Below are 56,147 nucleotides of genomic sequence, written 5' to 3'. Positions count from 1 at the left end.
CTTTTGCATGTTTATATTTTGTTCTCATACCCAATTAATTAATTTTTATTTTCAAGTCTTACGATCTTAATTCACACGAACGATAAGGCCTTTCGAGTCTCTTGGGAAAACGATACTTGGACTTACCATTTATTATTACTTGATACGATTTGGTACGCTTGCCAATCCGTTAACAATGCCCAGGAGGGTGAGGATGATGATAGCTCAGATGAGGATCGTCGTTGATGGCATTTACTGATGGATGCCAAGCACTGACAGGGATTTTTCTTTTTCTTTGTACTTTGAATTAGTAGTATAGGTTAAATTTATGTTTGAATATATGCTTGGCTTGTACACTTATTCGGATAATGGTTCCAATTTATTGCATGATGAGTTGTTTGCTATTGATGATTGATTGTGGATGATGATTGAGAATGTGTGAATGTTAATATCCAGGTTGATGGTTCACTAGCTATGTGAATAGATGAGTAAGTGATTCATGACTGTGATTGTGATGCTAAGCAGGATTCATGTGTAAAGTGAGAAAGCATGATTATGTGAGGTATTGAGCTTCAGAGATTTATTGTTGTGTGCATTGTTTACAGAGAACCATGAATGGTATTGACTTAATCTTGATAATTGATTGATTTGCATGCGTATGTCATATGATCAAGGCCATGCTTGGAAAGCCCTTACTTAGCCAAATTTTCACCCAAAGAATTTTAAATGATATACCCTTTTTGAACCTTGACCTTAAACAGTATGAATATCCTTGATTGAATTGATTTACCTTGAGTTAAGGTTGAGAATAATTATATGTGTTGAAAAGGTTCAAGTTTGGGGTTGAATGGGGAAAGTGAAAGGCAAAAGAAAAAGAAAAGCATTGAGTTCAAAACAATGAAAAAGAAAAATGCATGTGAAAGAAAAGAAAAGAAGAAAAGAGTTATACATGTAAAAAGAACTCAATGTAAAATAAAAAAGGGAAAAGCTGGGAAAGAGTGAGATTGGTTAAAAAGAGAGTGTGCTTGAACCTTGAAAGATGATTTAAACTCTCTTAACTCAAGGATTTTGTATTCCATAAAAACCAACTTTCTTGTTAGCACAGCCACAATTAAAGCCTTGGAAAAAGTCCTTGTGATGACATTTGCATGTGAAGATGTTGATTGTTTTAGATGAATGACAATATTGTTTTATGTGACATGTGAACAGTAAAGAGTAGAGTGACCTCCTTAAACACTTGAGTGATTAAGTGAAACACTTGCTTGTGAGAATTGTTAAATCCATGTTTATATCTATGTTTAGTGATTGATCATTCATGAATAAAACATTTGTTGAAAAAAGATTGATTATGTGAACTAATTTGGATTGAAAGCATGCATGCATCTTTGTAGGATTCCACTGAAATCTGAATTGTATAATAAATTGTCATGAGAAAAAGGAGTTTTTAAAGTGTGAATTATTTGATGAAAAGTGGAAAGCCAAGTTTTGTCTTGTTTGCTTGAGGACAAGTAAAGTTCTAAGTTTGGGGTTGTGATAACGGTCTAAAAACCGTTATTTTCATACTTAAATTTGATAGTAAAACACACCCTTTGTGGCTTAGAATGAGCTTTAAATCAAGTAAAACACTTGGTTGAGTCTCTTGAGAGTCAAAAGTTGGTTTTAGCGATATTATGCTTGTTTTGTATTGTTTTGCAGAGTTTTTAGATGAATTGAAGATGGAAGTGAAGTATGGTGGACTTAGACCCATGAAAGAAGGAGAAAAATGATGAAAAGAAGCGTCAAGTAAGCGGTTGAGCGCCAGAATGGTCCACTAAGCGCTCAGAGCGATTAGAGGGAAACCGCTCAGTGGAAAAACTAACCACTCAGCGGTCAGAGCGGCTAGAGGCAAACTGCTGAGCGGTCAAATTAGGCGCCTGGGCGGTTGTCTGTTTTTTTTAGCTAGATTCTGTAAATCTTCCTGTTATCTATTTGTTATCTTTTTGGGCTTATAAATAGCCCCAGTGCAAATTAGATAGGGATTCTTTTGGCGGAGAGAACATCCAGAGCTATTCCACACACCTTGGAGGAGGTTCCTTGGATGCTTAGGCTCCATTCAACCAAGTTTAGGGTTATTTCTTCTATTCTTTCATTATTTTCATCTAGTTTCACCATGTCAATGGTGAACTAAACCCTTTGTTGTTGCGGAACAATGTAATCTTTTGAAACTCTCATATATATTGAAATTCCTATTTACTTCATATGCTTGTCATATACTTATTTATCAATTGTCGGGTTCTCATCTGCGCTCAATGCTTTTATTGCTTAACTCATTCAGTAAATGTTGTTTGTCTTTATCGATATGGGGACGTACGGTAATGTCATGAATTGGTGGGAATTCCTTGATTATGCCAATATTGCCTAGGGATAGGGGTAGGACGGTCAATTGTAATTGCTTCAGCACGCATTGCATTATTAGTTACTAGGGGAGGCTAGGGATAGCAAGCCAGTAATTAGTAATAGGCTTTTTTCACCAAGGAATTGGGTTAAGGGTAATTGAGAAAGTATGCATGTCAATTAGATAAATAAGTGAAGTAAAATAGAAGAGTAGATATATGAGAGTGGATAAGANGAAATTGTAAACCCCAACAANANNNTTCATCCATAGTTCTCAAAAACCAATTGAATCAATTGCATTGCATGTTTATTTTTGTTCTTTGCATACAACCACCAATATTATTCTCTTCTCAAGTCTTACGCGATTAGGTTACATGAAAGTTAAGGCCTAAGAATCCTTTGGTAAAACGATACTCGGACTTACCCGTTTATATTACTTGATAACGATCTGGTACACTTGCTAGGGACTTAACAAAAACCTCTTCTTTGCAATTCGCCCAAGCGGTCTCCTTAAGCCCTAGCACTTCTCTTTCACTTTCAAAGGCTTTCTAAAGAGATTTCCTCACTTTTCTCATCACCCACTCACAAAAATCTCACTTTTCTACCCTTATCTTGTCAAAGTTTGGGGGTTTTGTTGAGGGTTGTGCATTGGAGAGGCATACTTCATCAATTAAGAGGGTCTACCAAGCATCTAAGATCTCCACTTAAGTAAGTTGTGCAATTTCATTCTTAGGGTTTCTAATTGAAGTTTGATGAAGAACATGTGTAGGAACATGATAAATTAGGGGTTTTGATTTCTATGCATGATTTGATGAAATAGAAACTGTTTGAACCGATTGAATTGCATGAAATTGGTCTGAAATGGTGAAATTGGTGATAGAGTGGAGATTAAGATCTTTAGAGGAGAGTTTTTGAAAAACCCCATTGAAGGGCCCTGTTTTTCAGGTTGTTGGGTTTTTATTTTTGTGGTGCTTGGACGTTGAGGGGCCCTATTTTTCCCTCAATACTGGACTGTGCTTGATTTGGAATGTAATTGATGATTTACTAACCTCTAATGATGAATTTCTGCGATGTTATTGAACTTATTTGATATAGGAATGTCATCCTCAAGGAGAGTAAAAACCATGGGCAACAAGAGAAAGGAACCAGAAAGGCCAGGAAGATTTTATTCTTCTTGGTTCCTTTCTAGGAAGCATGAAGAGCACTACGTGACTGTACAAGAAAGGCGACTATTGATGGAGAGGAAGGCCATGTATATTCCAGACTTAGCTCCTGAGTTATAACGGTTTGAAATACCGTTATTTGACATATGATTTTGGTACTAAAAGGACCCTTTTTGACTTAGAAACTTGCTTGAACTCATAGGTTTTCAATAAATTGTGTGAATAAGAGAGTTGAGGTTGATTTTGATTGTTTTCTAACAAATTCCCCTTGTTTTAATTGAAATTGAAGTAATATTGGAAGAGGAAGTGAAAATCCATGAAGATGGAGCCCAAAAGGGGTAAAAAAAAGGCACCAAGAAAGGAAAAAACCCGAAGCCCAAGCGAGCACCAGGCGAGCAGAACGAAAAATTTGCGAATGCAAATCACCGGTCGTCGCTCGGGCGACAGACGCTCGAAGTCTGGGTAAGGAAAACTGGCGCCCAAGCGCAACATGAGCCTTGACTCATGCTTGAGTGAGCCCTATTCGACGCTTGAGCGTGAATTGACCTGGATCGGGCCCTATTTCTGCTCTAATTTGATTCTTTTGGACCGGACCGCAATTTGGGACACTTTTGGCACTATTTAAAGGACCCTGGGGCTCTAGGTTTTGCATCCCTGGCAGAAGAGAGCATACAATACACTCCTAGCCAATTCTTAGTCTTCCATTCTCCATCTTTTCTTCCATTATTCATAGGTTCCCCTATGTCTGTGGGGTACTAATTTCTATTTGTTGTTGGGGAATCATGTAACCTTGTTAACTCTCATGTATTTGAATTTGTTCTTAATTCAATATGCTTTATTTCATTAATTGTTAGAGTAATTTATCTGTTCTTAATGCTTGCTTATACAATAGCATGATCTGTGATTTGCATGAGTGTCGGGAGGTTCCTTACAATTTAGGTCCTTGTTAAATTACTCCTAAAGGGTTATATTGCCAGGGATGAGGGTATGAGTCTTTGGTCGTCTTAACCTCTTGATCTTCACATCTTTTTACCAGGAATGCTAGGAATTGTATGAACTGGTAATTAGGGACAAACTTATTGACCGAGGGATCGGGTTTAAGTATTTTAGTGAGGGACGTTGGCATTAATGAATAAAGAGGAATTCTTATATACATGAGAGGAAACTTGGTGAAGTCTAGCCCCAACAACATATCCATCTCATATTAATCAACTTTCGTTCAATCTCCGTTTATTTTCTTTACAAAACAAACCATGATCTCTTTTTATTTTTAAGTGTTAATTAATCATGTTTTCACACAACTGTTCAGGGCCGAGAGTCCTCTGGGATACGATACTTGGTGTTACCATTTTATATTACTTGTGTGACTCGGCACACTTGCCGATTTGCCCCAGCACTAAGTTTTGACTGGAGATTGAGAGGCGAGGCTGAGAGAGTTTGACCACTTATCCTACACCAACTAGCATTGAGCTGGTGAAGGAATTCTATGCGAACGCCTTGCCCAGAGGAGGAGTGTCAGCTGGGAGGTACATGAGCTACGTGAGGGGACAGATCATTAGATATGACCCCAACACCATCAACAGCTTTTTGGGTACTAAGTGGCCAGGAGAGCAGTGTAGGTATGTTGCTCTTATAGGGGAGTACAGGGACTATGAGGACATCGAGAGGGTGATGTGTGTCCCTGGGAAACACTTTCAGAGGAACCCTAATGGAGCACTAGTCAACATCATTAGGGTGAACTTGACTCCCCTAGCGAAGTATTGGATGGCATTCACTCATGCCAACATACAGTCGTGCTCTCATGTTTCCGACATCACTATGCATCGAATTCTCTTCATCTACTGCATGTTGAGGCAGATGGATGTTAATGTTGGTGAGGTCATCGCCAACGAGATTCAGGACTGTGCTACCACTATGAGTAGCAGGACACCACTGGGACATCCGTCCCTGATTACTTACTTGTGCCAGCAAGATGGGGTGAACACTGCAATTCCACCTTATGAGAGGCCAAGGAGGGCTATAGACGCCTCCTATTATCATCAGTTTTGTGGAGGTGACGAGCCAGCCGGAGCAGTTCCTAGGAGACGTCCTAGGAGAGCAACAACAAAGCAGGAGGATGCACCTACAGATGCACCGGAACAACATGTTGAGCCTTTCCAGATGAGGGACATGTATATGTCCATGATGGAGGCTAGGATGGAGTCTCTCCGTAGAGGGCAGGTAGCTACTGCAGAGATGATCATAGGATTGTATGATCAGCCACCAATGCACAGGTGGACCATGGACGAGTTCCATGGATTTATGGCTTGGCCTTAGGAGCAGGCATAGGGTAACAGGTCTGGAGCAGCTGGAGCACCAGGCATGGAGGAGGATGATGATGATTTTGAGGATGCACAAGTTGGTGATGAATACGACTCAGATGATGACTTGCGTTGAGGGCATCTACTGATGGATGTCAGCACTTAGACAGGGATTTTTCTTTTTCTTTTGTACTTTGGATTTGTAGATTAGGTGAACTTTATTTTTGTGTCTATGCTTGGCTTGTACACTGATTCTGATGATGGTTTGATATTATATTGCATGATGATTTATTCAATGATGATGATTGAATGTGGTTGATGATTGAGATTGTGTGTATGTTGATATCCAGGTGAATGGTTCACTAACTGTGTGAACAAATGTGTGGTGGTTTATGATTGTGATTATGATGCTAATCAGGGTATATGAATGATGTGTGAGAAAGCATGTTGTGTGAGGTATTGAGCTCCAGAGTACTTCTTGATATTTGTACTGTTCACAGGGAAGCACGAATGATATTGCCTGAGTCTTGATAATTGACTAAATTGCATGTTTATGTCATATGATCAAGGCTATGTTTGGAAGCCCTTATTTGGCCAAATTTTCGCCCAAAGTGATTAAAATTTTATACCCTTTTTTAACTTTAGCCTTAAACAGGATGAAAACCCTTGATTTGAAATTATTTACCTTGAGTTGGGTTGAGACTAATTGTATGTGTTGAAAAGGTTCAAGTTTAGGATTGTTTGGGGAAAGTGAAAGGCAAAAGAAAAGCATTGAGCTCAAGTATTGAAAAAGAAAAATGCATGAGAAAAGAAAAAAAAGAAAAGAGAGTTGTTCTTGAACTTTGGAATGTTAAAATAAATCTCTTAACTCAAGGATTTTGTGCTCCAGAAAAACCAATTTTTCTTGTTAGCCCAGCCGCATTACAAGCCTTGGAAAAAGTCCTTGTGATGATATTTGTATGTGAGGATTTTGATTGTTTTAGATAAGGGCAATGTTGTTTTATGTGACATATGAATAGTAGAGAGTGGAGTGTCCTCTTAAACACTTGAGTGATTGAGTGAAACACTTGCTTGGTGAGAATTGTTGAATTCCATGTTTACATCTATGCTTAGTGGATTGATCATTCATAAATGAAACATTTGTTGGGAAATATGTGATCATGTGAACTGAATTGAATTGAAAGCATGCATGCATCTTGATAGGATTCCACTGAAAATCTGAATTGAATAACAACTTGTGAGGAAAATGAGTTTTGAAAATGTTGAACTATTGGATGAAAAAGTCGAAAACCAAGTTTTGTCTTGTTTGCTTGACAACAAGTAAAAGTTCTAAGTTTGGGGTTGTGATAACGGTCTAAAAACCATTATTTTCATGCTTAAATTTGATATCAAAACACACCCTTTGTGGCTTGGAATGAGCTTAAAATCACGTAAAACACATAGTTGAGTCATGAGAGAGTTAAGAGTTGGTTTTAGAGATATTGTGCTTGTTTTTTCATTGTTTTGCAAGGTTTTGAGGTGAATTGAAGATGGAAGTGAAGCAAGATGGACTTAGACTTATGAAAGAAGAAGAAAAATGATGAAAAGAAGAGTCAAGTAAACCGCTCGGCACCCAAAACCAACACTGAGCGTCCAGAGCGATTAGAGGCAAACCGCTGAGTAGTGGTATTGACCGTTGAGCGGTGACGCGATTAGAGAGAAACCGCTGAGCGATTAAATTAGGCACTGAGCGGTTGTCTATTGGGCTTGGGCTTAAATTCTGTTACTTTTATGCGTTATAAATAGCCCTAGTGCGATTCAAATTGTAATCTTGTGGCAGGCAGAGACTTCCAGAGTTGTTCTACACTCCTTGGAGTCGGTTCCTTTTTTGCTTAGGCTCCAATATACCAAACTTAGGGTTTATTCTTCCATTCTTTCATTATATTTCATCTAGTTTCACCATGATAATGGTGAACTAAACCCTTTGTTGTTGGGGAACAATGTAATCTTTTGAAACTCTCTTATATCCAAATTCTTATTTTCTTTATATACTTGCATATTCTTATTTTATCAATTGTTGGGTTCCTTACCTTTGCTTAATGTTTTTATCGTTTAACTCATTCGGTAAATGTTGTTTGTCTTTATTGATACGGAGACGTATAGTAATGTCATGAACTGGGGGAAATTCCTTGAATAAGCTAATATCGCCTAGAGATAGGTGTAGGACGATCAATTGTATTTTGCCTTCGTTTATCATGCATTGCTAGTTATTAGAGGAGGCTAGAGATAGCAAGCCAGTAATTAGTAATAGGCTCTATTCGCCAAGAGATTGGGTTTAGGGTAGACCAAGAAAGTTTGCATGACAATTTAATAAATAAGCGAATTAAATAAGAAGAGTAGATATAAGAGGGTGGATAAGATGAAATTGTAAACCCCAACAACTCCATTCATCCATAGTTTTTCCTTGCTAATTGATTCACTGCATTTTGCATGTTTATATTCACTCCTTGCATTCAAAACCTAAAATTAATTTCTTTCTCAAGTCTTATGCAATTAGTTTACACGAAAGTTAAGGCCTAAGAGTCCTTTGGGAAACGATACTCGGACTTCCCGTTTTATATTACTTGATAACGATCTGGTACACTTGTCAGGGACTTAACATATATATATTGGATGGTACGACCATTTGTCATACTATCAAGTCACTATCTGGCTGTATAAAGCCTTTTGATTTTTTTTATTACGGTGAAATTTAACTTTACTTTCACATAACTTCGTCATTGCTTTCGCTTCAACTATCACCTTTTGTCATTGTAATTGATCTTGACACCATGACAATTATATGCATGGTTATAACCTAAGTAGAACTTGATAAATGTTTGATTTTCTTAGTTATTGATTTGCATCTGTTACTTAGTGGAATGTTGTTAATATGTTTCCCATTGATAGAAAAGGATTTGAAATTGGCTGCCCCTCCATTACTTTCTTATAAATTGATATGTGATGTTCTTTCTTTTGTAGTTGCGCTTTTGTTAACAAATTGGCAAGCGTACCAGATCGTTTCAAGTAATAATAAATGGTAAGTCCAAGTATCATTTTCCCAAGAGACTCACGACACTAAACTATTGTGCTTTTGCTTAACCAATCAAGACTATAAAAATAATATTTTGGGATTTTTCAATATAAAGTGCAGAAAAATAAATATGAATGCAATTTGATCAATTGAGGTTAAACACAAAAGTGGATGGATGATGTTGATAAGATGAGATGGATTTATTGCTAGGGTTCAGATTTCACCCAATCACTCTCAGATATTTACTTTTCTTATTTGTTTCGCTTTGTTATCTAATTGTCATGCAAACTTTCTTAGTCTACCCTTAACCCTATCCCTCGGCGAAAAGAGCCTATTATTAGTTACTGGCTTTCTATCCCTAGCCTCCCCTAGTAATTAATAACGCATTAAGAACAGAAGCAAAAACATTTAATCGTCCTATCCCCCTATCCGTAGGTGGTATTGCTTAATCAAGGAATTTCCCCCAGTTCATGATAGTACTGTACGTTCCCGTATCAATAAAGACAAACAACGATTACCGAATGAGTTAAATGATAAAAGCTTTAAGCGCAGAAGAGAAACCCAACAATTGATAATCAAAGCATACGCAAGCGTATAAATAAAATAAGAATTTTGATATATGAGAGTTTAGAGGTTACATCTTTCCCCAGCAACAAATAAGATTAGTTATCCATCGTCATGGAGAAACTAGGTGAAGAATGGAATGAAAGAGATACAAACCCTAAAAAGTAGAAAAGGAGAGTTGTCACCATCTCAAAATCTACCCCAAAGGGGTGAAAAATGTGTTTCTGTGCCTAAGCCATCAAAAGATACAAACCCTAAGACGTTCTGGCCTTTAAATAGGGCATAAAAATGACATAAAACAAGCCCAAGCCCAAACAGATCACAAAAATCAAAGAAAACAGGTCCAAGCCCAGCAGACAACCGCCTGACGTCTCACTTATGCCGCCCGGCAGTTTCCCCTTAATCGTGCCACCGCCCGAAGCTAGGGGTCCACCGCCCGGCAGTTTGCCTCTAATCGCAAATCCGCCCGGTGTCCACGCCTGGGTGTCAGACAATGCCTTCTCCTCGCATTTGGCCGCCTAGCGGTGAATTTTACCGCTGGGCGGTTCCTAGACTCTTCTTTTCTTCATTTTTCTTCCTTTGTCTTCAGTCTAAGACCTTCACCTTCAACTCCATTCTTCACTTTCATAAAAAATGCTGCAAAACAAGCATAATACCTCTAAAAATAGCTTTTGACTCTCAACTGACTCATTTATTGAGTTTTGCTTGATTCTAAGCTCATTCTAAGCCTTAAAGGGTGTAATTTGGTCTAAAATGATATATGAAAATAACTGTTTTTCAACTGTTATCAACTTGGTACCTGCAATCCAGTATACAACAAGCTTCTTTTAACAATCAACCAAAGCTCCTACTAAGACCTGAACTAATAAATAATTGTACTTTTGCAAATGTATGTTTATGCAACTGTACCTAAAATATTATGAGGGTTATTTAGTTCTTTAAATATTGATGTTTTGTATTAAAATTATTTAGCAAAACAATTGAACACATCAACCATTGCCTACCATAATTTGTTTTTTCTTTAACTATATTTGGTTGTAGTTAAAGTTTTAGCTCAACATATGAGCTTTAAAAGAATGTTGTAGGTTGACCAATATCCTTTTATATTCAAAGCTTAAAACAATATTGTCCATAGTGATTTACATGTACAAAAAAAATATAGTAAGATAGAGACATGTAGAAAAACATTGTAAGATAGTGAGAAGAGGACCTAAATTTAATTTAGGTTATTCTTTAGGAAGCTATTTGATAGGGAACGTGTCCTAATATAGAGACGTGTATTAACCATTGGCTAATTGTTTTGTAATCGATTTATGTACACCTCATGGATCATGCTCCACCAAATCGTTCATGGATGTACGATAGGTGTCATAAAGGAAGAGGTGCTTTGAAAGAGTCTTTTATATTAGGTGTTGAAGAATTTATAAGTAAAGCTTGTGAACAAGAATGTTATCGTAAAGATGGGGGTCTTTGATGTCCATTTTTTTAATCTGATTGTACAAAGATTCTACAATAAAGAGTTGTGAAGGTTCACCTCTACAAGAACGATTTCAAACCTAATTATTTCATTTAGGAGGATCATGAGAATGCTAGAAGATGATGTACAGAATCATGAAAGTTGGATGGGTGTAGAGACGGAAGGTGGTCAAATTAACCAATTTATGACAATGGAAGACATGGTGCATGGTGCTGATGCTCTTAGGCAAAATTAGTCGTGCCAAGCATCTACTTCAAATAACATTGAAGAGGCTCCGAATGAAAAAACATAAAGGTTTTATAATCTTCTGTTGGATGCAAAGCAGCCGTTCTATGAAGGAGCATCATACTTGAAATTATCAATGTGTGTCAGCCTATTAGCTTGCAAGTTCAAAATCAAGCACCCAATTATGTCCAATCAGAGCAACAACCTCCATACTAGCAACCACTAAATCAATAACCACAAGATGGAAATGATGATTATATGGATTATTAGGCATTTTATAGAACTTATTTCCATTACTGTTGAACTTATTTAGAACTAGAAACAGTTTATGAACTTACCTAATGTTTAATCTTGCACTTATATTGATGTAAACAATATTTCTGTATTCATGTACAATGCTTCTTTTGTGGATTAAGTGTATGTCAAAAGCTTATTAGTTTTATATGTCAATGTGCAATGAATGATGTCCAGGTCTGCTTATATGAATTGTGAATGTTCAGTATAACGTCTAGGTTTGCTTATATAAATTGTGAATGTTCAGTATAATGTCCATGTTTGCTTGTATGAATTGTGCATGTTTAGGGGAACTACTACATGCAGGGTATTTATTTAGCTGTTCTAAAACCATTATATATGGATATATCCGTACATAACTTATATATGGATATATCCATACATAACTTATATACGGACATAACTTATATACGGATTTATCCGTACATAACTTATATACGGATTTATCCGTACGTAACTTATATACGGATATATCCGTACATAGCTTATATACGGATATATCCGTACATAACTTATATACGGATATATCCGTACATAACTTATATACGGATATATCCGTACATAACTTATATACGGATATATCCGTACATAACTTATATACAAATATATTCGTATATAACCCTAGTTATGATAGTATTATATACGAATTTTTGTCCGTATGTAATCCGTATATAACCAAGTATTATATACGGATTTTGGGCCTTATATACGGATTTTGGCGGTATGTAATTCAATTTTTTCTTGTAGTGTATATAGGAAGAGACTCAAACCTTACCCTATTAGATTAATGCACTTTAAAAATAAATTGCAAAAAAATTCTGAAGCATAGTTTAAGGTTTGAGTCTCTTCCTTAAATTATGTACATCATAGTTTGCTTCGGAAACTTACTTAAACAATGCTTCGGAATTGCTTTTGGTTGTTTTACAATATAACATCTAAATCATTTAATCATCAATATAACATGTATTTATAAAGGAAACATAAAACAATGTAACATAATGTTCTAACATCCAAATCATCCAATTGATCTAACATCCAAATGATCTAACATCCAAATGTTCTAATATCCAAATGTTTCTATAAGAGTTATGTTCAATAACAAAATAAAACTAATATCCTTCATAATTATCATCTAAATGATCTTCATCATCCTGCTCCTCCTCTGTAGATGGTTGAACTGTTGTGGGTTGGACTAATGTCTGCTAGAATGATGAGGGCTGATCTTGTGAAGTTTCAGGGCAGAAATAAAAACTGATTAGGGCTTTTATTGGCAGTGGCAGAAGTAGGGGAAATGCACAACATTACAGAATGACAGTGGAGAGTGTGGTGTGCATGGACAACATATTAGACAAAGAAAAGGTTTTGTTAAATGAAATTAGAAAGCTTAAAATGGCTATTCATCAAGTGTGTGAGGGTCTTCAGATTGATTCATGTGATGGGCATGACAAAGGAACCAAGCAAGAGGAAATACCAATATTGCATATTTTAGACATCATTGAGAATGTTTATTTGAATGAGTCTATTGAGAGGATGGATAAAGAGCTGCAACAGATAAAAGGTGTAAATCAAATCAAGAGAATCATCAATACAATCAACAGATGTTTCAAAAAGTCGGGAAAAACAAATTAAAGAAGAAAAGTGTGGTGATCTTCATGGAACCAATGGTTCTTGGAAAGAAGAGTTAGAAACTACAGTTAAAAGTTATGCCTTTGTCGCTACAAAACTTGAGATGTTCCAAAGAAACAACTGAGTAAAATTCGGCAGGGGTATGATTTATCCTTAGAAGCAAGAGTTTCTGCTTTCAAGCAAGCAGTAGAAGCAGAAGATTTTGAATATCTTCTTTATTCTCACAAAAAAACTCTGACTTCAAATTTCCTAAAATAGCATTCTTAAATTTTATCAATATATTAAAGAATTATCTATTTTAGAATTTCATATATTTATATAATTTGATCCTTAATACACGTATCCAAAAGGGAAAGAAAAAAATTCCAAGAAATCACCCATGTCAGCAGGACGTAATGCCAGAAAAATGATGTAAGAGATTAACAAAGAAAAAAGGAGAACAACACAATGTATGAGGTTCAACCAATGTTTCCAATATCCACGGAAGAGAGCAACTCCACCTTTAAAACTATAATCCAAATCAAGATACAACGAAGAACCCAAACCTCTCGCTCTGGCTCTCTCTGTCCTTTCATCTGTGTTAACATTATTCTTTCTGGCCTACTTGTCGAAAATAACAAGGAATCTTTCTCGCACTCAATTATTTCTTCTTTTGAGGGGTCTAAACTTTACTATATTTTACTTAACAAGTAACAAGGACTTTCACAACATGAAACTGGACACACAAGAGCAAGAAAAAAACTAATGAAGCAGAATGCTATAATAAGACGAAACATAAAACAATACTAGTTTTGACTAAGAAACAACATCTCTTAACTCATATTACAAGAAACACAAAGCAAGAGTAGTAGGAGGAAATGGAAACCAGTTAGCTTCTTGAGAATTATTACATGCAATTTTTAATTGAACTTGTATTGATATTATGGAAGGCAAAAAGTTGTAAGGTGAGTATTGAAGTTTCCTTTAAAAGCAATTTTTGCACTAATTTCAATTTTTTTGTCAAAAACAATGAAGAAACTGATTATATGACAATTCCTATAAAATGAATAGGACACACTATTCTAAATCCAACCCAACAGAAACCTTGTCATAACTTAAGCCTACTAGCAACAGAGAATTTGGATAAAGAGCTCAAATCACCATGCTCAAATCAACATGCTCAAAACACTTGAAAGGTACTAGAAATGAGTTATGGAGCGGTGGACGAAGACAACATCCCTGGACGAAGACAACCTCCTTGGACGAAGACAGCCTCCCAAGACCACGACAGGGGAAGAAGGGAACAATGTCCACACCTTTTCACTAGAGTGCGCTTCATTCGACCTTCGATGCACCACTACAATGGCCTACAAAACGTGACGTACAAGGCATCACGACAGTGCCCATTTGTGAAGTGCTAGAACGAGAAACTTACCAACTCTACGAAGGATCATCTACGAGTGAATGCCTCTACCTCTGCGTGTGAGGGAAGGAGATGGAGGCTCTGCTAATACCCTCCAACAAGCCCTTGGTCTCGAACAAACCCTCCACCAAGCGCCCTTGTGACGATGGTGAGCCCTTGCAACCACAAAACGGGGTGCCACCGAGGACAGCGTCTGCGAATGGTTGTGCGAAGGATGGTGACGATGTCCGTGAATGAAAGTTTGCCAAGGAGCTTCGAAGCAACCCAATTGGGAAAAACTAGTAAGGGTTCACTGGCTCGAAGAAGAAAGTGAAATTATTTGGCTCAAAAATGAAAGATGGCTGAGGGAAACCCAAGTTTCGGGGTTTAGTAATTGAGCATCTTACCGACGGCCATAAATCCTTTGCTAAGTTAAATCACCAAGCCACACTAGTGCAAAAACGCTGTTTAACGTCGGTTATTTTGGGCTTTTAACATCTATTCATAAACCGACATCTAAACTGGTGACGTCAATGGGACGTCCGACATTCTAATCACAGACGTCTATAATGACGTCAGTTAGTGCCCACGATCGACGTCAATAAACGTCGGCACTGGTTTGAATGGACATCTCAAGGCACTACTTAGACATCGGATAAAGCATTAACCGACGTCGAAGAGCACATATAGACGTTGAACATGACAAAGACCGACGTCTAAGAGCACATATAGATGTCGGTTTTTTGCATTAACCGACGTCTAATACAATGGTTGTGTTTTAGTGCAGTTTTGTTCCCGTCTTTGGATAGCCTAGTAGCACAATCTCCTTTTACTAGTTTCCCCTAAAAAAAAGCTTGCGTCTTTTGAATTTCTTATCGTCCCTTCAACCCAAAACCGAACCTGGATGGTTGCTTAGTTCCATTTTTCATCCGCAAGAGGAAAAAATCACGGTGAAACGAAAACTAGACAACGACCCATGGTCGTTTTTGGGTTGAAACGATCAAAAGAAATTCAAAATACGCCGCTATTTCCGGGAGGCAGCTAGCAAAGGGAGAATGTGTTACTGCGTTACCCCAATAAAGGAACAAAACTGCACTAAAACACAACACAAAGAAAGCAAATTTTAATAAGTTAAACCAGAAGATATAATTGATGAAAGACTGACAAAGATTAAATGGTAACAATAAAAACCACGCACCTGAGATGCAATGCCGCAAGAGAGAAAAAGGAGAGGAGGAAAACAATGACGTTATCAGAAAACAACAATGCAATGCCGCAAGAGATAAAAAGAAGAAGTGTCGCAAGCGAGAAAAAGAAGAGGTGAAGCAAGAGAAAAAGGAGAAGAGGAAGACGCGATATCAGAAACTGAATGCTGCGAAGAGTCAGAGGTTTATTTAAAATGAAATGGGGTGTCAGTTGCTACGGCAACTGACGTCTATAGTCACATAGACGTCGGGTATCTAACTAATATGACGTTCAAGTTAACATTAATACTGACTTTTTGAATACCCATTAGACGTCGGGTATCTGAACCGATTGACGTTTGATTTTCTGTCAGGGAAGTTCACGCCGGTGCCCTTCTTAGCCGACGTCTAAGTCCCTCGAGTTTTGTGAACATGATCAATTACAGATTCAAAAGACGTCGCTTGCCATCATTACCGACGTTTGCGTTGAAGAATTTTTTGTCTTCCCGCCTTCCAGACAAGCCTTAGATGTCGTCGTTTGACTAAGTGACGTCTAAGCGCCTGGGAATTAGGTGATCAACATTAATTGCAGCCCAGTGGACGTCGGACCCCATGAACACCGACGTCCATTGACTGTCTTATCACCTACCTTAGGCAATTAGACGTCGGTTTGCGGCAGGTCCGACGTCTACAATGTCATAGACGTCGCTTTACCTTGACACTGATGTCTAGTTTACCAATCTATTTACGATAATGCCACCGTGTAGTCATAGACGTCAGGTTATCAGGAAACAAACGTCTACTGGATGACGTTAAACAACGTTTTTACACTAGTGCCAATACCGACGGCCTAAAGGCTTTCGGTAAAATTCTGCCGGAAATCATGTGTTTTCCTGTAACATTCTGATATTTATATGCTATACTAATTTTAACTTTGCTATTATACTAATAAAAAATATTTTGTCTTTCAACTTTGCATTTGTTTTGCAACTTACACTTAGAGCTAATTTAAAATGTACATATACATCAGAAAATTATATAAATTTATGTATAAAATGGGTAGGAAATGACCAGTTACGTGCCTATATCACCACTTCTGTCTTCCATAATTAAGTAATTGGAAAGGTATCATTCTCGCACTTACATGCATTGAGTATATATGTGCTCATGTTCCAGAAGACATAACCCCTCCACTTCTTATCCCAAATCTTACCTTTATTTCTCTTCCCCACCATGAACATGAGTTTTATGACAAAGGGCCATACAATTTGGTACTGATGGGATCTTCATCTGCCAATTATATATTTAGTTAAATATATTGAATTTGTTTTATTAATCTTATATTTGTGTTTGACGTCACAAGGTTTGGAGATCGAAGTTATGGATTTAAAAGATATTGCTTATTCATGCCTTTTCTATCTACAAAAAATTAATATTAATTATTTTTGTTGGATAAGTAATTTTATCACTATGATGACTGGTAGGCTAGCCACTTCTAAAATGGTGAGCAATAATGCCTTTAAGTATGATTATCATCTTCTTAATTATATATAATATATATATATATATATATATATATATATATATATATATATATATATATATATATATATATATATTCTTCTTAAGCCATCACAAAATGCATATCTAGACTACAGAACCCACATGAAATCTAATGATGGTCATACAATATAATGACTTGGAAGCTTCATAAACATCCTGATTATACAATCTAAATTGGTAATTGACATCTTCAAAGTATCCTTGGTTAGCACTAACTTTTTCCTATTTAATTTTGTCTTGTCACTTTTTCTTCTATGGTATAAGTCAAAATATTATTACTTTTGCATAGGATAATTCCTTAGTTGAATGATGCTAATCTGACTAATAGGGCCCTTAAAGATAGTAGTGATTTAAGCACATGTAACCCTCATTATAAGCATAAGCAATAATATACAAATTACAGTCAGTTGTAACTAGCCCATGTATATAATAATTCCCATGTTAAGATCAATAATTATAAGGATTTTCCAAAGATACTCTTATAACCCCACAAAAGGCAAACAATTAACCAAAGAACGCAGCCCCACCCACAAATCCCTCACTTTTCCTATCATATGTCCAACTCTTAATATTATACATTATAATAAGATCATCATCATTCTTACTTGGTCATGCACGCAAATTACTTGATAAAATATTTGTATGAACTAGGGAATACGGAGTAGTTTCAAGCCTAATTGGTTAATTCATTTGAACGCCTAATATCTTTTTCTTTACACATCTTCAATCATATATTTAGTTAGAATTGAAATCAAAGGATAATGAACAAACCTATTAGAAGGTGAGTTTGGATCTAACTCAAGCAGTTGACATTTCTACTAAAGCTTTGCATTCAGCACAAAATTTGGTGTCTGGTTGTGCCGTTGGCATTTCATATATATATAAATGAAAGAGCATGTATATATGCGTAGTCAAGTGGCGAAACTTGGACCTCATGGTAAAGAAAGAAAAACACGATTAAGTGCCTATTTAAGTGGTGAATCATGTAATTATGTCCATAATTGTATGAATAGAAAACTGAGACTCGCGTGCGCATACCTACATTAAGATGGTTTTAAGCAATTATAAAGTGGTGTTGGGGTTGACATTCTTAAGCATTTTCTTTTATCACTTTAATTAATTAAAAGCATAAAGAAATCATCCTATAACGTTGAATCCTTATTATCTTAATAGTTTTTTCTGTACTGAGAGCATGATAGCAAAATCATTCCAAATCATCATAGAATTAAGTGGGGAACTTGAGAAAAGGGAGAGACAAAAAACGAAGGGACGGGTAGCTTTGGAAGTACATAAAAAAAATGGTTAAGCGGTTGGATTGTTTCTTAAATGAACACAAAAATATATATTAGGAACAAGAGAATGTACTTTCATATATATATATATATATATATATATATATATATATATATATATATATATATATATATATATATATATATATATATATATATATATATANTATATATATATATATATATATATATATATATATATATATATATATATATATATATATATATATATATATATATATATATGTATATATATGTATGTGTAATATATTAAAAAAAATATTTTTGAATTAGTTATGGAATTAATTTTTACTTTTGCGCTTTCTTCATCTAGATTTAAAACTCCTTGTTACTTCTTGAATGTGTTTTGTCGGAATTTAGCTCAAGTCTTCTCTCACAAACTCAGAGTGCGTATTGTTAATTAAGACTCAATCATACTTAACTGTTACCATAATTCAATTATTAAATTGTTCGACACTACTTTCTCTCATTCCTAATATAAGAAACTAAAGTATTGAAGGTTATATTAAATATTAACTTTAAACTAATAGAATCTTATCTAATTAGATTATAAAAATAGTTTTCTTGACACTTAAATTTTTTTGTTATTTCTATTTAGCACTATCATTCACTCTTTCTCATTTTTTTCTTTAGAAGTACAAAAGTTTTTTTTTTTTTATCACCATTTATCTTTACATAAGAGTCAAATTGTCAAATGATGTCAAATAACTTTTTTTCTAAAATATATATCTTTAATTCGCTGAGTTTTTATTTTCCAGTGTTTTCTTTTATTCTTATATCAAATTTTAAGAACAAATTATTTTATATGAAGTGCATATAATTAAATGACACCGACGAATTTATATTATTAGCTTAAATTAGTATTTTTTATATATATTCAAGATTTAATTAGTTTTAAGAAAAGAAATCCAATATATTCAATCTTCTTTATTCATAAATTGGTTGATGGAAGTATCTTCAATCGAGGAAGACTTAAAAAATTATTAATTCATATGATTTTGCACCACACTCTACAATTCTTGAGTGGTTTTTTACTTGTTCTGCGCTCCAGTTTCTATTCTTCCGTCAATTTACATTCATTTCTTTGTGTTTACTGATTTAGAGCTAAAGTTGTTTGATTTAATTTTGGTGAATTGAACTCTTAGGTTTTGCATAATGTGGTTTCTGATTAGGAACCAGGGATTCCAAAGTGAGCCCTTTTTGCAAGATGTTTTCTTGAGCAAAATTAAAGCTTGATCCATTTCCTAATTCCTTTAAGTTACGTCTATTGCTTTTATTTTAACCAATTTCTATTTTCTTTAATCCTTTGATTTGTTGTGTATTTATCTCTAATCTTTTCTAGTTTATGAGTTTTAGCTTAGGACTAGATTCTTTTATTTTGTCTTGAACGTTGGATTCTGATACTGCAGATACTGTAGTTTCTTTTTGGAAACCGTTTGACCCCAAAGAATTTTTGTTTGTTCTTTACATTCTTTTGTTGTAATTATATTTCTACAATTTCAATTTTGCAGTTTTGAATATGTTCTGTTATATTTTAGTTTAGATCCTTTAATTGAATTTTTAAGTGATAGATTTTAATTCTACATAGCACTTTTAAAATTCTTCACGTCACTTGTTAAGCATAAATCAGATTTGTGATTCCCTTTTGCATTTAAAATAAGGAAAGGATAAACTATCCAAACCTCACTTAACACACGCCATTTCTTTGGATATGATACTTTGTTACACTTACATTATATTAGCGGAAAAATAAAGAATTGGTAGCTAAATTCTAGTGTGACCTGGGGTTTAACAAGTGAAAATCATCTATAAGATTTATGTATCTAATAAGCACTCTTATGTTTTGACATATAATTAAATAACATTAAACAAGATAAGAATCTGAAAATGCTTAATTAGAAGAATAAAATAGGCAAAAACATAAATATTAGGAGCAAAATTCCTAATCATTCAGTAACATAGGAAAGTTTTAGAAAAACAGTTAGGATTATTTGAAATGAAAAACAACTAGGTTAAAGCTTCCAGACACTACGCTAAACGACTTAAAAGTCAAAGTGTCTAAGAGAGTTATGTTAAACGCGTAAGCTATATTGTATCCAGTGGTAATCAGTTGAACTCTCAAGAAGTGAAAAGGTGTCGAGACGATGTCATTGACTAAACTCTCTAAAAGTCTTAAATAAAGATCCAAACTATGTAGTAAACAAAACGTGGTAAACGCTCTAGCTCCAAAAAGGAAATATCCCAAAAAGCGTTTACAATAGACTAGACGATACCATGAGCTAAAATATTTACTTCGTCCAACGATGAAGTTCTTACTCAACATTTGGTATCTTAAAGAAAAGCTTAAATGATAAATGCTACCTCAACAATAGAAAATGTAAAAAGCACTTTGTTGTTCTAAACAAGCATTAATTAAAGGTCATTAAAGACATATCTATTGCATGCACAATCTACTCTACTCTATGCAGATAACCTACTACATGCATCCACATGCTTTATTTGAAATATATCAGAAGTGGACGTTAGAGACAAAGAAGACATTCATGGAATGTTCTCTTCATAAAAAGATGTATTTGAAAGATAGTACAACCTACTTCAAGCAAAGTACTGAAAAAGCAAGTCTGCTCTAACAAGTTGACTTTAACTAACAGTTGCTTCACATGCCAGACAGAGAAGACATAAGAATCAAGGCTAACAGTCTAAAGGATATATTTTGGAAAAGCCTTTAAATAGAAGATCATTCAATGAAAGAACCAAGATGATAACTTATAATGAAAATATCAATCCTACGAAAAACGTTTAAAAGAGAAGTACAAAAAAGCTCAAGCTAAAAGAGAAGATCTAAAAATAGAAAAAGAAAAGTCAAGCAATACTCCCAAGCTTCACTGTAATATTTGCTTACTATTGTAAGAAAAGAGAAAAAAGAAAAGAGAGAAACACCCAACAAGTCTATAGACTCTATTGAACACATATCCTCTCTATGAGAGTAATTGTCTAAATGACTTATGATGAATCATTATTTTCTCCTATTTACTTAGCTTTCTGCACCAAATTTAATTATTGAATTAGGTTTAACTCTATTATTTTCTCAATTTTTCTATTTAGGTTTAATTCGACCAGTAATTCATATTTTAATTAATTTGAATTTTCTGAGCTTAATTATTTCCATTATTATTTTCAAGGAAATTTTGGAATTATATTCTGGACTTCAAGAGGAGTTTCCACGTCATCTACCATTGTCCACCTCAGCTTTTTCTTCTTTTATTTTTCGTTTGTATTTTGTTTTATTGTAGTTTTGGGCTAGATTTTGGACTTAGGCCCATTTTTAGAAAGGGGGGACAAACTTGCCTTGCCTAGGGTTTTGTACCCATGAAGGTAGGACTTTTAGTTTTTAACTTCTGAAAACGTAAAACATGAGAACGCTCTCCTACAGAACGTGAACAGCTGTTGAGAGGCGTTTTAGGATTTTGTAATTTCATTTTCTAGTTTTATTACAATTTCGTTTTTACTGTTCTTGTTTTTGTTTTCTTCTCATTCGTTACTTCGTTTTGATGTTTCTAATTCATTTTGCTGTGTTCAAACTCATTTTAATGGAAGTTTAATTCTATTGGGTTGTGTTCATAGGGGCAGCAATGTCAATGTTGAACCCAAAACCCCTTGTGTTTGTTTTTTATGATGACAATACATTGATAGTAATAACATAGGGATGTTGTTATAACACAACAAAAAATATGTTTCTGTGTGATGAAATACATATGTGGAAATGTACATGCTTATTGTAATAAATGCATACGATTGACATATATATGCATATGATTGACATAATGTTGTTTTCGCATACTACTATGATTCTGATGTGACTATATCTATGTATGCACAATTTATGTTTCTATATGATAAAAGCCACAAGCACAAAAGCAAATATGCATGACATAATTAATTAGAGTGTTGTTGTAATCAATTAAGATCATCAGACAACTTATGTTTTGAACTGTAGTTTGAATTACATTAGTTGTTAAATCGATTAAAACTCATGTGTTTGCATATATCATTTTCAAATGTGCTGTGATGAGTTTTTGAAGTGAAAAAGTTTTCAAAATTTGTCAACTGTTAAGATTAATCGATTACACACTTTATGTAATCAATTAAGTATGTTATATTTTGAAAACTGATTTCAGCTTAGTCATAACTGCTTTAACGGTCATATTTTTAAATGTGTTTGACTAACATTAAATGCAAATAGATTACATTAATTGTACATTCAATTAAGAGTTGAGTTATTTGTAATACTGTTACATCTGTTTTTATGTAACCGATTATATTACTAATGTAATCGATTACTTTGTGTCTAATATGACAGAAACTATAAATTGATGCATTGTTTGAAATTCTAAAAAAAAAAATTGATCATTCTTACAATTTCATATTTGACTATTTTGATTTGAGAAAGTTTACAGATTTCACGTACGCTCCACGAATCAAGAAGCAAATATTGTGAAGAACATTGAAGGATTCTTGAGAGGAGAATTGAGAGCTTGACTTACTGATCCATATTCGCACTACTGAAAGTGTATTTGTTGTGATCAGAAAAGGTTTTTACAATTATTGATTGTGTTGTTCCATGTACGTGTGCGACAGGAAGACGAGTGAGGAACTCTTAGACTTTGAGAGGTTTTTCTCAAAGGGAAGAACGTGTGATTCTGTGTGTGCAGGTGCATTCTTTTCTATATTAGATTGTTTGAGTAAGAAAGATGATTACATTATGAGAGTGTGTTCACAGTAAAACCTTTGGTGTAATTCTCTAATCATTATAGTGAATTATCCTTCAAAATGACTGTATTTACTAAAATAACAATTCAATTTAAAAGAGAAATGTCAGCCATGTTTTGACTCAATCCTTTTAGTTATTTGTTAATAAATCTTATCCCCTAGAAATAGGATGTTTAGTTTTTCTATTTCATAAAATTAGCCACATTTAGTTATATCCAATCACGTTCAGTTATGCTCTATTTATGTGGTATTTCTGTTTTTTATATTAATTATTGTATTGACTATATAAAACCATTTATTTCATTGAATAAAGCAAGCTTTTAAAGCTAGAACTGTGCTTCGATAACATTCCATCGATAACATTCCATTTTAAACCTTCAAGAGAGGGAATGGGTGAGTGGATGTTGTTGGAAGTTGATTATGGAAAATAAGTAGATTCACCTGGAGGTGGGATGCCTAGAAACGATGACCGATATAAAGGAGAAATAGTTAATATCATGCCAAAACTTTGCAATCCATGTTTCTTGAGCAATAAGCAAATATTAAACTTCTTCTAATGAGAACAAGTTTGGTTTACTACTGATGAGAGAAAGGAAGGACTCATACTCAATCAGAAGTCCATCAAGGATAATATCGAGTCGTTCGCCTTCAGATACAAGATAATCGAATGAATAAAATGCACAAACGCTTGGATGCACAGAAGGGACTCATTGATTAGTCGTTCACCTTTCTTCATTGTGAAAAGCTCGGTGCGTAGCTGACAAGCCCGAGCTTCGCTTTGAGAAGCAAAATGAGCATGTATCTTCTACTAAACTTGAAATAAGTGTTGGCGCGTCTAATGATTCGAACTAAGAAGGAAGTCGATAAGGAGGATTAAAGGCACAAAAAAAGTAGCTGATCCTGGGTCTCCCAGGTGGTGTATTCAGGATTCTCAATTCCAAAAACACGATCCAAGAGAGAAAGAAATTGGGATGAATAATACTAACAAACTAATAGAATATCAAACAGAAACTAAAGCAAAAAAAAAAAAAAAAATCTAACATTCTATCAGAATTCTATGCATACTAACACTTATTTAAACATATAACCGCTTTTTCAATTTTTTTCTTATGAATAACTTCTCTCTTAACATTTATCTAATTTATGAAAAAACATGTCCTACTTGTCTATTTTCCAATATATTTCAATCCATTTAAGTTTCGATAATTCTAGCTTGCAAAGAATTTTCGTCTAGCATTGCTCATTATTAATATTTTGAGGACAACTTTTATTCATCATTGTTTGCCAATACCGAAAACATCAAAACACTCTACTAATACATGTTTTCCTTACCCTATTCACTACTTGTAATAATACTCTTTTCTGTGTCATTTTCATGATCCATGTTTAACCTTTACAATTTTCATTAAAGATATCATTGAGATAAAACATCAATTCTAAGCAGAAGATATCATAAAAGAAATACTTAAAAGAGCTACATCTAAATTTTGTCAAAATAAAAGACAATGATACAAAAGTAGTCCCTATTTATGTTGTGTGCCCAGGGATTGTTCTCCACCTGACAATATGAAGTGAAAGATAAGCACAGCTAATAATGGATATTGGTTGTTGAGAACATCATTGGTAAAACTAGAATATAGACGAACGAACAAAGACTAGAAAGTGATAAGCCAACATAGCTTTCAATTTATTCAATGGAAAAAAATGTGTCAACTCGTATTCAAGATGAAAATCATTAATCATGTAAATCATGTGAAAGCAATTTCATCAATTTCAGAAATTCAATTCTGAAAGTCTGGAGGGTGTTTACAAGCAATATGAATTAGTCACTTGTTTTCCAACATGAACTTCCAACAGCTGGCAACTCCGAGAATAAATTGAGAGTTCTGAAAGCAAACGCTATTACTTCAAAGGTAGAAGTGATTTCAACCACTGTTTCCAAGGTGCATCCTGCTGTTGCTCAACCCAAGACAAGAAACAGCTATCCAATAAACAGAAGAAGTTGACATAAAGGAGTTGATACCTCACAGGTATAAACCGAAAATTTGCAACCTGAACAATTGGCCATATGCCCCCTTCTAAAACAAAGGCTGGGAGGAAATCTCTCTTAACATCTTCTTTTATTTGAGGAACACTCTTTCCAGAAGAAAAACCCATGTATGTAAAAAACACAAGTAAATCCAATGGTCCAAAGATAAACCCATCAACAGCAACTTTTGTGGCAACAAAACGGAAGGAATTCGGTTTAAGCATGAGTTTTAATCTTATATACCGATCCAAACCTTCGTACCTACAATAATTAATGCAAAAGAACATGGAAAATTGATAAGTTTCTTAGAAAATAGATATCATTTGCCAGTGCCCCTCTTCCCCCATCAGAACAAACAAAACACTAACAGATATACGAAAGCCACTTCTAGAAGTCTTTACTTTTCTGATTTAACATTTTTTAAGGGACCATTTGGCTTGAGAGTTTATTGCTTTCATTTTCTATCTGTACTATGTATTACAAATAATGGCATGGTTCTCGTTTAGTATCCTGTTTTCAAATGTTCTGTTCTGACTTTTAGTTACAAAATGCCAACTTATTTTTACTTTGTTTCCTGCACATACTTTTAAAAGCAAAAAAGTGTGGAAACAAGGTAACATTTTCATCAGTACAAACGAAAACATAAAACGTTTTCTCACATCAAACAGTATTGGATGTTCCCCATCAGCTATAAATATGATTGAGGTAGCCTTTTGTAAGACTTGGGAATGGTCCCCCTTAAGATCAAAGCCGCCTAAGCTGAGGAGGAGGTCATACCACAACAAAGTGCTACCAATAACACAAAATGCTATTCAATAAATAGTTTGAAATCCTTCCCTTTTTTAGTCAGTTGGATAAGCCATGCATCCAAAAACCAAAACAGAGCCTCTTGGCCCAGTGAAGTTGAGAGGGCAATACCACTTTAATCCTAATTTATCTGGAAGTTACTATAGACCAATCAATACATCAATAACCAAATTGTCATCTACATATTTAGAATATATATCATAAAAGAAAAATGATAACAAGGCAATAAGAATCAGTCCTTTAAATTGATTTGCAACAATAGTAACCATCATCAGCTGACATGTCAGTCAGCCATAACTGTAGCATCCAAATGCTGTCTCGTGTGAACTACATAACTTCTACTAAGAGAGAGCAAAAGCATAATAATGACTTTTCTGGACAAAATTGTATTTAATATTAAAAGGAAAAAAATTGACAACTGTATTTTTTAAGGACGAAGAACTTTCAAATCTGTCCAGTAAAGTAAGCTGATTTGAGATCTGAGAATCAGCAAACAAACCCTTGCATAATACCAGCGTCCATAAATAACTGGGGAATAAAACTTATAAAAAAGGTCACGCTTTTTACCAGTAGTGGCCAACAGGACCGACAAATCCTAACCCAAACAAGCTGGTTGTAGACACCCGTTTCCAGTTGATCTTTAACTCTTTATTGTCATCCTGAGAAAAATTGCCAGTAAACAAGAGATATGAGCTAATTAGATGGTTACATCTACAAAGAATAAAGTGTCACATACATACACTATGTGAACTAGACAGTTTAAAAATGCCAGCAAAGTATTTGTCCTTGAATAGGAACCATGTTACCACAGTAAGAAAGAAAGGGCCAAGTTACACATGGTTTATCCACAATGCTTCCCGTATAAAACCCTAAAATGCATCATTTTCAGATTCACTTTATCCAGAAAACAGTGACCATGACAAGTAATTTCCCGTTTCACTATTTTAGCCAAATGAACTGAAATTTCCCATCTATAGTTACCAAACAAACCAGATGTTTCCATGTGATTTAAAATTAAAAAATTACAACTAGCATTAACATAGTTTCCTTTTCCCTACCTCCTGCGGTTGAAGTGCAAAACTAAAGGTATGGTTTTGAATTGATGGATGGAAAATGGAAAGAACGGAAAGAACAAAATGTGGGTTTGGGGGAGTTTTCCAAAAGGAATGGAATGCCACCTCTTCCTGCCATTTTGCAGAACCAAATTTTGTCCATTCAACTTAGAGAGTCAAGGAAAACATTCCACAGTTTTTCCGCGAGAATTCCCTCCTTACCTTCATTAAACAACCAAACCAAGAATTCAGACGTTCCATTCCATTATTATTCATTCCCAAGAGCTTCTAACTGCGCTCGCATCCACGCCACAATTTTCCATAATATCTGTAATCACAACACAACCTCAACCACAGCCACGATTTAAACCAATCTCTCAGCTATTTTCGCAAAAACACCCAACATAGGCATGATGAAATTTACAGTCATTTTGCATGCCCCCAAAACCTCATTCCAGAAAGCAACCAAAACCCAGCGTCCCAACAAGACAATGACCACCAATACAAAACCCACAAAATAAAAGCACCCATTTGCTTTAACTAGAGACCAAGATCACATGCTACACCGAAAATCCTTCCAAAAAAACAACCACAAATCCCTTCCTTTCCGCATTCACCCATGCATTCCACACTTTCCATTGTCAAAACCAAGCTCAGACAATCGCAAATCCTTCTAACTATTTTGACTACAAGACCACACTCCTAGCATGACCATTTCCCAAACACCAAGAAAAACACACACGAAAACATGCATTTTCCCCAAAACACAAAATCTTAAGGAAACAATATATATTCCAATAACAAAATACCTCATCCATTGTGGCATGGGCCTTGGCAGTATAGTGCGTAACTGCCTGAGCAGCTATGTCACCAGCACCCCAAATCAAGCCAGAGCTGATGACCTGCGTCTTAACAGGGTGAACCGCCAAGCAATTCTGGTACCATTTCCACAACTTGAGCATATCCAAACAATAACGCTTCCCGACAACGATCGCTATTTATTGATCATGAAAATGATCGCAGCCCCCTTTTTCTTTATTTGGGGATTTATATAGATGGGTCCAGCATTCAGCGAAAAAAAGATAATTTTTTTTGCCGGTGGAGTAAGGGTGGCACTTCTTTGGCTTCTATAGATTTCTTTTTTTCTCTCGAATAGCCAGGACTCCGGTTTTTTGAGGAATGAGAGGCACAAACAGAAAGGAATGAACTCTGGTCTGTGATGAAGATGTAAAAAACAATTTGGAGGTTGGGTTTGACATTTCTGCATTTGTCTGTAATAAGAATTCGGTCGAAAGAAAAAGGGTAAAACTGTACTTTACTGTTACTCTTTATGGGACTCTGGGTCTGGCTGTTCTTTAAATTTCAGAACACATTTTCTTAAAAGAAACATATTTCATTATATACTCTTTAAAAAAATTAAAACACCTTAATTATTCATTAAATATATTTTATGTGTGCTAGTATGATAGTTTCGGCTGGTGGTGATCACGATATTCAATCGCTAGTTAGATTGATTAAGTCTCTACGAGTTAAGGTTTACTGTTGGGTTACAGGGTACTTGTGATTAGTGAGATTTTCAAATGGTTAGGATATGAGTACAAGAGTGGAATATGTATTTTTGGTATTGAAACTTAATGGATGAGGTGTTAGTGAAATGAATTTTCATGATAATTATTTTGTATTAGAGTGAATGTTACATTGTACTAACTATGAGATGTGGTAGTGGTGGTTATGTTAATAGTTATGTGTTTTTGTCATATTTTGTTAATTTTGGGTTGTATCTTTTATCCTTCTTGGTACTTGGCCAGTTTTAGTCTCGTGCGTTTTAACCTTCTTTGGCCTCAACTTCTTTTGTCCTTCACAAACCTGCATCAACTTTGAAGGTGTGAGAAACACTAGAAGGGAAGGGGGGTTGAATAATGTTTCCATAACTTTTTCACAACTTGCAAAGTAAACATGATGTACATAACACTTGCGAGTTAGAGAACTTGTTAGTAAACGTTATCCATGCAAGATCGTTTACATAACTAACTTGATGTTCCAAATATTGTATGTAGGCAATGACCTTAAATAAGTGATGCTTGTTGATAGAGAAAGAAAGAGTAAAGAAGCTTCAACTATAACTAGATCGTTTATCAACAAGCCAAGACACACAGAATGTTTTATACTGGTTCACCTATTAGGACTATGTCTAATCCTCCTCTATGTTAACTTAAAGGGTTTCATTAGATATTCAATGAAGTACAATGGAGTGTTTTAAACTAATCCTAGTGTTCCTTGTTCTATTGAGTAACTATCGTTACTTCTGACTAGTTGAGTTTAACTCACTCTTGATTGCGTAGTATTATTCACCACTCTTCTTATCCTTAGACAATCCCAATGAAATTGATACACTGTCTACTTTAGTTTCCCCACTTTTGGTTATGAAATATTATTCACCACTCCTAGTATCCCTGATCAACAAATAATCTCCAGTTACCCTAGATCAATTGAGTATTCGGACTACTCCTAGTTTCTCAATCAACAAGTAGTTATTAATTACCCTTGATTCGATGAGTATTCGCACCCCTCCTGGTTCTAAGGAACCCTGCCTAGATTTCCTTAAGTATTCGCACAACTCTTGGTACTAAGCAACCTTACCTAGATTTCCTTGAGTATTCTCACCATTCCTGGTATCCTTAGGCATTTTGATACTCACGATACCGCCTAGTTGAATTTCACCCAATCTCGGTTGTGCAGTATTCTTCACCACTCATGGTATCCTTAATCAACGAATAACCTCCAATTATCATAGATCAGTCGCAGCACTCTTGATACTAGATGACCTCGCCTAGATTTCCTAACTCTCTAGAGTTAAGTTCTAAGTGTTTTGATTTTCTCTAGAATTGCAATCAAAGATTGGTTACAAGTCATTCAAACTATTATTCTTACATAAAGGATATAATTACAATACAAAATAGTTTAAACACTCTCAGTCTCTCTTATCACTCTTTTTCTCTCATCTTACACAAGTAAGCAAATAAGCAAATGATACAATGAAGCATTAGAGGGATGCTTTACTTTTTTTTCTCTCTTCTGTCTTGTTACAAATAGATATTGCAATTAGGCTTGAGAAATTTTTTTTCTGTGTTTCACTCTTTCACTCTCTCTTCTTTCATCAAGTAGATCTTCAAATGAAGTTTGAGAGTATTTTTCTTTTCCCGAGCTCTTCTCTTTTTCTCTTTCCTTTGATTTGAGGAGATTTAGCTTTAATAGTTTAAAGAGATTTCCTTGCTCAACAGATGATGAGATATCTTCATATTTTCTCTCATTTTCATCTTCATAGGATAATGTCTTTTGTCAAAGTAAACGTGCTTTTCAAATCTTTTATCAAAAGCAATTTGACTTATGTATAAGATTGAAATGTATAAGATGAGATTGATGAATGTTTTGTTGAGATTGTTGACAACACAATATCTATATCACTTTGGTTTTTGATGATGACAACACATCTTTAATAACACGCATATGTTGTTCTTGTGCTACATGTTCTTATGCTTACTGTTTGGTATATTTGTTGAACATGTTTATGTGTTATATTGCTATGTGAATGCATACTTATTGAGTTGTACATGTTATATCATTTTTGGATGCATTGCACATGTTTTGAAGGATGAAAACCACAAGCACTTTTGTGAACTTATAATTGTGTGACAAAGTTGTAGTAAAGTCGACTCCATTACTAATTGAATCGACTATGCTAAAGTCTTTGTACAGATTTTTAGAATTAGTGCTTTGTGAGATTTTGTGAATGAAAGAATTTCAAAATGTTTCAACCTGTCAAAGTCGACTGTGTGCGTCACGCATTCAACTGTATCAATTGTCTGGTTTGAAATTCTGTTATGCTCATGAATAATGACGGCTATATTTTTAAAAGTTAGTTGAGCATTGAATAGTAGGTCAACTGTATTGAATGAGAATTTAATTTGTTTGACTGGATGCTACTGGTTTGACTAAGCTGTTATAACTGTCATAACATAGTTGACTATATTAGTAGCATATTCGACTAAGAGAGCGTCTGTTTAACAGAAATTTATAAATAGATTGAACCTGATGTTACTCAGGGAATTTTGATGATCTAAAATTTTCATATTTTGTTTCAGATTGATTTCTCTGAGATTATAGAGCTTCAAGAACTCATCAAGAAGACGGTGGTGATCTTGCTTGAAGGAGACTCAAAGGGAGACTGACTGTGCGCTCATTGCTTGACCACATATCTACACATTGAGGTGTTTCTGGGTTGATCAAGATTCATATTGGCATCCGTGGTGATTGTTGTTGGTACCTGTTGTGACTAGAGGGGATAAACTCGTGGAGTCTGGTTCACTTTGAGGATTGTTCAAAGTGGTTTGGCAGATTGCAAGAGAGGAGACCTTTTCCTGCAAGTTTTGCTGTGTGGTTTGCCTATATTTTGGTTAGAGGATTAGAGACGAGATTTATATTTTTGACGTGGAGGTCTTCTATAAATTCCTTGTTGTAAAAACCTTGACCATTATAGTGCAATTGCTTCCTGGTATTGGAAGGACACTGGATGTAGGCATTAAGGCCGAACCAGTATAAAAACCAGTGTTTGAATTTCTCTATCCCTGAACTTTTACTTTAAGTCGACTATGCTATCTGCGTAGTCAACTACGATTTTCCGTTGCACACAATTTTCATTACTTGCGATTCAAGAAAGTTTTGTAAAGTTTTATACTTTGTATAAAAGATTGCGAAAAAACTATGATTTTGAAAACTCACCAATTCACCCCTCCTCTTGGTGTAAAAAGAAGTCTACCTGTTTTCCAACATGTTTGCAACAATTGTCCTGCACAAGATAGAAACATGTATAGCAATTATGTCCTATTTTATTTAATGTAGTGTTTTTGAATGGTTTTATCATTTGTTTAGCATTCTGTGTTTTCTAATGTTTTTGTGTCTGTGAGATTAATTGATATCGTTTAGTCTGGGTTGGTGTTTTACTTATTGATTTCATGATTTGTTTTGACGTAGATATTGTGTCACTATTTTCTAAGGGAAGATCATTTTGTGAATGTCTTTCCTATTACCTACTACTGATATGATTGGATTTGATGTACAATCCACTCATCACTTTTGTTGTGTTTGAACTTAAGCATTTAATGTCATTTAATGCTTGCTTAGAGATATAAAGTGCTTTTTGGTTTCCTACCGTTAAAGTAGCATTTGAAAATTATGCTTTTCTCTTACAGATAACAAGCGTTGAGTAAGACTTCATTGTTGGACGAAGTATTATTTTAGCTCATGGTATCGTTTAGGTAAGTAAATGCTTATTGTGATTTTTGTCTCTTCTTTAGACATATAGCGTTTAGCTTTGTTTATCACTACAGGAAAAGCGCTAATTACTGGCAGACTTTTACCGAAGGCCTTAGAGCCGTCGGTAAATCTTTGAAGGTATTCGAAATATTTTACCCAAAATCCCACTCTGCAGTTCATTCTCACCAGCCCTAGTCCTCGTCGAATCCTTCCTCGTCCAAAACCCTTCGCTCCAAAACCCTTCCCTTTCGCTCCAAAACCGTTCCCCTTTGCTCCAAAACCCTTCAAAGCCCAAATTCCAGAGGTGTTTCCGTCAGGGTGGTGGTCGTGCTTTTGCGTCATCGAGGTTGGCATTGAGTTGGAGGGAGCTAGTTCGTGGTCGTGGTCTGCAGAGGCTGGCATCGTCGTCTATTTTGCTTTTGAGGTAAGTTTTTTTTCAAAATTGAACGATGCTTGCTGAGTTCGTTAGGATACCAAAACCCTAGCTACCAAATTACTTCTTTATAATAAAACAAGATTTTCTACGTTGCATTGCTTTTTTATTCTCTACATTGGATTTTTTGGAGTTGTTGGCAATGGTGTTGTGCCTGATTTTTGTTTGGAATCAATAAATCTACTGAGGTCAGGGGAATAAGATGAGTTTGAAAGTTTTCTTGAATTTGATTTTGCTTACACATTGCTCTTCTTCATGCTCTCTGTTTCATGCCTTAATAGGATTTTTTATTCTTGGTTGAGTGTTTCATGCCTTAATTCAAGTTTAATTTTTTATTTTATTCGGTGAAATCACTTGGGTTGAGTCATTTTCATTTTGAATCAAATTCTGCCATGTCTTGGTCATGTGTATATGTTTTCTTTTGTATTTTTAGTTAATGTTTTATGCTTTTAACCTTTTAGTGGTTTTGTCAAAGACATCGTCTTGACATTGTTTTGTTTTCGAGAGCTAAACTGAATACCCTTTGGGTATGATAAGTTTTAAGCGTTTAGCTTTAACTTTCATAGACATTTTAGGCATAACAACCATCTAGTACAACGTCTGCGTGTTTTCGACCTAGATATTTTTCTATTTCCTAAGGACCTAAGTGTTTTCCTAAGGTTTTCTATGTTGGAAATTCTGGTTCTAAGTCTTGTGTAGGTTTTCTATGTTGGGGATTCAGGTTCTAAGTCTTGTGTTTTCATCCTAGGTTGTTTTCCTATTTTCTAAAGTCTTGAGTTTTCTTGTTGTCCTACTTTTCTCCTAAGTTCCTTAGCTTAGCTTGACCTTTATGTGAATTTCTATGTTTGACTCTTTCCTAGACGATCATCCACATCTTTTCTTCTTGATATGTTCTTTCTATCTTAGAGTTTTTACTCAAGCATTTCAGACACTTATATCTTGTTCTTTATTTTGTGAGGTTGTCATTTTCATTGGACCTTTCTAGCTTTTATGATTTTCTATCCCAGTGTTTTTCTATCTTAACCTAGGTTTTCTGACTTAGCATTTTCACTTAGTGTTTTCCCAACTTAGGGTTATTTTTTTGATTTAGGATGTTCTACCCTAGAGTTTAGTGTCTGTTTTTTTTCTATCTTAGAGTTAGTTTTCTAACTTAAAGTTTTCCATTCTAGTGTTTGATTTTTAGGGTTTTCTATCCTAGTGTTTCTTGTCCTAAGAGTTTTGCCTAGTGTTTTTCTAGCTTAGAGTTAGTTTTCTATATAGAGACTTCTTCATTTCATGTTTTTTAGTTAAGCTTTAAAACCAAGGTTTCTATTAAACAAGCTTGTCTTGTAACAAGCTTTTCATATCTTGACAAACTTCTTAATGTGCTTAGTTGCCATTCTTTGGTATTCAGCCAAACCTTCATCAGCTTCTTACCTTGCTCAATTATCGGTCTGTGGCATTCGACTAGATCTGCTTCAGCTTCATTTGTTCAGTTGTCAGTCTTTGATATTCGGCCAAGTTTGGACTCCACGCCTCTTGGCCTTCGGCCTCAATGTCTGTCAACCTTTGCAGATATTCCTTGACTTTTTAGCTTTAACAATATGTCACCTCCTGTAACGCCCCGGCAACTTCCAGGGACTGTTGACTGCCCCCACACATCACCACGAGACTTTCCAGTGTGCTTTGTCCTCACTCGCACACTTTTCGGGAAAACTTCCCGGAAGATCACCCATCCCAGAATTTCTCTGGGCTAAGCACGCTTAACCATGAAGATCTTATGGGTTAGGCTTCCGAAAAGTAAATGCATTTTGGTGATATGGGTAGCCAAATCAATTCCTTTAAGCTATCCTTCAACTGTATAGTCCCATACCTATACAGTCTCCAAATCCCTCTCATTCCGGTGTATGTTCGATTCGTCCATGTGTCCCTTCCACTCGAAGCCTGCCAGGAGCCGCTCCTTGTCCGTGCCCCCTGCACCATGCCTCTTGCACCGGCGATCACTCCCCGCCCTCGTCAGTGCTCGGGTGTCACATGCCCACCAGCTTCCGTCTGGTTCGTCCTCGAACCACACCGTACTGGGAGAGGCTAGGCTCTGATACCATTTGTTGACTTTTCAACCCAACTCACTTTTACTCACTCTCACTTTTACGTCACTCTACTACCCCCCCCCCCCTCTTTCTTCTTATCTTTGTTTTCTTCTTCACTCAAAAACCCAAAACATAACTTCTTCCCCTTCCATAATTTTCGTAAGCCCCTGCACCAAACTATCTTCTTCTATTTTATTTTATTTCTTTTGTTCCCGTCAAAAACCAATAGAACCCACACCATTCTTTTTATTTTATTTTCTCCTCACACAACTGAAAAACATTCTACTTCTCTCACCCCTAATACGTAAAACCCATACATCCTATCTCTCAACAACCTCACTTTCACTCCCCTCATTCTTTTAACTCATTCCTTTCTCTTCCAACAATGGAAGAGAACTCTCAATACCCTCCTACCCATACTCTTGGTCAAAGAGTATAGATAAGTGCCCCACAATATATATAATTCATTCAAGGTAAAATTCAACAAGACACACACCATGGAAACATGATTTTAAGTGTACCCATGACATTTTTCATACACAACAACACCCCAATTCACCCAACATGTATACCCATTCCATCAACAACACTTTTTTCGTAAAATATAACCATGTATAGTCCATTATATACCCCATATAATAGCAAAAACGAAAATGAACATGTGAATACCCATTCTCCATCAACAACCCATGAAACTTGAACCCAAAATAAGAGTGCATGCATCAACATATTATTTTTAATCTCAACACAAAAGAAAGAAAACATGCAACAACATGTTAACTATAATCTCAACCCAAAAGGAAGAAAGCATACAACCACGTTATCATGTTACCTTCTACCCATCATACACCATATTATATCCCAAGTTAAACCCCTTACTCCACATCCATTCCCCCTTTCTTTACGTCCCACCATGCAACCCCTTCTCCATCTCTTTCATTTTTTTTTCCTTCAACCCTTATTTAACTTATCCTTCTTTGCTTTCAAAGACCCTTCAAGCTTCCCTCTTCACGATTGTTGCTCCTCTTGCAGCCCATTACTTTTTCTTTGCCAATTTCATGTTCTTCCTTCATGATCTTATTATTCCCATGAAACCAAGCTTCTTCTTTCTTCACCATTTCATCAACATGTGACACCCGGGCACTGACGAGGGCGGGGAGTGATCGCCGGTGCAAGAGGCATGGTGCAGGGGGCACGGACAAGGAGCGGCTCCTGGCAGGCTTCGAGTGGAAGGGACACATGGACGAATTGAACATACACCGGAATGAGAGGGATTTGGAGACTGTATAGGTATGGGACTATACAGTTGAAGGATAGCTTAAAGGAATTGATTTGGCTACCCATATCACCAAAATGCATTTACTTTTCGGAAGCCTAACCCATAAGATCTTCATGGTTAAGCGTGCTTAGCCCAGAGAAATTCTGGGATGGGTGACCTTCTGGGAAGTTTTCCCGAAAAGTGTGCGAGTGAGGACAAAGCACATTGGAAAGTCTCGTGGTGATGTGTGGGGGCAGTCAACAGTCCCTGGAAGTTGCCGGGGCGTTACACCTCCTACATCATCAGCAACACTCGACCCTTTAAGCCTTAAAATGTCTCGCCTTTGGCATCTCTGCCTCAACTATTCAGCTTCAACGACATGTCGCCTCCTATATCATCAATGACACTCAACCTTCTCTGCATCGTCATGTCTTGCCTCTGGTATCTCAGCCTCAACCTTAGAACTTCAACAACATGTCGCCTCTTACGTCATCAGTAGCACTCGACATTCAGACTCAATGCATCTATGCCATCGGAAGCACTCGATTTCTTCAGCCTCAACAACACATCTAGACCTTCAACGACCTCAACATAGATAGGTCCTTTCATATTTGCCTTAGGCGTTCAACCTTAACACATCACTGCCTCAACATGTTTCATCCTTTTCAAATTTGCATCACCTTTTCAGCTTCGTTCAACAATAATAAACCATGACCATTTATGTCCTCAATGGTACTCGACCAATTTTGGCCTCAATAGTACTTGGAAATTTCTAGCCTCAACGGTACTCGACCAATATTTGGCCACAATAGTGCTTGTCTTCTTCAGCCTTAACAATAGGTCTCGACCTTCTCTAGCCTTGCCACATGTCTCATCTTTTATAAATCTACGACAGTTGTTCAAGTCTCAACAGTGCTCTGCTTCTTCAACCTCAACAACAAGTTTTGACCTTCTTTGGCCCCATCATACATCACGTCTTTTGCAGATCTGCAACAAATCTTCAAGCGTTAATAAAGCTTGGTCATTTTTGGCCTATACAATACTCAACCATTTTTGTCCTCAATGGTACTCAACCAATCTCTAGCCTTAACAATGCTCAACTTCTTCAACCTCAACAACAAGGTCCCAACCTTCTTTGGCCTCGCTATATGTCTTGTCTTTTGTAGATCTACAATAGCTCTTCAAGCATTAAAAGTGCTCGGCCATTGTTAACCCCAACAATACTCGCCTAGTTTTAGCCCCAATGGTACTCGATCATTTTTGGCCTCAACGGTACTCGACCAATCTCTGGCCTCAACAATGCTCAACTTCTTCATCCTCAACAATAGGTCTCGGCTTTCTCTGGCCTCGCCACATGTCTCATCTTTTGCAGATATGCGACAACTCTTTAAGCCTCAACTATTCTCGCCCATTTCTTGCCTTAACTATACTTGACCAATCTTTGGCCTCAACATTGCTCAAATTCTTCAGCCTTAGCAACAAGTCTTGACCTACTCTGGCCTTCTCCACAATATGTCTTGTTTTTTGCATCTCTGCATTAGCTTTCTAGCTTCAGCGATGCTTGGTTTCTTTAGCCTCAATAATAGGTCTTGATCTTCTTTGGTGTCAATGTATTTCATCCTCTATACATCTGCATCAGTTCTTCCCCCTTGGCCACAAGGCGACCTCTTCCTACCTAGCTACAAGCCAAACTTTTCATATTCGGCAAAAAGCCAGCCTCTTCCAACTCGACAAGCAAACCTTTTCCTACTTAGCCATAAGATAACCTCTTACTACCCGACCATAAACTGGTTTATTGTACTTTAACTTGGCATAATCTATATCAAAGGTTAATAGGCCACTACGTCCACCCTGAGTTGTATAGATGAGGACCCATAAACGTCATAATTACCCTATAAATAGTTCAACCATCGAGGTAAAGGATTTATGCTCATTATTGATGAAGACCTCGCCATGATGATAGATCTGTTTGGATTATTGAAAGACAATGCAACGTGGATTGAGTGGGGTGTTTGTTTTGAATGGTTAATGAAGTAAATTTCTAGAAAGGTTGGGCCTATTCTAAGGAAGGGGCTAGAGGAAGCTATCGAGAACCTCTAGCCATGGGTCCTCAAGAAATGAAAATGTTTGGAGTAATCTCAATAGAGTTTCATTAAGCATTCAAGAGTAATTTGTACAATGATGGAGATCTCTATTTATTGGGAAAGAGACCTCCAATTTTCGCTAACAAATTTCTAGCATATGTCCTATCTTCATGTCGTGAATCATGGATCAATGGACAAGTGGCACCTCACTCTTAGTACGCTTTTACTCATGTGCAAAATGTGAGGTGTTTTGGAAGAAAGGACACTCTCTTACACTGATCGACAATCTGACATTCATAGTGGAGCTCGGTAGCTCGGCAACAATAACATGGAACTCATCAGACAAAAAGAAGTTCAACAAGTCAGCATGGTAGCTTGGATGGAACAAAAGAGCTCGGCAGATTAACCTGGGATCTCAGTTGGAAAAAAGGAAGCTTAACATGTCACCATGGAAGCTCGGTTGGACACAAAGGAGCTTGGCTAGAAGCAAGGAAGCCTGACTGAAAATAGAGGAGCCTGACTGAAAGTAGGGGAGCCCAACTGAAAGTAGGAGAGTCCACCTGAAAACATAAGAACTTGACTACTAACATAACCAGCTCGACCTTTAGCTTGCTCCATAAATACAAGGTCCAAAAATACAAGACCCAAAAAATGTTCAAGAAAAACCTACATTATTATATTTAAAAACAAAGAAACTAAAATTAAGTCTAATCATAGACCTATGTTGTAAGCCCTTAAGATGATTGTCATCAATTATCATTATATTAATTTGCTGTGTGACACATCAAATTAAATTGGACATTAAAGTGTCTTTTACAAACATATTACCATCTATTCATAAAGGACGGGTAATGAGAAGAAGAAAAAAAAATACTTGATGCATGGAAAATTAACGAAACCCATAAAACTCATCTTCTCAATATATATACTTACCTCGTAATTACAAATGAATGAATTTTAAAAATAAAACCATTAACTCAGCAATCACAACTCCAACTCAATGAAGTAAAAAAATAAGTAAAATCTTTGACTTTTGTTTTAACAATATCTTCTTGAAATACATCTTATCCATTTATGTCATTTACATTTAAAGTTATTCATATGGGCAATTTTCAAAAATACTCTAAAATGTTGTTTTAGAGTCGCAATTCGTCAATTTGATAGTAATTTTTGTTTTTTGTCAATGCTTCCATGGCCTGTTTCTGAAATAACAAAATATTTGGAGACCCTAACAACTAGAACCTACTGGTGTACATAAATTGAATTGAGAGCACAAATAAACCATTACTGAGGAAAACCAAAAAATGGCCCAACTTAGTGTCCCGGTAAAATCACTAACAACCTCATGCAAATTTTCTCATATTCACATCCCCAAATCTGCTTTCTTTTCTCACTGTCTCCCTCCATTTCCCTCTTTCACCACCAAACCTTCTCTCTTTGTCCAACCTAGTTACCCGTTATCGGCGCTTCGTTACCGCACTCTCACACCATGCAACTGTAATAAGTCAGGTACTTTCTCCGATTAACTTGATTCGGCGTTTTCTCAAACACCTAATCGTTTATTTCGAATTCCAACTCTACGCCTTTTCAGCTGTTCTTCTCACCTCATTCAGTTCTTCGCTTTAGATATTATTTCGCAATTGGAACTCGGAAAACCTGAGCCAAAAGGGAAACCGGAGAAACGAGTTAACGGCATATTCTGGATCATTCTCCTCAACATTGGCGTTTTCATTGCTGACCACTTTTTTCATGTAATTTTCTTGCTATCTTTATTTACTACTGTATCTTCATTATTTATTTTTTATCTGTATATTTTTTTATATTAAAGAAATACAATAAATTTTCATAATTGTAATAAAATAATTGTTATATATATATATATATATATATATATATATATATATATATATATATATATATATATATATATATATATTCTGTTTCCTTTTTTCTTTCAATCCCACGGATCAGAAGACATACAAGAATCCAATTAACATGTTTCTTTCAAAAAAAAAAAGAAAAATCCTATATATTAAAACAATCTAGAAAGCAATTGGCTTAAATAAAATACATTTTTACTCTGTTTTCTCCCTTAAATGTAAAGAGATGTACTTTGGTGCTTTAAAGTGTTTTTATCATTCTACTATTCTTATGTACACTACTGGTGTTAATTTTAGCTGATGTAGCAGAGGCGTCGCTTATAGATTATCAAATGTCAAACAAAATTGATCAAGAAAGTGTGTTAAAGTGACAAAGTACTATCTTTGTCTAACAAATGCAGTTTTATAAACCAAAGCAAAAAAGAAAACTTTAAAGACCAAATTGGACAATAAAATATAAGGAGAAATCATAGTTGTGCTTTGACTTTGCCAATATGACAGTACATCAGAATGTCTTGTATTTTTCTGTTTCGGTCTCATTTCTTTGGTTGCATTGAAAGAATGGGGGAAGGAGAAATAAAAGCAATTATGTTTTTGAACATTCTTGATGGGGTGTGAAATGGATGGACATGAGAGGCAGAACAAGAGAAAAGAGAGACGAGGAAGGTTAATGAATGACAGATGGAAGGTACAATGGAAAAAGAAGACAGAAAAAAGACTACGAACGTTAAATGCTTTCAAGAGAAAATAGAAGTAAGACAGTCAAACTTTATAAAAGGAAAATCAGGAGCTCTTTTAAAGGAGTGTGAAACAAGTGGCATTGCATAAACAGTGTTGTTTCTGTGTTTGTTGGATGATGTATGGTTTTATATNATTTCTGCAAGGTTAATGGGGCAAAGGATTTGTACTTGTACCACACGTGGCCTGCTTGGTACCAGTTTGTCACAGCTACATTTTGTCATGCTAATTGGTGAGTGTCTTACTGTCATTTCAGTTTTTCCATGTTATTTTTCTTTGTTTTTGAAGAACATATTCTAGAGAGTTTTCTAATATGGTTCTAATCAGAATTGGAGTTTTACCTCAGTTTTGTAATAAAGGTTTCAATATAGTTGATATAAGAAGGTATATGGGTAAGATTGTAATTCTAAAATTAGAGAACAACAATAAAAGAACTGAACTGAATGAAGTGTTTTTCCATTCTAAATTTCGGTTGTTCCAAATAAGAAAGCGTAGACGCCTCAAAACAATAATCTAATAATGTCTAATGTATGTCAGACACTGAATACTCTTGGTTGCATTTTATGAATTTATTATCTTTTTATATTTTAAGCTTTGATATGACTAAAGATGAGAGTTAGATGAATAGCAGCATTTTTTTATTTAAGCAATCATCACTTTTTTAAATTAGTTCTCATTTGATCTATGACTGTGTTTTATATTAATTTTTATTTTATTTTTGTGAACTACTTTCTTACTATCTCATTTTACAAGATGACTAATGAATTAACTTGTTCAGGAAGCATCTTTCTAGCAACCTTTTCTTCCTGTACATTTTTGGTAAGGCTGTAACACGGTCACTTGTCTTTCTCGTAAAGTGAGTTGTTATGGGATTGATTCTTGAGAGTTGATTATTTTGTTGTTTTCCACAATAGGAAAACTTGTTGAAGAAGAGGAAGGGAACCTTGCTTTGTGGCTTTCTTATATTCTTACTGGTGTAGGAGCAAACCTTGTTTCATGGTTGGTTTTACCTAGAAATACAGTTTCTGTTGGAGCTTCTGGTGCTGTTTTTGGGTTATTTACCATCAGTGTCCTTGTAAAGGTACTTGGAATTGGATGCCAGAGTTCATCTGTTTGCGGTATTTCTTCCAAGTTATAACAGTCAAGCTTTTAATTAATGCAGATGTCCTGGGACTGGAGGAAGATCCTTGAAGTGCTTATATTGGGTCAGTTCGTTATAGAGAAGGTGATTAGAGATATTGGAACTTAAGTTCATGTTACTTTTTCAATATGCATCCAGAATCATGTGTCATGCTTCATAAATGGTTGAGTAATGATATATCATAGCTCTCCACTATAAACACTTAACTAACATTTTTCATTTCCGTCTATTTCATTTTTCTTATCGGTACACCGCTTACGAGTGATGTCTTTTCCTCACTAGCTGTCAGATAGATGAAAGGTGTCCATCAATCATATCCGTAAATGGTTTCCTATGTGTTGATGTTTTCTAACCACCAACTATTTATATTTTGGACAAAACGATCAAAATTTTTATTCATTTGCTCTTTGATTTATGCCAACAATTATCTATCAGTGCTCAGTATGATTCATCTGTTCTTTATATGTGTCCTAGGTTATGGAGGCAGCCCAAGCTTCAACATCATTATCAGGAACCTTTCACGGAGGCTACACATTGCAAAGTGTAAATCACATCGCACATCTTTCTGGTGCGCTTGTTGGTGTGCTTTTGGTTTGGCTTCTTAGCAAAGTGCCTTCTGCTCCTTTAGACCAATAATCCACGCAGTTCAACGAAAAAAGGCCAAACTTTTCGATGCTACTTTAGCTAGACCAATAATAACAAATGTGCCGTTTTGCTACTTCTGCTACTATCGATGCTAGGCGTTCAAATAACATCAATATCTATTATACGGGTATAGCTTTGTTAAGAACGCTTCACTATATACGCATTGTTGTTATAGAGACCTTGGTATTGAGAAGTGTGAGGAAATAGCTCAAATTCACCGGACAATGTACCCCACACAAATGAGTAATACACGATAATGAAGAACTTGCAAGAACAATTAGACGATTACACAAAAAATCACTTAAAGAAATTTAACTTGATTTAATTAAAGTATTAACTAATTTCAATCTACATCTATGGTCAGAAATTTACTAAAAATTGTGATTACAACTCTTGTTTTTTTTTTTTTAATATAGATCACACAGGTTCTATTTATAAAGAAAAATAAATGACAATCTAACTTTTTTTAAAACGTGCCAAAACAGTTGGAGGAGACACATGAACAATGTTTCACATGAGTTTGAATCAGCAACCTAGGCAGATTTTAATAACAAATGATGAAGTTATAATTCATGTGGGGTAAAATGATCTGATACATCTAGTGCTTTAAAGATAAATAGAAGGTCTTTTACCATCAAGCCTTCTTAAACTAAGACAATTTTTTTATCATTAAACAGTCCATGACTTTCATAACATGATTTTAGTGAACAAAATTTTCTCAAATCTCCACCATGGTTGATCGCTTTCGTTGGGGTAATAAAATAAAAGTCAATCTTCTAATACAACGGTACTGCAAGTAATTGTATAATTATTTGCACTAGTTGTCAGTGCCCTGAATTGGGGTGTTTGCTGCATAGAAGATTAACATGAAAAAATATCGATAATGATAAGCTAACCCAAGTCTTCTCTCAACAAATTCAACTAAAAATTTCACTTAAAATAATGCATATTAAAATTTGCAGAGAATGTTAGAACATAAAAACAATTATATGGCATTTTTAAAGCAATAAAGAAATTAAAGAAATAAAAAAAGTATAGAAGACACTTCTCAAGCTCTTTCATAATTGAATTCTTCATTGCTAATTATATGATTATCATTCAGTTAATTTTCAAATAAACTTCAAACTGACCAAACAAACATTTAATTCATCTGTTAAGTTTTCTACTTGCTCCATGTTTACAAGTAAGATCTTGTTTAGATTTCACATATTTCATAGTTCACATGTTCCATTGTATACTTGTGAAACTCTTTCAGCTAAACAAAATGTTATTAACAAGTAATAAGAATTCTAACAAAAGACATAATATTGAATTATAAACAATTGTTCTAAAACAATTCTAAGATCATAACTAAGAACTTAAAAGAAAGATTGAAAGTAGAATATGTTTTGATAAAAATTAAAGAACATGTTTATTGCACACAACCTCAAAACTAACTATGAAATGACAAAAAGAATCATTCAGGACGGGTTAGTCTTCCATGTGGAGAACCATCTGAAACATGAAAGAAAGTGGTGGTAGATGGTGAATGAAGTGAGATTTGTCCCGGTGCTCATTGTTGCTCTCCATTTATAGAAATTTTGGTTGGATTTCAGTTACTGCTCATATTTGCACTTGCCCATGTTTCATGTTGGTGGTTTCATAGCAACCATCTTCAATAGCAGATTTTGAGAACATGCACAAAGTTGGTTTCATTCTAGATAATTCCATAAAGATTTTATGCAGAGATTTAAGGGTTTATAGATAAGATAAAGTTGGTTGAATACTAGGTTTATTTGCTATGTTGTCCTGTGTCAGAATACCGTTTGAATCTTATGAAAATAAAAACCTTAACGACAAATTTATCTAGTAGAAAAATTTAGCTAAGCAAATGATCCAAATAGGCTCTCAATGTGTCAGGCGATATGTGTAGATGAGGTCATCTAGATGATACATACTAAATGAAACCATCAGATGAGTCTTAGTAGTTGAGTGCATTGGATGACCTCATTAGACGAGTTTATCATTAGACGATTACTCTCGCAGAGAAAATATGTATATAATACAATTCAATCTAACAAACTCTTAGAGTTTTCTTTCTTCTTACAAAAGTAAGTCTTTTACTCTAAACAACTCAGAGTATTCTCGATCTTTCAATGATGGCGATTTTTCTTTATGCTCCTTATATGCCCATCCTCTTGGTCTTCTTGTTCAGAGATCTTCTATTTATAAGCCTTTTGAGAATTTACACTAGTGCAAAAACACTGTTTAACGTCACCCAGACGTCGGTTTGCAGGTAACCCGACGTATATGAGTGGACGGTGGCATTATCGTAAATAGCTTGGTAAACTAGACGTCGGTTTTGAGGTAAGGCGACGTCTATGATAATGTAGACGTCCCCACTGCCACAAACCGACGTCTAATGGCCTGAGGTAGGTGAGAAGACAGTCCAATGACGTCGGTGTTAACAGGGGCCAACGTCTACTGGGCTGCAATTAATGCTCTTCACTTAATTCTCAGGCGCTTAGACGTCACGTAGTCAAAAGGCGACGTCTAAGGCCTGTCTGGAAGGCAGGAAGACAAAAAATTCTTCAATTTAGATGTCGGTGTTGAGGGGAAGCGACGTTTATGTGCCTGTAATTAATTATGTTCACTAAACTCGAGGGCCTTAAACGTCGGCTAGATGGGCACCGACGTCTACGTTACTGTAGACGTCGGCGCCCCGTCACAACTATCGTGAACATCCTTGATAGGAAATCAAACGTCAATTCGTTCACTTCCTAGACGTCGGCTCCCCTCGAAACCGACTTCTAATGGGTATTCAAAAAGTCAGTTTAAATGTTAACTTAGACGTCATATTAGTGGGATAACCGACATCTATGTGACTATAGACGTCGGTTTCTAGAGAAACCGACGCCCAATTTCATTTTAAATAAACCGCAAACTCTTCGCGGCATTCAGTTTCTGATATCGTCTTCCTCTTCTCCTTTTTCTCTTGTGGCACCTCTTCTTTTTCTCGCTTGCGGCAACTCTTATTTTTCTCTCTTGCGGCATTCCATTTTTGTTTCTGATATCTTTATCGTCTTCCTCCTCTCCTTTTTCTCTCTAGCGGCATTGCATCCCAAGTGCGTGGTTTTTTTTATGCTTACCGTTTAAACTTTGTTTAGTTTAGTCTTTCATCGATTGTCTTCTGGTTCAACTGATTAAAATTTGCGTTCTTTGTGTTGTGTTTTAGTGCAGTTTTGTTTCTTTCTTGGGGTAACGTAGTAACACATTCTCCATTTGCTAGCTGCCTCCCAAAAAAAGCGGCGTCTTGTGAATTTCTTTTGATCGTTTCAACCCAAAAACGACCATGGGTCGTTGCCTAATTATCATTTCACCGTGATTTTTCCCTCTTACGGACGAAAATGGAACTAAGCAACAACCTAGGTTCAATTTTGGGTTGAAATGCCATAAGAAAATCAAAAGACACAAGCTTTTTTTTGGGGGAAACTAGCAAAAGGAGATTGTACTACTAGGCTATCCAAAGACGGGAACAAAACTACACTAAAACACAACCACTATATTAGACGTCGGTTAATGTATACACCGACGTCTATAGTACTTTTCAAACGTCAGTCAAAGTCATTTTTGAAGTCTTTAGTGCCTCTTAGACGTCGGTTATTGCTTAGACCGACGTCTATATAATGGCACTGACTGACGTCATTATAGACGTCGGTTATATTCATGTCCGACGTCCCATTGACGTCACCGGAAATGACGTTGGTTGTTTAGTAGACGTTAAAAGCCCAAAATAACCGACGTTAAACAGAGTTTTTGCACTAGTTTATTAGTCGTTAGATAATGTTTGTCTTTGATTTTCAGCTCTTTATAGCCTTTATCATAGGTGGTTATCATAGGTTGAGGTCTACTTGTCAAAGCAGACTTACTTTATAAGTACTTTATCAAAAGTAGATCGAGCGGTTTCTTTGGTGTGACTTTTGATGATAAGATCATTCCGTAAATATCTTCTTTGTCTCTCTAACATTCACTTTTGACTTGTATTTGATAAAGCAGGTGGATGCTTGACTTAGGTAATCTACATAAAGTAGAGTAGATATGCATACAAGCATATATGTCCTTTCTCCTTTGACTTTTTTGTTATGAGACGTTGTGCATTTAGTGGCATTTAATGCACATTTAGAACAACTATAAGCATTTCAAATTTTTATTACTCAATTAGCATTTGATCGTTTAAGCATTCTAAAGGAGATACATGGCAATTCATGAGAGTTTCAACGTTGGATGAAAACTTTGTTTAGCATAGGGTATTGTTTAGCTTATGAAAGACTTTTCGTAATAGCACCTTGTTTACTAAGTACTCGTTTGATTCAAGAGCACATTTAGTAAGATATCTTTCAACATGTGTTTTTGGACAATATTTGTATCTTTCAGTACGTTTACCAAAAGCATCATTTTATAAATCATAGTGAGAGCTCCTCTAACTTTATTTAGCAAAGTATAACATAAGTGCATTTAGCAAGACTCACATTGACGCATTTAATAGGGAAACCATTTAGCAGTGATGAACCATTATTTTCTCCTATTCACTTAGCTTTCTATATTGGACTTAATTGTTGAATTGTGCTTAACTGTCCATTATGTTCTCAATTTTGTTATTTAGGCTTAATTTGACCAGTAATTCATATTTTAATTAATTTGAATAATCTGAGCTTAATTATTCCTGTTATTATTTTCAAGGAAATTTTGGAATTATATTTTGGACTTTAAGAGGATCGCCACATCATCTACCATTTTCCACCTCAGCGTTTTATTTTTAATTTCGTTTTCTTTTAATTTTGGACCAGACTTGGCCTTTCGGCCCAATTTTAGAATCAGGGAGAAGTCCATTTTTGGGGCCAACTTGTTGCCTAGGGTTTTGTACCCATGTAGCTAAACTTTGAAACATTCTATTCTATTCCACTATGTTGGGACGTAAAGAGATGCTCTGATTAGGTTTTTGTATTTTTCATTTTCCAGTTTTCATTCCAATTTCATTTTCATTGCAATTTTGTTTTACGATTCTTGCTTTTGCACTTTCAGGTTGTCCAGTTTGACATTTTACATTTTCGTTTTCCAGTTTCATATTCATTTTCCAGTTCATTTTCGTATCCTATTTTCTTTCTTGTTTGCCTATGATGTTTTCGAATTTGTTTTGTTGTTTCCAATTTGTTTTAATGAAAGCTTGAAATCAGTTGGGTTAGTAACTAGGGAAATTTCATTGTTTCCTTGAGATTATTGGTCCATCACTATGATTATGCTCTTCTTACCTTACATCATTTTTAATTTGTTTGTTCATTGCAAATTGGGGTCACGCTTAGTGGTTCAATTTGTATGCTTGAAGCTACAATTTCTTAATTTGTAGTGCAAAGGTATTAATTAGGTGCATTGTGTTTGCTTAATTCGTTGTTATGAAAAACAGATTAATCTTCACTTAGTTGATTGATTCGTATTGAATTAGGAGTGGGTGGAACAAATGAATTATTGTTAATCTAGGATTGAAAGTATTGCAATTGAATTAGTAACCAACCTATTTTGAATCAATGTTTAATCAAAGTTATTTTCTCTCTTAATTTCAATTCGTAAATCTACTCAACCCCCCTCCCCACTATGTGTTTGATCCTTTGACGAAACTAAAAGTGGTCCTTGAGAGATGACCTGAGAGTCACTTCCTAGTATACTGCACTTAATTTGCATATTTAATTCGATCGAGTACAACCTCAACATCAGTCTGTTCATGTATTGACTCGTTTACTAAAGCTTTTACTTCCATCAGAAGCCTTTTATTTAGCAATATGAGATTTACAAACGTAATTCTTTGTTAATCATCTATTTCATTCATAGTCTTATTTATTAGTCCTTAAACCTTGTAATGATGCTAGACGATCTTGATCTTGTCTTAACAAGTTCCTTTTTTTTTGGTAGTATTGATTTTTTATGCAATGCTAATAGTTTTTTATTATGTCTCTTCTTAGGAATGAAGTGTTTGCCTTTTAGACTAAAAGATGTGTTCTTTTATTTTATGCATATTTTCTTTGAACAATACCCATTCCAAGGCATGTGTTACTTGATTGATTCCTACGCTCAATGTTTTGTTAGTTTTACTTTGATATTTCTTATGCCCATTGCTTTGTAATAATATACTTAGGCTCATTGTGTCTAGACTCCTTCTATGCTTCTATGTTTTTTCAGCTTATCTCTTCTATAATTTAACACCTTATGTAGCTTTAGATGTAAACTTGATTAGGCTTGACGTATAAATGCTTCTAATCTTATAAGTTTTTCTTTGTGACATCTTTTTCATGCTAGGTGGGTAACTTGACGATTTTGTGATCTCCATTTTCTAATGTTTAGACATTCAATCATAAGAGGTTGTAATTTTGTTCATTATTTCTATGCTATTTTATATTTTTAGATATTTGATTACCCAAGATTATTTTGTTTATTGTTGTTTGTTAAACTTAAAAACTAGATATGCTTTAAACGATCGTAGTCTCTCTCTTAGACGATCTTGTCTTAATAGGAAATACGAGATATTGAGTTTTCTATTCTTCCATAATTCATATGGAGTTTTGTATACGATGGGTCTTATATAAACTTTATTCTGAATATAGCAAGTTGTGTTGATTGCTTCAGCCTATAGGATGGAAATCATCTTGAAAATTTAATGGAGATGCATTCAGAGAGCGTCGACTTAATCTTGGGCTTAGAGAATGGAAGAAGAAGAATGACTTCAAGGACTTCCACTCTCGTGGAAGATGTATTTTCAAGCATGTTCTTACTTTCTCTTAAGCCTTGTAATTATGTAATATACTGAAGATCAACTTGCTGATATTTTCAAAAAACCTTTAGTTGAAGAGAGATTTGAATATTTGAAAAATATTTTAGGTTAAACTTATTGAGTGAATGTTCTAATTCAATGTGTTTAGTGCTCACATATAACATCTAGTACAAAACAACATAAGGCATATCGTCTAGACATGTCATAATCAATTGTATGGTCTAAGACACATTGTCTAAAGACACGTCATACTGCATGCATAATAGTGTCTAATACTGAGTTCAATTACATGATCCATTTATGGACCGCCTAGGTTAAAGAGGATTTCAAATCTCTTCCACCTCTACCTAACCGTACAAAAATGCATTAATTGTGATTTGATGCCAATTATGATTCCTCGATCACTATTTCTTAAAAACCATCAATTCCCTCAAATAATAACCATCCTTTTCACTCTATAAAACCAAAGCCTAGGTTTCAAGTCTCTCATATTTTCCCAAAGACTTCTAGATTCTCATAATCTCTCAAGCATTGTGCTATCTCTCTCTCACTTTCGAAACAACTCACACTCAGAAACCCTAAGCCTTCAAACTCTCTCAAAAAAAAAAAAACCTTGTAACCTTTTTCCATGTCTACCAAACAAGCAAGTGACATCTGTATGAATGGTGTCTACTTCACTTAAGAAAAGCCACCTATGCTAAGTCTACCAAATATAAACCAACAAGGCTCTATGTTGAGTATTAGGTTAACCTAAAGAAACTCACAAACCAACATGATGCATAAGAAAGTGGTTGCTGAAGACATTGTTGAACGCTGGACTTACACTATTGCAAAAAAGGCTTTTGACGTCTATTATTTGGAGACGTTAATTTGATGTCGGATCCCCTTCCCCAGAAATCAATTTTAACGTTAGATCCCTCCTAAACCGACGTCAATTTTTTTTTTTAAATTAATTTATTTTTAGAATATTATTACACCTGAAATACAGAAAACGATTCTAGCACATCACAAAATTGTATAAAACTATGAGTTTCAAGAAATGGAGATTGAACACTCAACGTCGCCATCGAGATCCGTCAACCCGTCCACAAAACTGCACCATAAGCCAAAATTAATTGGAGCAAATGAAATTTGATCAGTGCAAATGAAATTTAATTGGTGCAAAATAAATTAATTGGAAGAAAATCAATGAAACCTACCTTGCAGCAGCAATGACGATCACAAACGAAACGAAAACCCAAACGAAAACGTGAAAGAAAGTGAGGCTCGCTTTTGTGTTTTTGGGGTTTTAAAGGGCATTTGACGCTACTTGCGAATTGCTAAAAACAATCTATTTTGACGCTACTTTTGGGGTATTTTCGTAGCTTATTGATGTCCGAGGAAGGGGATCTGATGTCTAATGTCTGAAAAAGTGACTTTTAAATTCTAATTTTGCAACTTCTGACAGAAGATTTGACGTTTGGTTTGGGAGGGGCTGATGTCTATGTCTTAAAAAAAATTAATATTGACACTTAAAATGAGGTATTTTCGGACCTTTTTGAATGCGTGGAGGGCGAGCCGACTTCTAATTTGAGTTAGACGTCCGAGAGGCCTGTAGCTGACATCTAAAGGCAATAAAACAACGAATTTTCAGTTTTGTATACAAATCATTTGATGTCTAACCCTGGGAGAACCGACGCTTATACCTTATTTGACGTCTGATCCATGGGGAACCGATGTCTATAATGACATTTTATTTACAAAAGTGTCACTAGTCATTTTTTTACTTTGAATTTTCTTTCATTAGACACTAAATACGTAATGTTAAACGTTATTTCTACACTGATGTTACTTAAACCCATATGAAAAAAATACTAAAGAATACAAGAAAATCCTTTAGGCCAATAATATTTGCAACCAATTTAGTCACAAAAACTATTTAAATTAAAATAATAATCTCACACATTAGCGACAGTAAAATATGAGTTGCTATTTAGCAACTTAATTATTGACTAGATTTTTTTTTTAATTTAATCAAATTTTGTTCCAACTGAATAAAAAGTTGCTAAACTTTTTATGTTTACGGTCGCATTAGGGAACGAAATTACCTAACGTGTTTTAGTTACAAAATTGGTGACTTATATTTGAAAAATAAAAATTTTTAATGACCAAAATTTTAGTGATTATTTAATGTTTGAATTAAAAATTGGTCACTAAAACTTTTCCATAGGATTTTTCACAATCTTATATTTTCGATCACCAAATATTTAAGCATTTTAACGATTGAAAATGGTGGTCGCTTAACTCAAATTTATTTATAGTAATAACAAATCAATTTTTTGTATAAGATGTTAAAGTAAAAATAATTATTTTAAATTTTTAAAATATTTTATTGAATACAACACGTGAGAAAAAAGAAAACTTATATTACTCGTATTACACAAGAAATGATTTATGCAACTTTTTCACAAGAATATTAAAAGTGTAATTCAAATTTTCAACATTGTGTCTGGAATAATACCCAACACTTACTTATTTTTCACTTTAAGAGAAACAAAAAAGCAGAAATAAATAGGTTTTGCTTCCAATTCAAATGAATCCCGACATACCATAAGTCAATTTTGAAGAAATAGGTTTTGTTGGCTCTTTATTAGGAACTTGAAAAGAACCACAAAATATTTTAACGAAGTGGGCTATGAATTATACTTGCAGAGATCATCAAATCCCATATATTCATGATTTTCAATCTTCTTGACCATTGCTGCAATGCCAACTCCACCTATCAAATAGACCAAAAAGGTTTCATAATTGAATTTCGTTATAAGAGTTATTTTAGTATATGTTGTATTAAATATAGCTTCAGTGTATGTAAATAAGGTAAGATTTCCTTTTAGTCTCTCAAACTCCCTGTCTTTTGATACATTAATGGAAACATGGTGTGTAATTTTTATTATGTAAAAAGAACAAATTGTCTAAGAACTGAAGTAAAAACTTATTATAGACACGTTTTTTTGACATAGGAATTAAAATAACCTTTTTAAAATTAGAAAAACTAAAAAGATTAATTTTAAATTTGATAAACTAATAGTGAAATTATTTTAAATTTAAATGACAAACTATATTCATGTCATATATGTATAATATAAAAATATGAATATAACCAAAGAAAGTTAAGAGAAAATCACCAAGCCTTACCTAGTGAAACAGCACTAACAAATATTGTGAAGGCTAGAACAAATATTATAAGAGAAGCTCTCCCAAGTAGATCGATCAACTTTCTTACAATATGCTGCCCTACAATGGCTGAAACAGCAGCTACTACAATAAAGTACAGGGCTGTGCAACAACATAATGAATGGGTTAGAAAAACAAATTGAACCATATCAATAATATTCAATTTATAAAAAGGCACATAGGTTAAATTTATGAAAAATATTATTTGACAAACTTAACTTTTTTACATTTATTTGATATTATTATTTTTTATTTTTTACTTTTTTTTTGAAAAAATACGAAATTTTATATTTTTATAACTATTTTACTTTTATATTCTATCATTTCTTATTTTTTATTTTTTTTTTCTTAAAAAAATATGAAATTTTATATTTTTATAACCATTTTACCTTTATATTCTATATCAAATTAATGTAAAAGTTTGTAATGATACTATTATTCTAAATTTATAAGTATAGAGGTAGAAGTTATAAAACACAAACCATAAGGAACTGGAAAACGTTTCAGGAGATAGTATTCTACAACGGACATAGATGAGGAAAAGACCATGGCAAAGGTGGCTGTGGCACTTGCAACCTGAACACATGGCATCAAACATTGAGACCACTTAATAGAACAAGTGAAACTCATTCAGATGGCTTCATCAATTGATATATTCTATCAAAGAGGGCAATTTTTGTCATATATATGCATGGATAAAGTTCATAACAGGAAGCACAATAAAACAAAGTGGACAACGATCAAATATAAATTGGAATTGGTTAAATCTGGTACATTTCAAAAGATAGATAAGGTTAGTGTTATGCTTGAATTTAAAGTGTTTTCTTAAAGAAAAATTCTTTAAACAAAATCATAAAGTCTAGTATATACAAAGTGTGGTCTTACAAACTTGAGAATAATTTTAGAGTTGAAAAAAAATATATAAAATGTCATTTAAGACTATCTTCGCGAGCCATGAATGAATGACAAATAGGTAAAAATATCTTTTCAAACTAAGAACTTGTTTAAAAAAATCGCTTTATTTGATATATATAGATTTATTTGTTTCTGTAAGATCTGTATCTAACTTGTGAATTAATGAAAAGAAGATGAAAGGTATGTCTACTTGATGATTAGACAACGTTGAAGGTATGTTTATGATTAGATAATCAAGTCGAAAGGTAACAACTATAAAATAGAAACACTAAGTTGAAGAGATACTTTCTTAAAGCTATCTATGGTGATCTAGTTGAGAGAGAAACAACGAGGTTAATGTTAGAGAAAAGATCAAGAAATCTAACTTTATCTTGTGTAATTTTGATTTAGTATTTTTAAAACGAATGAAAACATGAAAGTATCTTTAATATCATATCGATCTCAATAGATGCAAGTTATTTGTTTAATATCAATTGATACTTCAAGACCTTGCAATCTTATCTCTCTTTGATTAATCACATTATCATAGCACAAGTTAGACAACGTCAAAAGTTGATCACAAACATCTAAGAAAGGATTTTACCATATGAAACATGCAACCTTCAACAATCATTTTTAGACACTTATATAATGAAACACAACAATTATGCAAGAACTAAGGTTCTATTACATAGTCAACAATTTCACGTGCATATGAAAAAGTGATAAAATTATTAAAGTGATAAAATTATAATTCGTCATTTAGTGTTGGAAGTCCCACATCGACTAAAGATAAAGCCAAATTATAATATATAATTGAGGCCCAAACTTTACCTTACAAGTCGGTTTTGTGGGATTGAGTTAGGCTTAAAAACCAACTTCTTAATATGGTATTAGAGCCATGGTTAAACTTATCCTAACGATGTTTCTTGGGCATTTCTATTCCACCCGTTGTTGAACCACTATCGAACCACCCAATTTCTACTATCACGCTCGAGCGGTTTTGTGGAGTTGAGTTAGGGTTAAAAACCCACAAAAAATATCGTAGAGCTCACTTCAATAGATTTTGGAGATTCATTAAATGCTTTTCATAGAACATGAATTGTATATCTCCTCTTCAAGTAATATACAACATAATTTCTCAAGCCTAGGTCATCTAGTTTTTATCCAAACTAGAATAAAGCGCAAAATCATACACAACTTTAAGGAACATGTGACCTTCTAGAGAGAATCATGATGGGCTCTAACTCTTTTATGACATTGAGTTATAAGTTTATGTAGGCTTATAAGTGCTAAAAAATTTGGTTCTTGAAAAAATTGAAGTCTATCAAACTTTATGATTCGGTTTCTTAAAAACTGATACCTAAATGTTCACCAAAAATTTCAAAATTCCCTCTCTTTTTTAATTACTTTATCTGAAAAAAGAGGTATAGGCCTCAATTGTTGAGAAAACCGAAGCTAAGACCTTTATGCTTCGATTCTGAATAATTAAGACCTGAAGGTTCACCAAAATTTCAAGTTTTCCATTGAGGGTAGAGTTTTATATCTGAATTATTTTTTAAAATTGATGCCTATTTTGCATGTTATGCTTCAATTTTACTAATAATTGATGCCTAAAATTTTGTCTATTATTAATGTTTGTAAAAGTTGCATAGTGACCTTCATTTCTTCTTCTTTGCAAAAGCACTATAGTTTCTTCTTCTTCTTTCGTTTCCCAATTTTATTTTTCTTCATCCTTGACATTTCATCATCTTCATCGTCTTCTTCACCATTTATTCTTCTTCTTCATCATCTTCGTCATCTCTTATTCTTCTTTTTCTTCTTTCTTTGTGAAATCCTCGTTCGTCGATGCCCAACTTCGCACTTCCACTTTCTGTTGTCGGTTAACATCCAACTAGTGAACTGGTGAGTGCTTATTTTATTTTATTTTTTTTTTGCATTTTTGGTGGAGTTTGCGTATTCATTAGGCCCTGTGTTGGTAAAGTTTCAGATTTTATGTTGCAATTGTTGTCTAGGTATTATTACATTATGGTGAGATTGATTAGCTTTCCAAAATGTGTCCAAGATTGCATCTCCATTATTGCTCAAATTTCACACTCTTAGGTTCCTATTATTCTCTTAAAAATTTAGTTTTAGTATGAGCCTATAATTATTTTTTGTAATGAAATAAAATATTTTTTTATATATTAAATATGTGGTTAATTATATGTTTAAATATATTGATTTATTTTGTTTTATTTGAGATTATTGTTGCAACGAGTTAGCCTTAGTTTCCCATTTGAAATTCAATACGAAAATTATTTATTATCTCAAGATTTTTTTTTTTAAAGAAACAATATTTTTAAAAAATTAATATAAAAGGAGTGAGTACTAATAATATATATCTATTGAATCTTGAATTTTACGATTGGACAATTCAAAAAGATTAATCACTTTTTAGTAGATTATTAACATATATTTTAATATATATATATATATATATATATATATATATATATATATATATATATATATATATATATATATAT

The 56,147-nt window shown here is 34.6% G+C and overlaps 3 protein-coding genes across 9 annotated transcripts in view; 1 reads left to right on the top strand and 2 right to left on the bottom strand.

The window, feature by feature from the left end:
- Positions 1-24,681: 24,681 nt before the first annotated feature.
- Positions 24,682-28,410, bottom strand: LOC106764003 (PXMP2/4 family protein 2). Of its 7 annotated transcripts, none has more exons than XM_022782264.1 (6): positions 27,962-28,093; positions 27,375-27,480; positions 27,159-27,284; positions 26,668-26,759; positions 25,288-25,554; positions 24,682-24,822 (listed from the first exon to the last, which is right to left on the bottom strand). In XM_022782264.1, exons 2-6 carry the CDS (start codon positions 27,426-27,428, stop codon positions 24,792-24,794), a joined length of 570 nt encoding a protein of 189 aa, XP_022637985.1. In that variant the 5' UTR covers positions 27,429-27,480; positions 27,962-28,093; the 3' UTR covers positions 24,682-24,791. The 7 variants fall into 7 exon arrangements, with proteins under 7 accessions (XP_022637985.1, XP_022637983.1, XP_022637982.1 ...); XM_022782262.1 differs by lacking the exon at positions 24,682-24,822 and adding an exon at positions 25,953-26,082 and having other exon boundaries at positions 24,921-25,400; XM_022782261.1 differs by lacking the exon at positions 24,682-24,822 and having other exon boundaries at positions 24,921-25,554.
- An 11,123-nt stretch (positions 28,411-39,533) lies between these two features.
- LOC106763922 (rhomboid-like protein 11, chloroplastic) lies at positions 39,534-42,930 on the top strand. Its single transcript, XM_014648101.2, has 7 exons — positions 39,534-39,818; positions 39,936-40,060; positions 41,074-41,159; positions 41,706-41,746; positions 41,842-42,008; positions 42,090-42,152; positions 42,543-42,930. The coding sequence occupies exons 1-7, from the start codon at positions 39,614-39,616 to the stop codon at positions 42,702-42,704; spliced, it is 849 nt and encodes a 282-aa protein (XP_014503587.1). The 5' UTR covers positions 39,534-39,613; the 3' UTR covers positions 42,705-42,930.
- Positions 42,931-52,050: 9,120 nt separating this feature from the next.
- LOC106765347 (sulfite exporter TauE/SafE family protein 3) overlaps positions 52,051-56,147 on the bottom strand; it is a 16,977-nt gene continuing 12,880 nt past the window's right edge. The window contains exons 11-13 of the mRNA XM_014649929.2: positions 53,208-53,301; positions 52,687-52,827; positions 52,051-52,270 (exon numbers count right to left, since the gene is read on the bottom strand). Coding sequence (XP_014505415.1) covers positions 52,185-52,270; positions 52,687-52,827; positions 53,208-53,301 — 321 coding nt within the window. The 3' untranslated portion in view covers positions 52,051-52,184. The remainder of the gene's footprint in view (positions 52,271-52,686; positions 52,828-53,207; positions 53,302-56,147) is intronic.

This window comes from Vigna radiata, chromosome 6 (genome assembly GCF_000741045.1).
Source record: "Vigna radiata var. radiata cultivar VC1973A chromosome 6, Vradiata_ver6, whole genome shotgun sequence".
NCBI lineage: Eukaryota > Viridiplantae > Streptophyta > Magnoliopsida > Fabales > Fabaceae > Vigna > Vigna radiata.
The sequence above is the reverse complement of the archived record's forward strand: the minus strand, read 5'-3'. Positions and strand labels throughout refer to the sequence as shown.

Bases quoted from the DNA above. Each gene is read 5' to 3' on its own strand.
- LOC106764003 (XM_022782261.1), bottom strand. From the start codon at position 27,428: ATGAATAATAATGGAATGGAACGTCTGAATTCTTGGTTTGGTTGTTTA. The intron at 26,760-27,158 runs GTAGGGAAAAGG...AATTTTTCTCAG, and splicing joins TTGCACTTCAACCGCAGGAG to GATGACAATAAAGAGTTAAA. The intron at 25,555-26,667 runs GTAAAAAGCGTG...TAATTATTGTAG, and splicing joins GGTCCTGTTGGCCACTACTG to GTACGAAGGTTTGGATCGGT.
- LOC106763922 (XM_014648101.2), top strand. From the start codon at position 39,614: ATGGCCCAACTTAGTGTCCCGGTAAAATCACTAACAACCTCATGCAAA. The intron at 39,819-39,935 runs GTACTTTCTCCG...TCTTCGCTTTAG, and splicing joins ATGCAACTGTAATAAGTCAG to ATATTATTTCGCAATTGGAA. The intron at 42,009-42,089 runs GTACTTGGAATT...TAATTAATGCAG, and splicing joins CCATCAGTGTCCTTGTAAAG to ATGTCCTGGGACTGGAGGAA.